This window comes from Vigna umbellata, chromosome 5, assembly GCF_029865625.1.
Source record: "Vigna umbellata cultivar VRB3 chromosome 5, Vumbellata_1.0, whole genome shotgun sequence".
Taxonomy (NCBI): domain Eukaryota; kingdom Viridiplantae; phylum Streptophyta; class Magnoliopsida; order Fabales; family Fabaceae; genus Vigna; species Vigna umbellata.
In genome coordinates this window covers 20405415-20477503 of record NC_142169.1, presented here as the reverse complement: position 1 = coordinate 20477503, position 72089 = coordinate 20405415, and the positions used below count along the sequence as shown (strand labels likewise).

The window sequence follows — 72089 nt, the reverse complement described above, 5'->3', positions numbered from 1 at the left end:
TACATTCAAGACAACATGGGATGGGGTTGGGGCCTTGGAATTCCAACCATTGCTATGCTGATATCCATCGTTGCCTTTGTGTTGGGTTCACCACTCTATAAGACTGTCAAACCAGAAGGAAGCCCTTTGGTTCGTTTAGCCCAAGTGATCGCAGCAGCTGCAAAGAAAAGGAACGAGACATTACCAGAAGATCCCAAGCTTTTGTACCACAATTGGGAACTTGATGCTCCCATTTCTCTGGAAGGCATGCTCCTACACTCTGATCAATATAAGTAAGTTAGATACTTCCCATTCTTTATTCAAACCAAATACTTAAAACATGAATCATGGTGTGGTGTTGGCTATTCTTGGATATGCAGATGGTTGGACAAGGCTGCAATTGTTACAGAGGAAGAGGCCAGAGATTCATTTGCAACACCAGACTTATGGAAGTTAGCCACTGTCCATAGAGTTGAGGAGCTAAAATCTATCATCAGAATGCTTCCAATATGGGCATCTGGAATTTTGCTGATAACTTCTTCATCACATCTTCACAGCTTTGTAATCCAACAAGCTCGTACAATGGACCGCCACCTCTCTCCCTCGTTCCAAATTTCACCAGCCAGTATGTCCATTTTCAGTGTGCTGACCATGATGTCAGGAGTTGTTTTATACGAACGTGTTTTTGTTCCCTTTGCCCGAAGGTTCACAGGGAATCCTTCTGGAATCACTAGCCTAGAAAGAATGGGAATAGGCTTCGTGATTAACATCATAGCCACTGTGGTTGCTGCTCTGATTGAAATGAAAAGGAAATCAGTTGCTGCGAAATTCCACCTATTGGATGATCCAAAAGCCATTATTCCTATAAGTGTGTTCTGGTTGGTACCGCAGTATTTTCTGCATGGGGTGGCTGAAATTTTCATGTCTGTGGGGCATTTGGAATTTCTCTTTGAGCAGTCACCTGAAAGCATGCGCAGCAGTGCTACGGCTCTGTACTGCATAACCACAGCCATTGGCAACTACTTAGGCACATTACTGGTGTCATTGGTGCATAAGTATACTGGCAATGAGAGGAACTGGCTTCCGGATAGGAACCTCAACAGGGGTGGATTGGACTACTACTACTTTCTTGTTAGTGTCATTCAAGTTGTAAATCTTGTTTACTATTTGATATGTGCTAGGTTTTACACTTACAAACCAGTGGAAGAAACTAGAGAAAGGAACAAGGAAGAAGATTTGGAACAAGCCAATGAACATGTTTCATCTAACAATTTAAAAGACGGTGGGAAAGAAGAGAAGAGAGGAGTTACGAAAGATGAATGAATTCATGGGCTTGTTGACATATGTAATTGTAGACTGCAACATGTCTTATGTTCTGTGTTTAGTTCAACTTCTATAACCACCTAACTAAGCCGCTGTTTTCTTCAAATATTTAAAAACGTCAACAAAATCTGGTCTTACAATCTATGTGAAATGATGAGTCACCAAGGAAAACAACCTCTTCAAACTAAGGCTTTTACTTCCTCCACCTCTATAATTCCTAAATGCACCATCGTAAATTTTAAAATAACCTTTCTACCCTTCATGCTTTATTTTAATGTTGATTTTTGGATGACCTGTTTCGAAATTTTCTTAAACCACGTTTCTAAAAGTTAAATATGTTTTTAGTTTTTTAATTTTAAATAAAAGTTAAAATTAGTCTTTTTTTAATTTTATAAATGTGTTGACCAAATTTTATTAAATTTAATTGACACATGTATTTCATAGTAGCATTTAAGTTATTTATATTGTTTGTGTCAGAATCATTAAAAATTCATTCAGGGTTCGTTTTAGTGGAGTTCACGTGTCAATAGGAGGCTCGACTCTCAGATGGTGGATGACAGATGTTAGCAGCTGAGCGGACGTCCGTTTTTGACGTTGGAAGGAAAACTTTGATTTTTCAGAAATCAACGCCACTCACTGCATGCACTATTCTTCCCCAGATTCTGAAAAATCTCATTTTCTCCTCCTTCTCTCTAAAAACTCTTCTTTCTCTCTACCAAATCTCACCCTTTCTCTTCTCTGATCACCATTCAGGCATCGTTGCTACTCCTCCGGTGTCAAGAGCTTTAGTTTGAGCCGATCGGTTTTGGGTTCTAAACTGGTAAGTTCTTCTTCTCCTTTAGTCGTTCGTTTGCTGACACATGCGAACCAAGATTCTGGTTGCATGAGTTCATAATCTCGTTCTGAGCCATTTTTGATCTTTTGTTTGGTTTAGTTGGGAAATTATCGAGCGTTGAGGGTATAAGAACTTGTAGTGGTGTGAACTGTATTTCTGCCACTATGAACGTTCGGTCACGCTCAGAGGTAAGGGAAGCTTATATAATTTAATTGTATGTGGCTTGTATTGCATGTACATTCGTTGAATTGAATGAATTAATATGAAATATGATTGTTGTTGTGTTTTGATTGTATGAATCTATGAAATTATGAAGATAAATGTTGAGAAATGAGTTGAGATAAATAATTCTAAGTATGAAATTCCCTATGATAATGTACGTTCGTTACTGAATGGTCTTTGACCGTTCGGTTTTTCTCTGGGACTCATTTAGAACTGGATTCTTTCATTTGGAAGGAATTTATGTTGAGGACGAGCGTCTTCGTCTAGTATAGTTTGTGTACAGGCATTCCATTGAGAATATTCTTTTCTTGGCATTTTGATATAAATTTAAGTATGTCCATAGGTAGTAGTATAGTCATTCATTCTTGAATATTAATTAAATAATATCTTATATTCCAAGCGATTCGTACAATTTAGTGCTAGGTCTTTCACCAAGCGATCGTACTATCTACTCATAGGTCTTTTATCAAGCGCTCGTAAGATTTAGAGCTAGGTCTTTCACCAAGCGTTCGTACTATTTAGTGTTGGGTCTTACACCAAGCGCTCAGTCTCTTTTCTATAATTTATCTGGATGAAAATAGCGTTCGTCAAACCTCAATGGTGTTCACCTCTACCGTGCTCGGTCTTTGACTAGTACTCGGTTTTCTTGAGGATAAATTTATAAGTAAGCTAAGTATTTATAAGCGTTCGATTTCTTCATATGAGTCTTCTAAGTACTATTATTTGAATGTCTTGTGGTGTCTGTCTCCATTGGTTTCTGCCTAGAGTTTTAGTACTCAGTCTAGGCTTTAAGTTGTTCAGTTTAAACGCTCATGGGTCAGTTCATCAAATTGACTCACCTTGTAAATAACATTCGATCCTTTTAAATCTTGAGAAATATTATTGAACTCTGTCTCTTTCAAATCCCGATAGCAATTCTCTCTCGGCTTTAATCTATTCTAGAACTGGAAACCTCTCGGTCTCAATCCAAGTGTTTGGTCTCGTTAAATGTTAAAGTTTCACGTTCGGTATTTTGTATCTTAAGTGATCTTAGTTAAAATTGAAGTTTGAAAATGGAAGATGACGGAATATGATGTATATGAAATGTATTTGATTTTGAACGAGTATTCCGGGGAGGAATATCTCATTATTGGATATTAGAATTTGGTAAAGTATGAATGTGGACATGCTAAGCTGGCGGTTCATCCTGATGTTCCGTGATTACTCGTCCTCATGTAGAGGATGGTAAGTCATGTGTGGGAACGGTAGGAGGTCCTAGTCCTTATGGTTAATTTGGACAGATAGGACTAACCTCGGGTGGCAGCTGTTGAGGGCATCCTAGTTACTACATCACCCGAGTGCACGAACGTCGTAGCTACACAGAATTCATACAGTCCGGACAGTCAGTTTAGTATTAAGCTTTGCATGAACGAATGATGAATTATCTTGTTTGGTTGATTGTGTGAAATATATGTTTATACATGAATTAAATTACATAAGCTTACCCTATGTTTCATGTCTTGTCTGTTTTGTACGTTCGGTTGTTCTTTTGTTGCAATGATCATCCATGTGGATGTGAGCAGAAGGAGACGAGCTGTTGGAAGAGGCGCTGGAAGAAGAAAACTTAGTAGAAGTAGAAGTTAAGACCGAACAGTAGAAGTTAGGACCGAACAATAGAACCGTTCGATTCGTAGCATAGTCTGATAGTAAGGTGATCGCTCGATCACCTTTTCCCTTGCTTTTGGTAGGACCGTTCGGTATAGTATTTTGTAAACTGTTCGGTCGGGAATTGCTTATGTTGTTCGGTTTTAATTTTTCTGGTTTTCTGTAAGGTCGTTCAGCCACAACCGTACGTTCTCTTTTAATGTAAGACTGATCTGTAATATTATTTAATGTGATTATTCTATTATATAGTTTTAGACTAAATTCTATTATTTAATGTAAGACTAAATTCATGCAGTTATAAAGATGAGGGACTAAATTAGTCAAATATTTTAAAATTAGACTAATTTTAATTTTCATTCAAAATTAACAAAAATATATTTAACTCTTTTAAAAATTAGATTTTCAGAACATGCCTCCTGGAATAAATTTGCTGAATATATGAGATGTTATTTATAATTTCGAAATAATTTTTCAAGAATATATAAGATGCTTTTCAGGATAGGATTTTTAAAACAAAGTTTTTCAAACATATCTGATTCTTTTCCGAACGAGATTTCCAGGACAAGTCACGTGGTGCAGAGAGGAAGTGTATTTTAGTTTTTTGTTGTTAGCATATAGGGGTGCAAGTAATATCGTGGAGGTGCAGGAAGCAAAAGTATGAACCTAATTTACGAAGGTCTCACTGTTAGAAAAACACATTTTTCCTTGGAGATTTATTTTGAATTTTTTCTCTCTCTAGGAAATACTTATAATTTTTTCTATGAATAATAATTTGCAAGAATTTTTCGCCAATATTTTTAACAAAAAATGTACCAAATTCTTGACAATTTTATTACACCTCTACTTATTATTTATTTATTTCATTAGAGCTGCAGATTAATTAAAGCAAGAAAAATTGCAGGTTTTTAAAAAAGAATTTGCCAATTTTTGTTCAAAGTTAAAATCCAAGGCCCTGGTTGAATATTGGATGGCCACTGATGCAACCAATTTGCTTAGCTATGAAGTATCATTGTTAGTTGAGATTGAGTGAGAAGCTTTCTTGCTATAAATTTAAAATAACTTTTATGTTCATTGTTTGAGTGTTGTATGTAACTCAAAGGAGAATAAAAACCATGTTCAAAGAGTATTGAACTAACATTCATCAATTAAGTGAAAATGGGTACTTAAGCAATCTTTTTCAGTCATAAGTTGTTCTCCTAACTTACTCGTTTGTTTTGGTTTTCAAGTGATGTTTTCCTCTTTTTTCTCTTTCTAACTTTTCTCCAAAATATAATATCAACTGTATTAATTTATTAATTTATGATTTAATTTTTTAGGGAGAATTCTTTTTATTTGAATGCATTTAAGTATCAATCATGACATTCATTTTTACTTAAATTTCCCATATGATTTTTACTTAAATTTCCCATATGGTTATAACTAAGTTACCTTTAGAAAGTTTCCATTTATCAAAACCGAAGGGATTGTCATAATTATTATCATCAAGCAAATTATCAAAGATTATATTAAAGTGAATATTTGGAGTATGTTTGACTTCTCTAAGTAATAATTGCACTTTCATTTTAGTTTGCAATAAACCATCACCAACATCAACAATCTTTGATACACCATTATTACTCATCTTCTACACTCTAAAATCACCTAAAGTGTAAGATGTGAAGAACTCCTTTCTTAGTATAATGTGTAGTGTAACACCACTATCAACAATCCACATGCTCTCATCAAATATAAGACTAATAGACTCATAATCACGAAGAAGAGCAAGATCATCATTTGTAGTAGTAGTAGTAGTAACACATTTAATCTCAAGAGACTCGTATGACACTTTACAATCTATAATTATCTAACTAATTTAGACAAAAGAATAATTTCATTTAATGTGAATTTAATGCAATGAAAATAAACATAATGCATAAGTGATAGATTGAACTTCTTGGGGTTAAAACACTTGAAAATTAAATGATTAAAGATGATATGGAATGGAGATGTTGGAGAATGATTTTACCTACTACACTCTCATGCAAATGCACATTACTACTTCTTCATTTAATTGCTCATATCAACCTACTACGTTACTCAAACCCAATCCCTTGGTAGAGAGAGCCTAGATTCACTCATTAAATTCCAATCCCTTGGTAACCTAACAAGTTCATCTGCATTAAGACTAGAGGTTTAAGACAACTAAAGGTCCAAGCTTTATCCCTAGACACAATTTCCTTTAAGTGTTTATTCCAGTTCAAGGTTCACACAATACTTCCCAATATCAAGCAAACCTAAGAATCATGCTATGGTTGATCAAGTTACAACAACCTTTAAGAGAAGGAAATAAACACTCACAATAAATGAAAGAAGCTTATATTCATTAAACACAAGTGCATTTACAAGAAAGTTTCGTAGTTATATCATTTCCCAACAAAATGAACTTAGCTCTCCATAGTCATGGAGAGCTTGAGCTTACAATGGAAGAAAATGGAAGAGATGAAGACCTAAGGAGGAAGAATGAAGAGTTCCCACTGCTCAAAACCAACTCCCAGAGGTCCAAAATGATGTTTTAGAGCTTTAGCCGCCAAGAAAATGACACCCTCGTTGCATGGAAGCCTTAAATAGGTATAGGGTGCCATGTCAGCAAAAGTCGCGTCCAACCCCCCTCTTCTGTGGCACCCAGGCGCGAGGGTTGTGCAGGAGCTGCGTGAAGAATGGCGCTCAACCCCCCTTCTAGGGCGCCCTGGCGTGAAAATTGCAGTGAAATGCGAATTGAATGGGGCTCAGCCCCCCTCCTGAGGCGCCCTAGCGCGAGAAATCTTCCATGATCCTTCAAAACACTTGCTATTTGCAGCTTTTCCTAGGCTCCTACTCTTGGTAGTTTAGATGCTCTTCCAAAGCACACAAATTGCCTACAAAACTTGAGGAATTGGTGATGAAAACTCCTATGTATAACCGAAGCTAAACTTATTCACAAAGTTAGATAAAAGAGAGGATTAAGCATGTTTCAAGCTTCAAGAGAGTTGATTTGGTAAGAAAATTGCACCACAGATAACGATAAGAATTACCGTTATCAACTATCAAAGTAGGATTATCACCTCTAAAACAAAGCCTCAAATCACTAGAGTCACAAAGATACTTCAAAACCATTTCACACCATTCCAATGCTCTTTACTTGGATTTGACATAAATCGATTGACTGTACATGTGCAATATCTGGTCTTGTACATACCATTGCATACATCAAATTTTCCATTATAGATGCATAAGGAACTCTACTCATTTGTCTTCTTAACTTCATTTGAAGGACTTTATTTAACATTTAGTTTAAAATGAGTAGTAAGATGAGTGCTCAAAACTTCTTGATGAAGTAATCCTATGACAATCAAATCTTGTTTTCTCTTTTGTCATTGAGATACTTATGCCAAGAACTTTTTTAAAGCTCTCAGGTCTTTCATGGAAAAAAACTTTCCAAATTGTCTTCTTTAACCTCTCAATTCTAGAAATATTTTTTCCAACAAAAAGTATGTCATCAACATTTAAAAACATGATAATAAAGTCATCATTAGATAACTTTCTAACAAAGACACAATCATCAAATGTAGTCATTTTGTAATCTTGATCACACATAAATGACTTAGACTTCTTATATCATTATCTTAGAGCCACAAGCATCAAAATGCACCAATTCAAGGAACTCTGACTTTACTAGAGGGGGATGCTTCTTAAAGGATATTTTGGTTTGTTTACAAGCCATGCAATGAGAATATTTGTCCAACTTTGCACCCTTCAATCCCCAAAGCACAACCATTTTTGCTAAGCAATTAAGTCCATTTTCACTTATATGACCAAGTCTTTGGTGCCACAAAAATGCCTCTATGTAGTACATTAACAATATCTTTAGCAACCAAAGCTTTATTCCAATATAATTTAGATTTTTTTCTCCCATATGGCCATAACTAAGTTACCCTCAACGAGCTTCCATTTACCAAAAGCAAAGTGATTGTAATAATTATTATCATCTAACTCAAATATCATATTAAAGTGAACATCTGGAGCATGTTTGACTCCTCTAAGTAAATTGCACTTTCATTTTAGTTTGCAAGAAACCATCACCAACACCAACAATCTTTGATACACCATCATTATCCATCTTCAACACTGTAAAATCACCTAAAGTGTAAGATATGAAGAACTCCTTCCTTAGTGTAATGTGTAGTGTAACACCACTATCAACAATCCACATGCTCTCATCAAATATAAGACTAACAGACTCATAATCACGAAGAAGAGCAAGGTCACCATTTGTAATAGTAGTAGTAGTAACACAATTATCATGATCATTCTTTTTTTGCTTGCCTTTTTTTGTCTTTATTCTCATTTTTCCTCTTAAAACAATATTTTTTAATGTTCCCAATTTTATTATAACAATGACACTCATATTCTTGTGTCTTGACTTGGACTTGCTCGTGCTCTTCTCTCTACTATCCTTTGGTTCCTTTTTCTAACTTTTCCCTCTATCTTTTGCGATAAACACCTCATACTAAGATAAAGAATTGTGTGTCTTCCTTCTTATCTTTTTATTAAAAGCATCACTCTTTGCCATCTAGAAAGAGACAATGTCATTAGGGATCAAGTTTGTAATTGAAACCTAATATATCTCTGAAGATTCTAGTAAATATTTAGTAGCCATAATCCCAAAAAAGTCATCATCAAAATTAATAACCATTATTGATATCTAAGATTCCTTAGAACTCATTTAAATGATCTTAAATAGAAGAACATTCCTTATACCTCAAATTCATTAAGGTATTCAACAAATATAATTTATTAATGTTTGACTTAAAAGGTTAAAAGACTCAATTTTATCCCACAAAGTTCTAGCATGTGTTTCATTATTAAAAGAAATAGAGACAAAGAGATGAGAAAAGGAATTCACTGTTCTATATTTCCTTTTGTAAAAGGTAATATATATACATAAAAGATGACCTAACAAAATAAGGGAAAAACAAATTGTCCTATATATAATACTATTTTATGGTATAGTTGATCATGATATATTCTTCTGTTGGGCCAAATTGGGTCTTGCTTCTATTAAATTTCAATCTGATTATAAATATTGTCTTTTATGTATTGCCTAATAAAACCACACACATTTTGATGTTCAAAGTCTCATTCTTCATCAAACATAGACTCTAACTTTTGTGTCGTAAAGATAAAAAAGTGCAATTTCTTCACAAATAATAAACCTCTTATCTTGCCCTTCCACATATTATAATTTGTACATTTTAAAGCAATTATCTTGATATTTATCTTCATCATTGAAACAAGTAAATATAGCCCTAAAACAAAGAGCTTTAATGCTACATTAATAAGGGAAATAGAACAAAACAACCAAAAATACCAAACTATGCACCGGAAATAATTCCCTCAAACTTGCAAGAGAGTCAAATCAAAAGTATAAACAATGCATATAATTAGTTAATACATTAAAGCAATAATGCTCTCAAATATAGAGGACAAAAAATGAAAGACCTATAATAGAGCAATAGTGTGAGATTGATTTCTTTAACCATAGACCTCCAATTGAGGATCTCAATGATAAAAATGAAGAATCATATGTTGCGAATCTTCTATCAAAGTTTCAGCTCGATCCAACAGTGAATAAAGCAGAATCATACTTTTACTAAGATGTTTCAGTGAATATGCTAACAAATTTTCTCGCTTTTTTCTCTCTTTCATTGACTATGAAAATAACACTCTCTCTTGAACTAAAAGACTCCTCTCACTTAGTTTAAACTCTAAGACAAAATAGACTTGACTAAGTTAGATTTTTTAGACATAACAAGTGATAAATATAAAATGACTTTGAAGGATTTATGATTAAACATTGAAGAAATGTCTTTTAAAATAATAAATGTTGAAGATATTTTTTGTTTTGTCATTACAGTAAAAAGGAACATGTATAACATACTTTCAAATATGACATCTTTACTTGAAATACTTAATCATGAAGATTTTTAGAAGATTTCAACTATGATAACTAACTCATAACATGCTCCAATGTAAAGTAAAAATTAATGTCAACGTTAAGAGAATAAAATAAAATACGAAATTGAAAACAATATGTACAATAACTTAACTTCTCTTTCATCTATACATACATGATCCATTTGAGAACTTTAAAATAGAATTAGAGTATTTCCTAAAGGGAGTCTTCGTTTGCGAATATTCATTGTGGATGCTTCTCAACGGTGAAGGGTGACATCAATGAAACTAGTGGCAAAAACCAAACCAAAGAAGTTTTTCTAAATAGTGGAAATGAAGCTTCTTAGCAACAATAAGGGTTTATCAGCGAGTGAAATCTAGGACAAAAATGGAGGCCCAAAATGCAGGGCTTAGTGAAGGCTCTTATGAAGAAAGGTAAATGTAACAATGGAGGTTCTGCAAAATAGAATGGATATGAAAATGAGAGAGGCGTGAGAATGGTGAAGAGAAGACGAAGGCACGAGAGAAGACGATAAGTTATGGAAATGAAAGGGAAGAAGGTACAAGCGCATTAAAAGGTACACTACATTCGTTCTATTGAACAACTTAGTATTATGTTTTTCTATTAAAAAAATAACATATTAATATGTTTTTTAATTTAGGAGATATTACATCAATTAGATCTAACCATCGATGTAATGTGGTTTCTAGTATTTATGACACTGTCACTGTGCATTTTTATTACATTGTTTCTTCAAGAATCGATTAATATTTTTATATTACACCACTGATCAGACAAAACAAACTTATATTCTTAAATTTTACATTTCTTTTGGTAAAAAATAAGATGTTACAATATACTTTTTAAAAATTAACTTAATTAAAATTAATATGTAAATAATAAAATAAAAATATATGAAATCAAATTTTGAAAATAATTCACTAATTCAGAATTCTTTCACTAATAACTTTATTTTAATTACTTGAATTTAAAAAAAAATCATTAATAATTATTAAAGATATAAGATGCTTCTGAGTTGGACACAATGATACCCATACACATTTAATTAAGAAACGAATAATTAAATACCCATTACCTATATATATATTAATTAAAGATCTCCGTTACAAATTTTATGTGCAATATTTCAATACAAAGTTTGTGTTCATTTCTATTACATATTATCTTCTTTAACAATAATCATATCATATAATATAAAATTATAAGCAATATATATATATATATATATATATATATATATATATATATATATATATATATTTATTTATTTATTTATCGAACCTTAAAAAACCATAAAACCTACATAAAAAAGCTTTTATTGCTTTTTCATCGTAAAATATTCTTAAATCTGTTTTTGTTATTTTTACTTTTAATAAAAATGATTTTTTTTTCAAAATTTTGTACTAATTTAGTTTCGTGTGTTGTTATAACAAAATTTTGCGATTTTAAATATTTTTTTGAAATATCAAATGTATTTGACTAAAACAATTAAATTAGTCTAAAATTAAAAAAAAAGTAATTTTAACTTTTACTAAAAATTTTAAAAAATAAAAAGATATTTAACCTCATCCATAATTTAACAAAGACTTTTGATAATTCTAAAAAAATTAATTAAAAATGATTATATCGATTATTTTTAAAATTTTAAAGACAAAATTGTATTCACATTTTGAACATGGAAGTGTATAGAGAAAGAGATATTGAGAATAAAAAGTGTGGGATTGTGTAACCTAAGTAAAATCTCCACAGTTTGATGGGAAACAAACTTGCGATTGTGTAAAACTTCATAGGACCAGGGGGTGCCCGCCACGGCTAACCGGAGTCAGACGCGAATATAAGCGAGAGACCCGCCGTTGTTTGTCGTTGTTGTCGTTTTCCTCTGAAACTGGCTTGTCTAAGGCAAGAGAAAGAGAAGAGAAAGAGGAAATTGGGTTGAGTTGAGAGAAGAAGATGATGGAGGTCTCGGTGGGTGGCAGCAGTGTCTCTGAGCTGAGTCCGGACGAGGAGAGGATCATGATCAAAGACATTGCTCTTGCTGCCCAGGCTAACAGCAAAGAAGGAGACACCTTCTTCTTAATCACTCAGAGGTTCTTCCTTCTTCTTTCCCTCACTTTTGCAACTGGCTACCCTAAATCACACCCAAAGTTCACACCTTTTCTGTTTTTTCTTAAATTATGCCAATGTTTCCTTCTGTTGGCAAAATGGAGTACCCCGAATTTTCTAGATCTTCCTCTTTCTTTGCCCTCGATTTTCTGACCTGATTTCACTCTATATAGTCATTGGAGTGGAATTTTTTGGGAGTTTCGGGATGGATTTTAAGTGAATATTGCAATAATCTTATACTGGTTTAATCTATTGAACAATGAAGATGATTCCTTGATTATAACTACCCGTAACCCTCAACACCCCTGTCCAATAAGAGGGGTGGGGGGAGAGAGTAATTTTACTGTGATAGTTGTTGTAACCATTCTCTAACAAAGATAATACTCTGACTGGGTTCTGTTAAATTATTTTTGTAAGAAAGTTGCATTTTGAATAATGGGAAAATGATAATACTCTGACTAGGTTGTATGAACCCATTTTCCATGACAATTTGATATCCGATAAGTATGTACTGTAAATCAATTTGCTTGGGGCAGGGTTATTGAGCTGGTTCAATTTTAACCTTATGAACTTAGGAGGTATTGGGTCAAGCAGTTTTTTGCTGCTGATTGTGCAACGAAGACTTATTCGAATCCCTTGGTTGCATTTTTGCTTGGACTTGCATTTTATCGTTGTAATGTAAACTTCAAGGACTAGGCTTTTATTCAGTTCAGTAAGTTGTTAAACCTGAGGCGGGGATGTTCTGTTGTTTGTGTGTATGAGTATGGCATATTACAGAAATGATAAATATTGCACCCCTCTGCAAAATATAGGTGTTACACTTAGTGCCTATACTCCAAACAATAAGAAACTGCTTCACTATATGAACCTTTCATACCAATGTTTCCCTAGGACGGGAAACAGTTTACTCCTAAGGAAATGAGCTACTTGGCTATTTAAAAGCAATTAAAGTTGAGCTGCTTCCAATGTTGATTTGCACGTAACAAACATCTCAGGACAAAAAACTGTGCGTGAAAAGAAAATAAATTTTAATACCTTTCTTCTTGACTGTTGGTGGAAACCCATAGAGACTGTTTCCTTTTTTTTTTCTTTCTTTTAATTAGTGACAATAACCTTGAAGCGGAAATGCTTTGTAGTTTGTCCTTTAATATTCATTTGTGGCTATAGACGGACTGGCTTAGTTTGAATGAATACCTCCACATTTATTTAATTATACAGAATTAGAAGGCAGTTGTTTCTGATAGTTTTTATGCAGATGGTGGCAATATTGGATTGAATATGTGAACCAAGACCAGTCAAACACTTCATATGATGGATCTTCCTTATCTGAACATGATCTAGCCAACTCAAGTGCTTTAAAGAGGCCAGCTGGTATTGATAATTCTGATTTGATTGATGATACTGTGTCAGAAGACTCTGGTATGGGTATTGAGATTCATGATACTCTTCTAGAAGGCCGTGACTATGTATTACTTCCCCAAGAAGTATGGGATCAATTATTTAGATGGTGAGATTGTCTACTTGTCACATAGGTCATATGTGGTTCTTCAAAAATGTGATAAGCGCCATACTGTATTTATGATTCTCTTTTTGAATTTCTTGATTCTCATGGTTTTTGAAGAATCTATAAATTGACACAAACTCAAAGATGACTAATCCCTTAACTGTGCTTTATGAGGTGCCTGAAAATTTCCCCCCTTCTTGACTAGGTATGGTGGTGGACCTACATTGGCAAGGAAAGTTATCAGTTCAGGTTTTTCCCAGACAGAATTGGCAGTAGAGGTGTATCCTTTGCGGCTTCAATTGCTTATGTTGCCAAAAAATGACCGTTTTGCTATAAGAATAAGCAAGAAGGTATGATGTGATAAAATATTAGTCATGATATTTGATAAATATATCTTTAGCATCCTTGTCATTCCTTTGCTAGTAAAATTCAGGTTGCATGCTATATCTGCCTTAGAGTTGAGATATTTTGAGCAGGAAACCATTGGACAGCTTCACAGAAAAGCTTGTGAAATATTTGATCTTCCGCCAGACCAAGTAAAGACTTCATCTTTCCTTCTTGATATTCTAATTTTTTTGAAAGCTTCTCTTTTTTTCTTTTATATTTAGCAAGTAGTGAGAAATAGCTACCTCTACTTTAGGTGTGTATATGGGATTACTATTCCCGTCGGAAGCATGCTTTGATGAATGACATGGACAAAACTCTCGATGATGCTAATTTACAAATGGACCAAGATGTAAGTCTTCACTAAGTTTTATATTGGAGTCTTCCTCTTGTTCATGCTTATACACTTCAATTTATCACTCCTGTTTTTCTTTTGACTATTGAAAACATTCATGCAGATTCTTGTTGAGGTCATCAACAATTCAAACAACACAAGTTTTGCTCAAGAAAACGGTTCTGCATTGAGGGAGGCAAACTTTGCTCTTGTGGAACCTCCAAAGTCGAGCTTATCAATTGCCGGTGGCTTATCTGCTAGCAAAGGTGCATCTAGAGGCTACAATGCAGACCTTTCTTCATCTCTAAACATAAATTCTCCACTCAGAGACATCGAAAACCCTTATGGAACCAGTGGTGTCACCACAAGAGGTTCATTTGGTGGTCTAACCGGGTTGCTGAATCTTGGCAATACCTGTTACATGAATAGTGCAATACAATGCCTTGTTCATACACCAGAATTTGCTAGATACTTCAGGGAAGACTATCACCGAGAGATAAATTGGCAAAATCCATTGGGCATGGTTGTAAGTATCATCTAAAAAGCTGTAAGCATGAACTTGTTTCCTCTTATTTATGTACTTTTATTAGGGATACTCTAAGAACAAGGATTTGGTTTAGAGGTAAAAGGTTATTTACAGAATTTGTTATGTGTGTGTATATATATGTATATGTATGTGTGCTTGTTTTGATACACCCATAAGTCCTACATTGCTTAAGAGTTGAGGTCAAAAGCAACTTATGTACACCTTGCTCCCTTAACAGACTCTAGGTTGGAACGTTGATAGTGATTGTGGGCAACAAAATAGAGGGTTGAAGGCTACTCTTGTTCTTAAACCACCATTGGTGGCTTGTTTTGATACCCATAAATCTCACATTGTTTAAGAGTCTAGATCAATTGTAACTCATATACACTTTCCTCACTAAGGAGATTTTTAAGGGACAAATTGTGATGGAGGCATTAAACTCCAAAGCGAATAATACTTCAAATGTAGTGATTGACTCGGTTGAATATAGTTAAAGACTATATATGAGATTAATGTCTTTTGGGTTGAATATACAAATAACCCATAGGTCCCAAGATTGGAACCTGACTTTGATACTATGTTGAATATAGTGAAAAATTATGTATGAAATTAATCTCCCGAGGGTACTCTATTTATAATAGAAGAAATATGAACTAAGCTCAAAATACGAATAAGGAATAATAACAAACTAACTAAAGATAAAAAATAAAGATAAGATCAAGATAATATATCTAACAGATTCTAGTGATGCTATGTCTGTAGACTTGAGGTCAGAACCATATATATGTATATATATGGGAAAGGTTCCTTAATTGAAGCCTCAATAGGGATGTCATCAGTCACCCTCAATATGGATGTTGTTGGCTTGGCCCAGGTTAGAGCATCATCAACTCAACAATTTTTTTTCAAAATGATGTTGATGAGGGTTTCTTTCAAGACAAAGTCAATTGTGGTTAATTTTTGGTCAACATCGTCTAGGTTATCTTTCAAGCCAAAGTCAATTGTTATTTTTCTAATGATGACAGAGGAAGCTTTCGACCCATGTTAGTGAGGGAATTTTTCAGTAGACATTATTCAAAAATTTGACCACAAAATAAACTTGATCAATGATGTTAAAAAAAATAACCTGGTCTCATATGTCATCCAAAATAATTGTGGTTGATTTCAATAATTAATAACCTTGACCAAAGAAAAACTTTAGTTCAAAATTTTTCAAGAAGCTCTGCCAAAAATAAACCTAGACCAGGTCGATTGATAGATATTGCCAATTGTTATTTATGAATTATTAAATATTGTTTAATGTTAAAATAATTTTTTGTATTTGGTCGTAATTGAAATAATCTATATAAACAATAAAATTAAAGTTCAATAAATTTGAATTGCTCTTTCTATACAAAACATTTGAAAAATGAAACAATTTGAATTGGAATTTTATTTTAATTTCCTTGGAATAGTGAAATTCCCTATTTCAATACATTGTAAGGGTAAGGTAGAGAGAATTTATGTCATATTTGGAGAGCATTGCTCTACGAATATAAGGGCCCCCCTAGTAATATTTTTAATCTTTTTCTATCAATAATATAGTCTTGATTTCTCTTGAGCTTGGGTTTTATCTATTGAGCTCTTGACCACTTGGTCTTCAGAGGTCTGATAGGAAATTCCTCACAGTAAATTCTGTAGGTTAGATATATTATAGTATTATTCTGTATATGGGCTTGGGTCCATCCCTATTTAATGCTTTGTGTGACATGTTATGTTCCTTATCTGTGCATATACGCACTAGAGGATTCTATCACATGATATATACCATTTCTCTATACAAAAAATTTCTCCCAACCCTCAATTATTTGCATCGGCTCATGTATAAGATACTAGTAATCAGCTTTCTCTCTCATGTAACTAACTCTCCACCATTCCACTACTTGGCAGAGTGTGGAGAGATGCTATACCTAAACCTTAGTTTTAGAGTTGAAGGCAAATTTTATAATTAATATGGCTTAAGTGCACTTTTTAATGCTTTCATTCGGTTTCAACTTGAATACCGTCCTCTTCCTATTTGTTCAAATTGAATTCTAGAGGGAAGAATGTATTCCCTCGGCCCCTAAAACTAGGAGGTCCATTAATGCATATATGCCTAGCCTAAGTCTAAGTCTTAACCTTGGGGAAAGAGTGTTCCTTTTTAAATATCTTATTTCTGTTGTTTAACTGACAAAGAAATGCCTTTTTTATTCCATTCTGTTTTTTGTTGAGCCTATTATTTTTGGTTATATTTCATGTTATTTTGAAGTCATGGTTATCAAACTCTCGAATTAACTCGTAAACTCTTGTACGAGTTTACGTTCCCAGACATGGCTTCCGAGTTAACTCGGAAGTAAACTCGTTTTCTGCGTAAACTCGGTAGAATCGACTGGGAAATTGGTAGGATCGTGTAGAATCACTCGCGATTCTGCGAGCTTGAAAGTTATATATTTAATGAAATGCATCAAAATTAATGACAATAATCTAAGTATTTATGTTTTACAATATTTATTTTTATGAACAATATAACTATAAATTTTATTTATGTAAAGTTATATAATTTTGTAAACTTATTTGAATTAAGATATTATTTATATAATTTTTTTTCATTTGAAGTAAACTCTTACGAGTTTACGAGTCGAGTTTACTCGACTCTCACGAGTTTACGTAAACTCTTGAATTTGATAACCTTGTTTGAAATGAAGCATATTTGACTCGTAGTCTATGGTAACGTATATGAAAATAATGGTCTCCATTGATACCATTTGGAATATGTGACAAGACACCTATTTGACTAGTATAAGGGAAAAAATGCTTTTTTTATTCTATTGTTCTGATATTCATTGAGGCTAGTATTTTGGGTTGTATTTCATGTTATTTTGAAATGAAGAATATTTGACTTGATGTCTACGGTAACATATATGAAAAGAATGGTCTTTGTTGATACCATTTAGAAGAGAGTTATTATCTTGGGTTGTCTTCATATTCATTGAATGCCTACATTTGGATTGAACATTTTGTGCATGACTGGGCCATCCTTCAATGACTTGGTTTGTTTAGGAAATGATTGTTTACCTTATGATAACTGATGTGTTATAATTATGAAGTATTGTTCTAAATGAAAGTTTTCACTTTGTAGGGTGAACTAGCCCTAGCATTTGGTGAGTTGCTTCGAAAGCTATGGGCACCTGGACGAACCCCAATTGCTCCTCGGCCCTTTAAAACAAAGCTTGTTCGCTTTGCTCCTCAGTTCAGTGGGCACAATCAACATGATTCTCAGGTTTGCTCGATAACTGAAATTTTGCCATCCAATTTCTATGTAGTCTGTGGTAATATTTATTATTTATTTTCAGGAGCTTTTGGCATTTCTTCTTGATGGTCTTCATGAAGACTTGAATCGAGTAAAACACAAACCATATATAAAGTCTCGAGATGCTGATGGTAGACCTGATGAAGAAGTGGCTGATGAATATTGGGCAAATCATATTTCTCGTAATGATTCCATAATTGTTGATGTATGCCAGGTAACTCAAACGAGTAATTAGTAAATTTTTTTACCGTGTCACTGTTAATGGCTTAGTATCAGCATGTCAGAAACAGCTTTAACTTGCATGGTTAACTGGAAATGCTGCATTGAATGCCATATAATAAATATTACTATAAATTCAGTCTGTCTAAGTATGATTTTTAACTGAAATTTTTGGTTTCTTTGTCATCACGACAATTCAACATGCGTGTGTGCCTGCACATGCAAATAGTATTACTATCTCCATGTTGCTAAATTAGATTTTCATTCAATTGGTAAATATCTTGTATCCTGAGACTGATTGTTGGCTGCTTGAATATTTGCTTACAGCTAATCTGAATCCTGCATATGAATCTTCTCCTGCCACTCAATCATATATCATCCCTTTTTGTAGCTGTATCTTTGTTACTTCTAGATATAATTTAAGGTCTCATTCTATCCATTCAGATAATCTTTCTTAGCATTCTGAAAATTTGATGTAGGTGTTGACACATCAACATCTTAGAAACTTTTCACGATTCTGTTATCTAGCTTTTTAAATTAAATACAATCGTACCCTAACAAACTCAATGATGTGTGTCGACATATCGACATATTTTTGTGGATTTGAGAAAGGTTCACCTTGCCTTGTCATTCATATTTTATTTGGATCTGTAGGGCTATCAACCGGTTGACATTCAGTCATGCTTGTTTTGTCCAAAATATCTAAGACATTTCTCTGTAAGATAACAATGCCTTCCTATGATTGAGCTTTCTTAATACAAAAAATGTACTTTAAGTTGCACAGTTCTTTGGTCTTCTAAAAGTGAGTGAACAAATGCTTTTTTAGGGAAATTTTAAGGACACCATTTCTAGTAATAACTATGCTGTTCACATACGCAGTTTGGTAAACACTTCCCAGGAGAAATTTGACAAAAGAGAACCGAATGATTTGCTTTACTTTGTTTCAACCCAAAGTCTTTTACAAAGTGACTAAATTTTCCAAACCAATCTCTTAGAAATTATTTTAATCCATACGAAAGATCGACACAATTTATGTACTAAGCCACACTTCTCTTCAGCAACACAATTTATTCCTTGTAAATCACTACTATAATTTTTCATGAAAAAAGACATTTTTAATATCTAATTAATGGAGATACTAGTGGCAAATGGCAACCATAGCAAGGAAAGGGCAGACATTTGTTATGTTGGGTGAAAATATATTACAATAATCTAGATCACATATTTGAGTGTAGCTTTAAAGCAATCATCTTCATCATTAGGCCCAACTTTAAAGGTTCAGGCCCATCAATATCCAATTGTCATTAAAAATAACAAAGTACATCTTGAATAATCATTAATAAAAGTTACAAAAATATTGAAATCCTAAATTTGACTGGTCTCCAAATGTCAGAGTGAATTAAGGTAAAAGAAGATAAAACACATTGTGAGATACTTCTAAGGAAAGAACTTCGACTGAGTTCAAAATTGACACAACTCACAAGACAAACTTGACAACTTATACAAACTTGAAACAAGTTGTCGCCACTTGGCAAGGTTAGGATGACCAAGTTGAGCATGAATTATAGGGAGAATCCATCACCAAACCAACATGTGCAAATATTTGTAGATGATAAAAATCATGAGACTAACATTTGATGCCAATCATCCATCCTAAACTTCGGTTTTGTACACGAACAAAATCTTTCGTAAATGCTATAATACAATCAAGGCAATGGGTGAGATGACTAAGGCGTAATAAGTTAAATGGAGAGTTAGACATAAAGAACATTATCAATATGTAGAAAAGGAAGAAGATGAATAGTTCTAACACCATGTGAGGTGGTTGTAGAGCCATTGGCCTTGGTAACATAAGGTAAATAACCGAAAGTAGACAAAGAAAAGAAAAAAAGATTTATTACTAATAATGTGTTTGGTGGCTCTTGAGTCTAAATCCCATGGGCCAAGAGAATTGGAGTGAGTGAGGTTAGCAAAGGACGTACTTGTGTGTGCAATATAAGGTAGTGGAACTAGAGTTCTAACAGTCCTTATATCATTTAGGAAGTTTGTTGAAGATAATAGGCTGTCCTGAATTATCAAATAAAGTGAGACCCTAATCAAATGGTTGCAATGGAGTAGCTTGGGAAACCACGACATATCAAAGAGGATGACCATGAAAGGCATAACACATGTCAATTTTGTGACCTAGCCTATGACAATGTTCATACTTGTGATGACCTTTGCTTGGCTTGCAAGGGCCACTGTGATCATCACACTGAGATACCAAAGCAGAAGAGTCATTAGAAGTTATTTAAATGGTTGACTTACTCGGCAAACGTAGTAGGATGGAACAAGCGGAAGTAGAGGTAGACACAACTAGGGACCCCAAAATTTAATCACGGACATGTGAATAATCAACAAGAAGCTCATGTCTGTCAAGCCAACAACATGAATAACTTTGATCATTGCTCTAGTTCTTGAGATGGTGGAGGCAGGAGATAATACCTTATTAAAGTCATGGTACCCAATATTTAGTCATTGTACCATCAAGACATTTGCGAGCAACAACATTTAGGATATCGATGAACACCATAAAGACATTGAGTATCATTGGTGTATAACAGTTTGGTCTCTTCCCAAACATTTGAATGTGTCATAAGCACGAAACACCATAAAGTAGTGGTGGTCATTGTTGAAGGGTGGGCCAGATCTGCCAGCACGAACGGCAGTGGCAAAAGTTAAGGAGGCATGTGGAGGCGCATCGGAGTTCTAATCGCGGCATGGTGGTTGCCAGACCAAATGACAGTGGCAGTACGGTGAAAAGTACTGTGTTGGCAGTATGATGACAGGACAAAACAAAGGTTGAGGCAGAAGCTGGGAGGTGGCGGCTGGAGCTAACATAAGAGTAAAGCTGGAAATTAAAAGGAACAATTTCTGCGAAAAAAATTTAGCATCAATGGAAAGACTGTTCACTAGGGAGGTAAAGAGTAAACCTAGGGTTAGATACCATGTTAAAATAAAAGAGAAGGAGACATAGGCTGAACCCTTAATTTGTATTGAGCACATAGAGTTATGTATGTATAAATAAAAAAATACAAAGAGATGGACTTAAATCCGTTACATCTAACAACTTGTTTGAAATGATCAAAATGAATTTTGGAGGGGGAATTTACAGGGAAGAAGGCATGGGGTTGTGGTGAATGTGTTGGGCATAAAAATAATGGTTTGGGCGACAAAAACAAGATACGAATAAAGGTTTACAGGATTATCATGACAATGATAATTATTCTTCTTTTGAGCATTTTGAACTTCACAAAAAGGGCTAGCTCATCTAGAGGGAGGGGTAATTATATGATAAGAGACAACATGGTGTTTTCTACTAGTGTAAATTATACTCTACATATCTGATTTATGTAAATTATACTCTTGTAGGCATCAATTTTCAATGATGCTAATTTTGGTCCATAATATCAACTTTGCTTTCCTGATTATCCATTAATAATTGTTTATGCATGATATACATTTACATTTTATGTGTCCTGCTCAAGTTCACTAACTTGGATATGTTTCTGATAATTCTTCATTTCACAGGGACAATACAAGTCAACTTTGGTTTGTCCAATTTGCAATAAAGTGTCTGTCACATTTGATCCTTTTATGTACCTTTCCCTGCCACTCCAATCCTCCACTGCCAGTAGAACCATGACAGTGACAGTCTTTGCTTGTGATGGGGCTGCCCTTCCATCTCCTTGTACAGTAACTGTCCCTAAGCAGGGACGAATCAAGGATCTCATCCAGGCACTTAGTAATGCCTGCTCATTGAAGCACAACGAGAGGCTATTGCTTGTGGAGGTACGCACCATCTAGAATATAACTTAAATGTATTTGTTGGAATTATTGCATATATTTTATTTTAATTGAGTGTGATATTGATGTGCTATTAACAGGTACGAAACCATTTGATCCATAGATATTTGGAAGATCCTGTTCATTTGTCTACTATTAAAGATGATGAGCGTCTTGCTGCTTACAAGATTCCAAAGACAGACAAGAACACAAAGTATCTCCAGTTGATACATCGCCGAAGAGAGCAGTATGTGTGATTTCTAAATTTACTTGATATGCTTACAATTGTATTTGCCAAAGAAGAGAGCAGTATGTGATTTCTAAATTTACATGATATGCTTACAGTTATATTTGATAAAGAATTGAACTTGCTTTGTCATATTAGTACCTTTAATGATGCTTACTTTTGTCTCCATGTGACTTGTCTTTTACTAGTTTTAGGATTTGGGAAAACAGTGTCATGTTTAATAACCACAATAAGGTATTTTGACTATTACATAGTGCTGATTCGATCCGATCTTGTCTATTTGGTGTAGATCCATTAATATTTAACTAGCAGTCGCGTGGCCATGATATCATGTCATATGGGCCTTAAAAAACCAAATTTAGCATAATTTTGTATGTTGTTTGTTACTCTGCTTTCTGATATATTGTTTGTAATTTTCTTAGGAGCAGTGACTCACATGTCATATCTGGATGGAAACCGTATGGAACACCTATTGTTTCATTGATTTCATGTGATGATACAGTCACAAGAGGTGATATACAAGTAATGGTTAATCGTATTCTTTCCCCTCTGCTAAGGAGAGGTGGTAATGTAGAACAAGCTACTAATTCTGAAGCGAGCATCCCAAAAACAGAACCTGATGAATGCAGTAATACTCATGATGCTGCATGTGCTGGCAACGTGGTGTCAAACTCATTAAATAAGGATTTTACCAATTCAAAGGCACCATCAATGCCAACACTACCTCTTCTCTTGGTTGGTGATAACAATGCTTGCATTGATCTTTCAATGGGCGAGGAGAAAGTGGTTAAACTGCCTCAATCATCTCCAAAAGTTTTAGTGTATATTGATTGGTCTCAGAAGCTTCTGGAGAAGTATGATACTCATCCAATTGAGAGTTTGCCTGAAGTTTTAAAATATGGGCCTGTAACCAAGAAAGCTCGTACTGAACCTCTCTCCTTGTACACCTGCTTGGAAGCTTTTCTGCGGGAAGAACCTCTGGTGCCTGAAGATATGTGGTTAGTTTATCACGCAGCTCATTTTGTTCTTCATATCTTTCTTAATCTTATTTAACAAGCATTGAATTGGAATGTGCATTAATAGTTGTGTGCTAGATCTGTAAATAACCCGTTTTAATTACATATTTCCTAAAAAGTTGACTACTTTGCACAACAAAAGCTGTTGGAGATCTCACATGGACTGTAAATATGACTAAATTATAATATATAAATGACTGCAAAGCTCACTTTAGAAGCTAATTTAATAAAGTTGAGTTATACTTAAAATTCATTTTCTAAAATGATATTAGAGCTTATCAAAGTCTATTCTAGTAAGTTTTGTTAGGCCTTGTGTCATCCACTATCAGGTCTTCTCTATTATTTGAGACGTTCAATCCTTGGCACGAGTGAGTGTAGTCGATGTGATCAAATTATAGGGCCATGATATTTTAACAACTTTTTGCCAACAGACGATGTGCCACTATTTTATTGGTCCGTATATTTGAAATGGATCAATCACAAGTTACCACATAGGTTGTTGTTAAAAAGTTGTCAAAAAAAGTTGTTAAAGAGACATTTTCCCAAATTATAATATATAAATGGTATGCTGGTTTTGTGAGATTGTGTTAGAGTTATAACCCACTTTAGAAACAATTGGATTTGACCACTAACGTGCTTCTTAGTTTGAAGGGTTATTTGTATTGTATTAAGAGTAAATGTAAATATTGATCAACAACATTGACTTTTCTAGCATGAGGTGCACTATCCTTTATTTGGTCACCGGGTGGAGCAGTTAATGTAGATTATGTTAGAGGAATTCTCATCTAGGTGTTTTCCATAACTTGTGTGGGTTATCTTCTAATATTTTCAAGTTATTATAGCTTAGATCTGAAATTGTGTTAAATTTATTCTGGAATTGGATTTTGAACTACATTAAGTGTTTTAAATACAATATTGTTCAAAAGGAATTTTCTGCATTCTGATTTATTGATTGTCTGATTTCTTTTATGCTTTCTTAATATACACTTGTTAAGACATAAGTGTGCATGGCAAACAACACACCAAGTGTTGTGTTAATTACCGACCAATTACTACTATAACTATAACTATAACTTTATGCAAGAATAAATTTGAAATTGAAAATTCTAAACAAATGACAAAGCAATTCAAAAGTAAATGCCAAGACATAACCATCCCTAGTTTTGAGGGGGAAATCAATGAGATGAAATAAAGATCACCATGTGAGTTGATCTTCTCTTAGTTCTTCTCTAAGCCTTAAATCTGTAAAATTTAATAGCAAAACAGCCCATAATTTTGCTTAAAAATGCTTATTAAAATAACTCAACCTCCCAGGAATTTCGAAAGACAGTTAACTAGAAAAAAGGAAACATGAATCAAACATTTAAGTATGCTCAAAACCTTTGTCCATATCTGTGAAACACAAGGACTTAAGAAACACATCTATGGATGAGAAACCAGACCGAAACTATGGGTTATCAAAGCCCTGCTTCTCTTTATCATTTTTTTTTGCAGTACATTTCTTTTGAAAACATTTTTGCTTAGCGAGCTCCTCCTTAATATGAGCTATAACTCGGCCTTTATAATCTGGCTCTCTTTTTGACCGAAAAAAATACTACTAAAGAAAATCTGCGAAAAACTCTAAGCATGAAATCATTGGAACACCCAATTAAGAAACTGTTTTTAGCTGTACGGTGCAGTCTTTATTTGTATTCTTAGTGTTATTTCACTCAAGCTGTCTTCATGGTAATTTCAACCTTATAATAAAGGAATTTTCATACTAGTCTCTTTGTATTTGAATCGTTCACATGGTTTACGTGCTTGATCTTGTATTGCAACAAAAATCTGACTCGAAGCAAAAGTTTGTTACTACTGCAGAAATAGTTCTTGCATTAAACGTTTCTCTATTTACATATATAAATTCATACTTTAATGGCAGTGGCTAATGTTAAATTTATCTAAATCTGATATAGGTACTGTCCCAAATGCAAAGAGAGACGACAAGCTAGCAAGAAGCTTGATTTGTGGAGGCTCCCAGAGGTTTTGGTCATTCATTTGAAGAGGTTTTCATACAGCAGGTCAATGAAGCATAAACTGGAGACTTTTGTCAACTTTCCCATTCATGATTTTGATTTAACTAATTACATAGCCAACAAAAACAACTCTCGCCGGCAACTGTACGAACTGTATGCCCTCACAAATCATTATGGTAGCATGGGTAGCGGGCATTACACTGCACATATCAAGGTATACTCTGAAATTTCAATCCATTGAAGTTGTTTTGATTTCTAGTCTATGGTTCAGCACCTAGAATGCTCTTTCCTTTCAGCAATGTTGCAGCCTGATTCATATTTTTGTAATGTGCAGCTTTTAGATGAGAACAGGTGGTACAATTTTGATGACAGCCACATAACACTGATAAGTGAAGATGAGGTTAACACTGCTGCTGCCTATGTTCTATTTTACCGGAGGGTGAAGACTGAGGAAGCAGCCATTAGCAATGGAGCCTAGTCTTTCATGTTGGAAGTTTAATGTATAATATGAAGTAGATCTCATGCTTTACTATTTCAGAAAAATTCCGGTAAAAGGTAGGTGAACAATTTCAAATGTATGGCTTAAATTAGGGGATTTTGATTTACTGTATGAAAGGCATCAACCTGTTGATACAAGAGTGTATGTAATCAATAATTTCTATTTTATAACACATTATAAGAGAAAAATGGTCTTAACAAAATTGAATATTTGTATTTGTAAAGAAAAAGTCAGGGTGAAAGATTCTGAAGGATAATATTAAATGAGTGTCAAAAGTATCATTGTATTTTTGTGTTTCTTTTGGGGAGGGGAAGTGGAAGTTGAATTTTGGACAACCTTTGGTTCGAGGAAAAGTGTTTTGTTCACTTGTTCAAAGTATTTGTACTGTTATTAGGCATTTCCGTAGCTGAATATAATTAGTGACACCATAAATATAAAGATGGAGTGATTGATTGTGGCATTGAAAGCAAGTTTTCTCCATTTCAATGCAAAAGCATAAAGAGAAGGTGTTGGATTTACGCAATAGTCTTTCTTTTCACACGTACAGATCTTGTCCTTAAAACTTGTAATTATTTACTTCAGACTTACATACACGGCTGTTTCGCCCTGCAACTTTAAACTGCACTTCTAATTTTCAAAAATAATTTTAGGATTATATTTTTCTTCATGAAGAATTTTTTGTTTATCGAATTTAAAATTTGATAAAATATTTTTCAAAAACTTTGTTGGATTTTAAAATTCTATGAAGAAAACAAAAAAAATTTCATCAAATTTTAGAATTTTCTTTTATCGAATTTTAAAATTGGATAAAAAAAATTCTGAAAGATTTTTTGAATTATAAAAGATAGTTTTGAAATTTTAAAATTTTTTAAAGGTAAAGAATGAAATAATTGAAAATATAGGATGAAACAGCCTACATACACTAAGTAAAATTAAACATGTTCTGGTATATAAGTTGTACGTTTAGATGAGTTTCTTCTAAACAACTTTTAAAAAAGAAAAGAATAAAATTGTCTTATTTTCATGCACAATAAAATAAACTTAAATAAATTATATAAGAAAAGTTTAAATAATTAATTTATGTATGAATTAATTTTAGTTTATGAAAAACATAAACTTAGTATTTTCCCTTTTTTTAGTAAGTGGTGATGGAGAAATTCTTGAAACAGTGAGGTATAAATTTCGCAGCAGTACAAAGTTGATTTTTATTTATTAAAAGTTTTGATTTCATTAAACATGCCAAACACTTTAATTACTCTTTGAAAGCTAGAAGTTAGTTACAGATTTATCATTTGGTCCCTCACTGAGAAAAACTGCCACAAAAATCTTTATTATTATTATTATTTATAAAGATAATATAATTAATCCAAACCAAACCAAAATCACAATTTCAAAATATTCTTTTTTTTTTCCTTTCTTTTGTTGTCATCAGCATCATCTTTCTCTACCATAATCTGTTCCACTGTCATGCACGCACATCGAGCTCTTATCTTGTCTGTCTCAATTCTCAATCATGAAACCTGTTCAATATCAAAAGCAAGACATGCATTTGATTTAACAAATACAAATAACTTGTTTGGAACATATTTTTATGCTTGAAAATTATTCCAAACTTTTTTGGATGAACTTGCTACTTAAAATAAAAAGATTAGCTTTGGCAAGTCAAACACAATAAAATTAGGTAAACCATGTGTTAATGCTATATTACAGTTCAACCCGTGAAAAAAAAAATGAAGAAACAAATTTTTACTTGAAAACAAATAATATATTAGTCTTACAAAAACCTTTTTAAGAATTTAGTCTATTGTTTTACACCAATTCTAAACCTTAACGCTATCAAAATTTTATTATCACTTCAACGCCTTCTGAATAATTTTAATAATTTTAATATGTACTTTATATAATAATTGTTTTTCCAAGGAAGAGTGCCCAGGTTTTCGTTTGAATTTAATCATGTAGTTATTCGTTCCGATATTTTTATTGTTGTAATTGATAAAACGTTTATTGATTTGGGAGAGAAACTACTGATAAGTTGTTATAAACTAAACTATGTAGAGCTGCCAAACAAACTGATATAACTCAATTGACTTTACCTGTATTTAATTTTCTTCTTAGAGTTGTAATCTTTCAGTTTGATTCGATTTATATCTGGTCAATGCATCATATTGTTTTAAAAAATAAAATATAAAATAAAATCAATTAAAAAATAGAAGTAGAATATATATATATATATATATATATATATATATATATATATTAAATTGTTATAATTAAATTTTATTTTCGTATATAAGTTCAAATGTTCAAATTTTAGTAATTTTAAATGAATTATTTAAATTAAGAAATTATTAAAGTGAATTTCTTTTTTGTAATTCATATGAAATCTTAAATATTTGTATTTTTTATATTCATGCAATTATTGATATGCTCATATAAAAATTAATATATGTTGTTGAATTACATACACATTTTTTATGGTAAATGTATAACAATTGTAAGATTTTACTTGTTAATGATAAATCTTAGATTTAATAGTCTATTTTGTCTTTAGTTTTGTTGAATAATGTCAATTCAGTATCTCGTTTTAAAAGTGTGTGAAATTGATTCTCACTTAGTAAATATTGCATCAATGTCGTCCATTCCGTTAAATAACACAAACAGCGTTAGCTTTTTCTTTCTTTATCTACTCCTCTGAATACAACCGCTTTTTCTATTTGTTAAACACATTTTAAATTTAAAACTCAAATTTTATTGTTTCAAAAAATTTCATTTCTTTCTTAAAATTTAAGAATTAAAAATATGTTTAACTTTAAAAATAACAAAATAAAAGAAACAAATGACGGTCAAATAATTAAAATATGTTTTGCTTTCTTCTAGATGATATTTACATAAATGGGTTATTTCAATTTGATGAGGGGACAAACTTCCCTCCCCTTTTACCTTGTGTGAATATACATCGGTTTAAAAATCGTTACCAAATGTCAAAAATAATCGTTGTCGTAACCTTTTGTTACACTAGTGATGATATCCTATAAGTATGTATTTTTTTTCCTATTCTATATTTGTTCTCGTTAAAAGAGAAAATCATGATATATCCTAAAGTATTTAACAATCAAAAGATTATATACTATTTTTTTTATTTACAATATTCCCAATTACTAACATCTAAGTTGCTAATTTAATTGTAAATTTTAGTTATTTATTTATTATTGATTTTTTTTAGTGTATAATCAAACATCTAAGTCTAAATGGAAGGTTGGCTTGACTAATATTTGAAAAGAAAACTCTATTTACATTATTAGGTTTGCTTGAGATTTTATATGTGGTTTAATGAATTGGTCACATATTATGAGAGCTCAATTTCTTAATACGAGTTTTCAAAACTTACTATACACAAATCTTTTCTGTTTGATCAAGGGGTTAATCAAGGGGTTAAGGATTTGCTTTCATACGATTCAAGACAATATAGTATTAATTTATGTAATGAATCTTGACTTTTAGATAAAATTATTTTCTTATTTTCTGAATTATTCAAATTCCTTCTAGTTCATCTTATTTCAAAGTCCAAAGTTATTAATGGTTGGAATGATATTAGTTGGTTTATTCCTCTTCTTTATTTCATATTACAACTTTTCAACATATTCACAATATGGTTATTTTTTATTCAAGACCGTGTTGTTTAGACTATGAATGATTAAAGTACTCTTAATATGAAGAACTGAGACTTTATAAGCTAAAGAGAAATATTATAAAGTATTTAAACATTTATCACTTAAGTTAACTTCAAAAGTTTGTCATATTTGGAGTCGAATATGAGCTATACATTGATTGTCAATCATGTGATTATATACATATGAGTATCCATAAGTTTTTGAAATAAAATTGAACAAAAAATAGTTTTTATAAATATAAATGAAACTTGAAACACATTTTAAATTAAAAAAAATACAATTCCATTATAAAATCTGAATAAATCTAAAAATACTATTTCTAAAAAGACGTTACTGGACAAAGTATCTATAAATAAATTTAGATTTAATAATTTTTTTAATGGTTAAATTATTCAATAATTTCATACCTTTCGTTTTTTTTCTAAACTATATCAACGTCAATTTAATAAAACACATAATATTAATTCCTTTTAAAAGAAAATAACAACTACACTGAAAAGAAAATAAAAGAATTCGAGGAACATAACTTCAACAAAATTTGAAAAAAAAGAAAGACTATTAAACCTTAAATTTATGTTTATCAAGTTGATATAATTACATTACTTTAAATAATAAACCTTAAATTTATGTTTAGCAAGTTCATATAATTACATTACTTTAAATAATAAAGTAATTAAATTCATATAAAACTGACAGTGAACATAAAAATATTACACATAAAAGGAAAACAATTGATACATATTATAAATCATAACAATATTGAAAATATGAGCAATAATTGTAATTATGTCTAAACAAGAAATATATTAAAGTCATCAAAAAAATAAAGGAAGTAATAATGTGTAAATGTAAATTAAATTAAAAAAATTAATCTTATTACAATAATAGAATGAGTTTATTTTGAGTTTCTAGCATCATTTAGTGATTTTTTTTTGGGTTAAATATGTTTTTCGTCCCTTAAGTATCACTGATTTTGGTTTTAGTCCTTACTCAAAACTTTGATGACTTTTAGTCCTCATAGTATTGAAACATGTAATATTAGTCCTTAAAAATGGACGACGTCAACTTTTTATTGATCTGGCAAACGACAAGGCCACATCTTATGCCAACTTGCCTATTCACTCTCTGCCACGTTGCTTGTGCTTGAACTTTGTTCATCTTCTCCGGCAGAGCAATCACAGTTTCGCTTCTCATGCACCATCACCCCAATCGCGCAATAGCCCAAGTCGCAGATCAAGCAAGCATCTCCATTCTTCACCTGCAAAGAATCAAACAACCGAGCCCTTTTTTCTTCCTCGCGAGTCATCCATGGCATTCCCAGAATCACCTGAAACTCAGACAAATGCAGAAAACACGAGCAACCCCAATCCCAAATCACACCGTGCTGGAACACTGAGTTCGCTCCGACCAATCGAGAACCACGGCCAAGCGAAATCCCAAATCGCGAGTGCTGTGACGAACCCTAAATCGCCTAAGCCTCTTCGTCGCGCCTTCATCTGCAAGCTCCCCTGCACCGACACAACTACTTGTAGAAGTTGTCTTTCATGCTAGTGTACTGTTGTTTACTTGTGGAAGAATGTCTCTCTATGCTTTTTATTTTTTGGGATACAGTTGTATGTGCATTTTTCTGCAACTTTCGTTACTTTCATGATTAATTGGCTCCTTATCCTTTATTCTCTAACCTGCAAGTAGTAATTAATTACCCCGTATTTTAGGGGTCGACTTAAATCACCATGGTCACAAAGAAGAAGAAAACACGCTCTGTCATCTCATCAATGGAAATCCTAGTTTACAGAAGATGGTAAATTCTGTGATGGTGGAAATAAGTTCCTTGATTATACTTTTTCATCATGTATATATTTGAAATTTATTCAAATAAAATTTATACAACTATTGATTATACTTTAAACATGCAGGTATGACTTAGGCAACACCAAGGGTGAAAGAGATGTTATAAGAACTCAAAATAGGTGGGAATGCAAGTTCTATCTCTAAATGTTTGATTCATTTTATTGCTTGTGCTCAATCCATCATGTACTGTTAGACTTAAAATGTATATTGTTTGGATTTTTTCCTTCCTGGGAGGGGTGTTAACATCATTTTAATTTTATTCCATATCTTTATACACAGAAAGCAGTATGAGAAACTCCGCAGACAATCTCAAAGACTCATCAAGCAAAGTAATGTCAAGGTTCATTCATGGACAAGTCGAGGTTTGTGAGCTTCGTCAAGTTTCATAGAGAAGGAGGAATGAGGCCTACAAGGTTGCACCTTGCTAACCAGAAGAAGAACCCAGCTTTGCCCCCCAACTGAGATGATGAAGAAGCAACGTGGTAGATACTTAAGAAGAAGACGTAGCCTCGTCGTTTGCTAGATCAATAAAAAGTTGACGCCGTCCACTTTTAAGGATTAATATTACATGTTTCAATACTATGAGGACTAAAAGTCATCAAAGTTTTGAGTACGGACTAAAACCAAAAATCAGTGATACTTAAGAGATGGAAAACATATTTAACCCTTTCTTTTTTTATTTTTGTAAAAACTATATTAGCTTCATTATTAGTTCTTAATTCATGTTTGAATTTTAATTTAGTTAGTATTTGTTAATACTATCGCTAACTTTATGAGTATTTCATTGCTAATCTATTTTGTATTTTTTTTTCATAAAATATTGGTGATTTTATTTTTTATTTTTTTATACTATGTACATATCTAATAATTGTTTAGGTTTTACGGTTCATTGATTGCAATCTGTCTTTAGAATGGCTTAACCTTTTTTTAGTAAGTCATATGTTCATATTATTTTTTATTTTGGGTTTCATTTCTCGTCCATTTGTTGCAGAAAAGAAAATAACATTTATAATAATTTTTTATTTAATGTGTAAGTTCGATATTATTTAAAGTTTGAATTGATTAATTGACTTTAAATATAGGATCAAATGTTCAACTCTTAGGTACACTATACCATAGTATTGTGTGTAAGTTTAAAACTCTAAAAATACATTCACAAAATAATCAAAAGTATAAATGCCATAAGCGAAGATTTTAAAAAAGGAAAAAAAAAGAATTATAAGAGAATAAAAAAGTGCTTTTTCTATACTTGGGTATATAATACTTGTTATTTTTACTCATTTTGAATGGATAAATCGATTCTAACATTGTATTGTCTTCATATTCTTACTTTAAAGTAACATTTAATTTGGATATTAATTAGTGTGTTTAAATAAATAATAATAATATCCACATTTCCCTTATCAAAGGAGTCACAAGATCAATTTCTTATTTATGATTAATTGTTTTGTTAAAACAAACATGTAATAACATATTGAAAGATGTTATTATAATTATATTGAATGATTTTGAAAGATATGAAAAATACTTCAGCACTCTCATGTATGATAATTATTTATTTTTCTTCTTCATTAAAATCCCTTATTCGTCTTTGTTTTATATATTTTATGAAAAAAATTAGATTTAAATGTTTCATTTTGGATATAGAAGTGATTAGTTTTTTTTTTTCGTTAAATTTTGGTAGAGATTTAAAAGTTTGAGAAAGATTGGATTATAAGACTTTCTCACCCACCTGGAATGTCTCTCAGCCAATGAGAATCACTCTAACTCATTCAACGAGCTTCCCTTTCACCTAACGAGTAATAATTTATTCACCTAGTGAAAATACTATTCACTCAGCAAGTAGAGGAAGTTTTTATGATACGAAAAACAATATCTTCCAACAAGAAAGTGTTTTTTTATAAGTTGTTTAAATGATTAATTGATCTTTTAGTCCTTATATTCGTGATTCAATTAGGTCCCTTGTTTTTTTTTTTCAATTAAGTCATTTGTTCTTTTCATAAAATGATTCAATTTTATTATTTTCACTAAATTAGTATTAACATTATGTATGTAATGTGACATGTCAATCCATAATATTTTTAATTTTTATTTATTTATTTTTTGTTTTTTTTTTATATTTTTTATGTTAGGTCATTGTCATACCATGTGGCAATGGTAACAATGGTAGTGTGACGTAATAATGTTGATATCATATATAGTGTCACATGTTTGTGTTAGTATCACATGACAATGTATTTAATTTATTTAGTCTCTGTATTTGAAATTTTAATTCAATTGAGTCTTAATTATTTTTTTAAAACAGAACAATATTGTTAGTGTTTTTAATTTTTAATTTTTCATGTTAGGTCATTGTCATACCATGTGACAATGGTAACAATGGTAGTGTCACATAATAATGTTGATGTCATATATAGTGTCACATGTCAATGTTAGTATCACATGACAATGTATTTAATTTAGTCTCTGTATTTGAAATTTTAATTTAATTGAGTCTTAATTAATTTTTTAAAACAGAACAATATTGTTAGTGTTTTTAATTTTTAATTTTTCACGTTAGGTCATTGTCATACCATGTGACAATGGTAACAATGGTAGTGTCACATAATAATGTTGATTTCATATATAGTGTCACATGTCAGTGTTAGTATCACATGACAATGCATTTAATTTAATCTCTGTATTTGAAATTTTAATTCAATTGAGTCTTAATTATTTTTTGGGTTAAATGTGTTTTTGGTCCCTTAACTTTCAGCGAAAATTGGAATTAGTCCCTCTTCAAAACTTTGGACTAAGTTAGTCCCCAAACTTTAAAAATGTGTGAATTTAGTCCTTTTAACCAAATTTTGTTAACTTTATTTGATGTTTCAAACGCATTTATCAGTGAACGTTGAAGCAAAAATGTGTCAAACGGTGTAAACAACTCAAATGCTATCATGAAACACACTTGAAACATCAAATAAAGTTAACAAAATTTGGTTAAAAGGACTAAATTCACACATTTTTAGAGTTTGGGGACTAAATTAGTCCAAAGTTTTGAAGAGGGACTAATTCCAATTTTCGCTGAAAGTTAAGGGACCAAAAACATATTTAAGCCTTATTTTTTTAAAACAGAACAATATTGTGAGTGTTTTTAATTTTTAATTTTTCACGTTAGGTTATTGTCATACCATGTGACAATAGTAACAATGGTAGTGTCACGTAATAATGTTGATGTCATATATAATGTCACATGTCAGTGTTAGTATTGTTAGTAAAATGATGAAGATGAAGTTTTGATGATGTCCAAATCAAGTCAAGATTCATGAAGATCCTTTGAAGACTTGTTCTTGTTATAAAAAGCTTTTGTAATAATTATAGTTTAAGGTTTAGAACTTAGATTTGTAGTAGGTTTTGATTATTGTACTTTCATACTTTGTATTTGTTGTTCAGAATAAAAAACACACGGTTTTAATCGATTAAAACGTTGTAGGTGCTGAAAACTCAACTGGCATGGAAATAATTGATTAATACATATTTTAATCGATTAGTTAATCGATTAATCCTTAAAATAATCAATTAAAGATGATCGTTGGAGTTTTCTGACTTTTGAAAACTAGCCGTTGTACTCATTTTAATCGATTAACACTTGTACTAATCGATTAAAAGCGTTAAATGGCTGGAAACGAAGAATGGAAGAGTATTTGCGTGAGTTTATAAATAGGCTCTCATTTTCCATCAACAACAACTCTTCCCTTGTGCTCTAGTACTCATAAATCATTGAGACTTGTGTGTTCTTGTTCGACTTGTGAAACTCGTGTCTGTGGAGCTGGTGAAGTGCTACTACAATGATAGAGAAAATAGCTGGTTCATCCTTGGTGTGTCTAAGGAGGTGTTTGGAAGAGGAAGTTTATCCTTCGTGAAGTATTCAGAGGAGGTGTTCATCCTTTGTGAAGACTCAAAGGAGATGTAGGTTCATCTCTTGTGGTATCAAGAGAGGTGGAGTGGGATTTAAGAGTATTTGACCTTCAGTCTTATGTGCTAATGTATATTATTCTTAATGATGCACTAGAGGTCATTGAAGGAAAAAATATTTCAATCCTACAATTGTGGTGCATGTAAGATTTTTCATTGTCTTCCATATTTATATATTCAAATTGTTACTTTCCAATATATTCTTAACTTTCTCGTTATAGGTACATGAACACAGTCATTGTGAACCAAAGTAGGGCATCAATGAATAAATTTATTGAACCTCAGACCATTCAATCTTCTCGAAACACAGTTGATCACAAGCAAGCTATTTGCATACATTGATGGGTATGTGTTACTGATTATAAAATTTTATGAAGGTTTACTTAATTAATTGACTAACTATTTGTGATTAATAATAAGGTCCAATGGCAACTAATTGTCATTGTCAACACCCAATTTCGTCCGGGTAAGTAAATATTTAAAAATAATAAAAAAATAAGATAATAATAATTAATGGTGGATAAAAAGGGACAAAATAATGACTTTACTACAATATTTTTGAAATGTTAGTTTAATATGGTAAAAATTTGAATTAATATTATGCTAATAATCATGAACAATAAATTAAAATAGTATATTAACATAATTTGTTGCATCAGTTGCTTTTAAAGAGGAAATTATGATTTTCTGACAATAATGATAATCAATGTTTTGAATATTATTTAATTTTGTTTTCTGGAAACCATGACATTTCTTTCTTTTTTTACTAGAGCAATTCTTTCCCTATTTTGTTTTATTCATAATTAGAGCATTTCTTTCCCTATTTTGTTTTATTGTCAATTAATTCACAATTAAGGCAAGATTTCCATAATATTGCAATGTGTGTATATAAATACACACTCTGCCATAGAGAGAGGGGATCCGAAAAAAAGATAGAGGAGAGATCTTAAAAAATAGAGAGATAGCAAGAGTACTGAAAAATATAGAAAAAAGTAAGTTCTCAGGTTGGAGGAACTCTGCCAAAAGAGGTCATGAAAGTAGGAAAAAGCTAAAAAGGTATGTCATCTCTACACCATTATTTTCCTCTTTTCATTGTACTCTCTGAAGTTTTCTTAAGAATATTTTTTTTTCTTTCTGCACACAATTAATGTTTTTTTTTAATCAAAATTTCTTTTTATAAGTATGTGTCGGTCTATGATTGGTTTCTTTCTTTTTTCCACCATTTTTCAAACAAATAAAAAATACAAAATCTTCAAAAAACCAAAAAGAATGTCAATCTTGTTTAAACCAAATCTTTTTCAGATTCATTATTTTCAAACAAACTCACAAACCTTTTTCTACATAAAGAACTACGTGATCCCTGATTGTCCATTATAAATGGATGTACGTAGGACCAAGGTCAATTCTTGTCGGGTTCATAAAACAAAAAAAATATTTTTGTTTCTTAATAATTTGTTTTATTTTATTTTATTATTTTGTTTTTTTAGGGAAAATTTAAACATTTAAAAACCACTTCAATCTTTATACATTTAATTAAAGGTACTGCCTTTGGGCAGGCGCGATAGGGTGCTAACACCTTCCTTACGCGTAACCGATTCCCGAACCTGAAAATCTCTTTTCGCAGACCATGTCTTATTTTTTGGTTTTCCATAGTTTTTCCATAATAAATTATGGTGGCGACTCCACAAATCTTTTTCTCAAACCCGTTTGTTTTTCGGGTCGCCGTCCCGTCGCGATCCCGGTTGCGACAGTCATCATACCAAGACAATGCACAATTGTATGGTTAATTTGTTCCATGCACAGGAAGATGAAACATGACTTGAAATTCTTGCTATAAGCCTAACCATTACATATTTTCATATCAATTTACTTAGTTTTATATTAGTATTAACCTATGTTTCAAATGTAATTAAAGTTGTAGGTAGGCTTAGAGCACAACAAATTCAAATGATCTAAACGTGAAAACTCATTGATCTTTAAGTTATTAATTTTTGTATGCCAACTTATGACCTGAATATGTGATTATTTTCTTTGTCATGTTCAGTGTAACAAGAAGTTATATTCATAGGAATGTGACTACTATGTCATGTCTTGGATGGAGACTATCATCCAAACAGGAATTAAAGATGATTGGACTGAAATAATAATACATATCTCTAACATATTACAAATCACATTTAACTTTCAACATTAGAATGAAAACATAACCAAGTTGTGTTGTTTTTGTAGTGCTTCAAGAATCCATCACTAATAACGAAGGACACAATGAAGAAGATACGACAAGAGTGGACAACGTATCTCTTAGAGTGAGCAGTTAGTTTTACTTTTGATATCTTTAGTTCTTAGTTTTAGTTATGCTTTTCAGGTTTGATAAAATTGTAAAAAGGAATAAATTATTTTAAGAAAATCTACAATTGACTTCTGTTATGGTATTAACAAACGTCAATTGACATTTGTTATGGCATTATCCAACGTCAATTTCCCCCTTTTCCATTTCCAAAAACCTTTGCTTCGTAGTGCAGGTTCTTGTCGCTTAACGAAAATTAACGTCTGTTGGGCCGAGGATCAATGTCCTTAGACGTCTGTTTCTCATTTTCGACGTTAAAATGAGGTCTTTAGGAACGATGTCGTAATTTTGACTGACGTCAAAGGTCGAAAATAATTGACGTCAAAACCTGTTTTGTGGTAGTGATATTATATAATCAAATGTGTTAGGACGATTATTTTTGTACTATATATGGTTGAAGACTCTTTGGCCCTATCAACTACAACCTCAAAATGATTACCTAAGACAATATTCTCTCATTTGGTTTCGAGATGAATGTTTCTTATGACGGTGTGTATCAAAAATTTAGAGGGAGCAAGTGCATTTTCCTGGTCTTATATATTGATGACATACTGCTTGTTATTAATAATATTGGCATGTTGCATGAAACCAAGAGATTTCAATCAAAACACTTTGAAATGAAAGACCTTGATGACACCTCCTTTGTATTAGAAATTCAGATACCCCAAGATCAATCTCAGACAATGCCTAAAAGAAAATTTGGAAATTAATGCAGAAGATTCTCTATGCATCAACTATTTGGATTTTGATGTATGCCTAAATATGTATGCGTTCATAAATAACATACATAGTTGGGGGGGTATTAGTCAAATATTTAAGCAATTTAGGAATGGTTCATTGGAAAACATCCAAAAGAGTTATGAGGTATTTGAAGAGAACAAAGAATTATATGCTCACATATAAAATGTCAAAGAAGTTGAAGATCACTAGATATTCTAACTCGAATTTTGTAGGATGCCAAGATAGTTTGAGGTCCCCACATTTTCATGTTAGGTGGTGGCGCAATTTCTTGGTGTGGTGCCAAGTAAACCCTTACGACTTCATCCACTATGGTTGTTGAATATGTAGAATGCTATGATAAATCAAATCATGGAATAGGACTGAGAAATTTTGTCACAACATTGAAAAGTGTGGAAGGAGTTGAAAGATCACTTAAGTTAATTATGACAACAAAGAAATTGTATTGTATTCTAACATCAATAAGAGCTTGGTCAAATGTAAGCACATTGACATCAAGTTCCTAGTTGGTAAGAAAAGGATACAAAGGGGACAAATCTCCATGAAACACTTACGGACAAACTCCATGATAATAGATCCTTTAACAAAGGGACTTCCACAAATGGTCTTACATGAGCACGTTGCTCATATGAGGGTTTTACAGTTCAAGAAATTTGTGGTTTAGTGAGAGTCAGTCACTTTTATGTATTTTATGTATGCATACATGGACTTTTGGATATGTTTGATTATATACATATATGTTTATTATTTAAATATTACATTTTTTGTATTAATTATTAAATTAATCTCATCGAGATAAAGCAGAACCAATTGTAAATAGACATGCATAAATCACTTTCATGTAATTTTCATGCTACACAATTCGTGATGAGTTCATGTCATTTGATTTTGTCTGCATTAATGATCATTGACAAATTAAATTTCCATTGATGCAATGAAATCTGTTTTGGTTCTATGTGTAGATATATGATTTTGAATATGTATGAGCTCATAAAGGCTAATACATTTATAAGGATTGTAAGGATATATTTATGACCACTAGTAGATTGTTAACAATTTTTATAAATACATAATCAAATATTTTAGGGCCATTACTTTATTAGCCATATATATTAAAGTGATCTAATTAATATAAAATTATTGCTAAAAGTATATATGTCATGAAAGACTAATTATTAAATATTATAAGAAATATTTTTAGGCTTTGTTCACTTGAATAGATTTGGGGGAGAGTGATTGAGAGGATTTGGGAGAATTTGAAGGTAAATTTTGTTGTTGTTTATTTTAGTAGATTTGAAGGTAAGTGAGAATGAATTTGGAAGTAAAGTTTGTAAGAATTAGTATAAGATTTGATTGATGTGACAGATTAAAAAAAATTACTTTCAAATTCACTCTCACTTACCTCCAAATCTACTCAAATAAACAAAAAAAAAATTATCTTCAAATCCTCTCAAATCCCCTCAATCACTTTCTCCTAAATTCATTAAAGTGAACAAAGCCTTAATTTGATGTAAGATCAAATTAGAAATATTGAAAATTACGAATGTAACTCTAGAAGTTACTTAAAAGAGTTATGGTTCTCATTTGTAGAAAAAAGAATATATTCTTATTCTTTTCTTTTTATCCAAACTAAGAAAAAATTTAAGATGTTCTACGTTTGAAAAGATCACATGCCTATGGCTCATCTCACCACCTTGATTATTTTTAATGAAAAATCCAAATACGTTTTTATATTCTATTTTCATAATTGGAGGATGGTTCATAAAAATTAATATTTGATTGTGCTATAATTTTGGTTTTGTATAGAAAACATATTCTAACATTAAGCCACACCAAAATAGTCTAAATAACAAGCGACACTTCATAATAATGTTTTTTAGGGCACCTTTTAGTCACAACTAAATGAATCTTTGTTTAAAAGGCTATGTAGACAAGATACTTCTTCAATTTCTATCTTACATGAGTTAAACAACCTTTCTTTGTTTGTATTCCGATTTTTTTTTTAAAGGATAGAGACACCTAGTACTCCTTTTATTCAATAATTCTTTATTGTTGATAAAAAAACCTTTACGAGAATCGAAAAAGATAAAATATTAAATTTTATAAACATTTTCAAAAGGTTTACAATTTTATTATTTTTTATTACCTAAAAATAAAAAAACTTAAAATACTCATAAAAAGAAATAAAAAAAACTATGACTCCAATAAAGATGATATATATATATATATATATATGTATGTATGTATTATTTACATTAATATTTTTCCTATTTATTTTCTTTATTATGCGTAACAACGATGATTTGTTTATTGTTTTATTTAAGTATATATGGAGTGCTGTCAAAATAGTTGTAACACGCGAGTCAATTAGGTTCACCACGAGTTTGAGTTGGGTTAGGTTTGAAAAAAATGTAATTTTTTTATGTGAGTTAGTTTTCAACCTACATCACTTAGAACCCAGTTCACCGGGTTGAATCCGTGGTCCGGTGAGCCGAGTTGGCTGACCAACCCACTTAATTTAATTTAATTATTTATTATTTTGTCTTTCAATATTATTAGTTAGCATTTTTTTTATTATATTGTAGATGAGGATAAAAAGAAAAGATATTTCAAGAGAGAGAAATATTATAGATTTATGTATTCAAGACTCTAAGATTATAAATGGATAAGTGATACAAAAATTATCAATATTAAAAACTTATTTATTCGCCTTTTGTGCTTATTTTTAGATTACGCTTGGATGCTATGATATTTTTATATTTTGAATTGTCTCTGGAGTATAATAACATTTTAGGAGTAAATTTTATCTATATTTGAATTAAAAAAATTATAATTTTTTTATTTAAAAAAAAAACCTATAATTAAGTAAGTAAGTGAACCAACCCGTTTAACCCACCAACTGAGTCGGTCCAGGTTCGAATTTTTTTAACTCGCTAATAAGTGAACCGAATTGGGTTAACTCACTAAGTGACCAACTTGTGGTGAGCCGAACCGGGTCGAGCCGGATTACCCGACAAAGAATCCAGAAAGATGAAACTCCACGTTGAGATTTATTATTGGATTGTTTAAGAAATTTTGTTGTGTTAGATATGCAAAACTTTTAAGATGAAACGCTAAACAATCATCAACCCACTAATCTCATTTCTAAAATCAGGTAAACATAGATGTTGGAGTAGCTCATTTACCGTACCACCGATGTGTGCTTTATCTAATTATTAATTTCCAAAAATAGTTCATTAACATTAACATAAATGATAATTTTATAAATATATATCAAACAATAACAGCAAGTTAAAAATTACAAGTTTACAAAATAACTAAAACCTCTAAAATTTACAGAATGACGTTAGATTTCTCTCACTTTGACTTTTTATTTATTAATGCTATAGACATTTATAGTTTTCCTTCTTCCATCTATTATCACCTTCATGTAGCTTTCACAATTACTGACCATATTTTTAACAAAATTACAAATTCATTGATATGGATAAATGTTCAAAAAATTTATAAAAATAAATAAATTATGTTTAAAAGAAATGACTTCTTAATTTTGAAGTCATATTTTTCAAACACGATTATAGACTAATAAAATTGAAATCATACTTTAAAATCAAGGTTTCTAATAACTTTTATTTTTATAGAAATCGTATATGTTACTAACAATTTCTTCTCCCCATTTTCTGTTTTATTTTATTTTTATTTTATAAATCGTGTTGCTAATACACGATTTTTTTTTCCTAAAAACCGCATTTATTTTCTTTTTAACTTTTTACCTTTTTATACTAACATTATTTATTTTGAATTGCTTTTAATATTTTAGTTAATGGAATTTTAAATTTTTTTATGTTTGTTTAAATTTTATATAATCATATTTATTTTTAATTTTGAGATATTTGCTTTAATAATTTAAAACCTTTAGTAATTTTTATATTTTAAATTATTTTTTGAGTAATTTGATTGGTAAAATTTTTAAATATTGTAAATTTTTATGTAACCATTTTTTACTTTGTAATATTTTTTTAATAATTTGGTTGGTAAATTAAAATTAAAAATTTCTAACTTTTTCATTTTTTAATTTTTTTTTGCCTTTTAAAATTTTTCTATTAGTATTTTTTATTTTCTTAAATAATTTGATTATTAAATTTTATGTGTGATTCTTATTTATCATATATATATATATATATATATATATATTGAAATTGAAAATAATAAAAAAAAGTTTTATATTTTAATTTTAATTTATTAATCAAATAATTAAAAGTGAGCTTTAAAATTAAATAAATTCTTGTTTAAATTAAAATAAATAATTTATAATGTAAAAGAAAAAATATACAACTTCACTAAGAACAGAAAAAAATAAAAAGTTAAAAATGTTGTATTGAAAGAACTATTTTTTTCTTAAAATGTAGAAGTCGTGAAGTACAGTTGCACTTTGAAGTCATTTTATCCGTGTATGATTTATCATTTATGAAATTTCTTAAAATTTTATTTATTTTAATAAATTTCTAACGAAATAACTCTTTTGTTTGTAAAAAAAACATCGAGTCAGATGATATTTTCACATATTCTTATTTGATTTTTAAACTATATTTATATTTAGGACTATAATATATTAACAACTTTTTTTAACAATTTTGTAATAGTAGACTATGTGTCACTATTTGTATATTTGAAATTGACCAATTACAAACTACTACATGTAAAATAATTGTCCAAAAAAGTTGTTAGAAAAACATTTTTGTTATATTTATTGTTATGAGAGTATAATAATTTTTTAATACATAATTATTTAAAAATAGGGAAAATGTCTTTTTAACAACTTTTTTTTTACAACTTATTTACAATGATCTATGTTGTAGCTTGTGATTTATCCGTTTTAAATATACATACCAATAAAATAGTCACATATATAGTCTATTATAAAAAAGTAATTAAAAAAAGTTATTAACATATGACCGTCCTTAAAAATATAAGAGTGTTTCAGCCTCCATTTCTCACTTGTTATCTTGCACCAGTGTCTCTACCAACGTCGATTAAGAATAATAATAAATAATTAATAAATTTAATATTTTTTATATAATTAAATATATATTAATATTTTAATTTATAAAATATTAATTATTAAAAAAATATTATAAAGTTAAAATAAATTTTTTTGAAAGAAATATGTTAACCGTAGTTAGAAATATGGTTAAAATATTTAATTTGAATAATTTTATGTTAACCATATTTCCAATTAAGGTTAAAGTTTTTTTATAACTTTTAATTAATTAATAATAATATTGATAACAATAATAAATTAATTAATTAAATATTTTTTATAAAATTAAATAGAAACTAATATTTTAATTTATAAAATATTAATTATTAAAAATAAATAATTTATAAAATTGAAAAGAAAAAGAATAAAAATAATTAAAAAAATATGTTAACCGTAATCGGAAATACGGTTAACATATTTAATTTGAATTATTATGTATTAATAGTATTTCCAACTATGGTTAAAGTTTTTTTTTACGTTTTTAATTAAATAATTAATTAATAATAACAATAATAATAATAATAATAAATTAATTACTTAATTTAATATTTTGAATAAAATATGTTAACTGGAAATATTTTATTATATTTAATTTGAATATATTAACTGTATTTCCAATTACGATTAAAGTTTCTTTTTAAGTTTTTTTTTGTTTTTATTTAATAATAATAATAATAATTATTTATTAAATTATATGAAAAATATAAATAATAATAAAATAATAATAATTATATAAAAATATTTAATTAATTAATTGTTTATTATTATTATTATTACTAAATAAAAATTAAAAAATGTAAATTTTAAAAACAAAAAGAAAAAACTTAATCGGCGTTCGAAAATTTCTTAAAGGATATTTTTGACTTTGGAGGTGCAGATGGAAATTTTGGAAGCACAGGTAAAACACTCAAAATAGAAATGGTTCCTTAAATATGTTTTTGCCATAAGAGAACCTCTTGTGTACGTAGACACATGATCAACAGTCCTTCGCTGCTCTGCCTACGAACATGGAGTTCTTGTCCTTCCTCTTCCTTGCCCTTCTCTTCCTTCTCTCTCTCTACTTCGCCAGAGAAAACTCTCACAACAACAAATGCTTCAGACCCTACCCTCTCATCGGAGGATTATTGGATTTCCTCAAAAACCGCCACCGCTTCCTCGAATGGACCACCCAAGTCCTCAATGACTGCCCCACCAACACCGCCGTCATGTCCCGTCCCTACAGATTCAACATCGTCGTAACGGCCAATCCCGACAACGTCGAACATATGCTCAAAACCCGATTCGAAAACTACCCAAAGGGTGAACGCTTCATCCATCCCCTCCATGACCTCCTCGGCAACGGAATCTTCAACTCCGACAGTGAACTTTGGAAGGTGCAGCGAAAAGTCGCCAGCTACGAGTTTACCACCAACTCACTCCGTAACTTCATTGTCAACTCCATCACCACCGAACTCCAAACCAGGCTTCTTCCAATTCTCTCCAAAGCCTCCCAGACAAATAGGGTCCTCGATTTGCAGAACCTCCTCGAGCGCTTCTCCTTCGACAACATCTGCAAGCTAGCCTTCAACGTCGACCCCGCCTGTCTCGGCGGTGACTGCACTGCTGGCACCGATTTCATGAGCGCGTTCGAGGATGCAACCAAGCTAATTTCAGAGAGGTTCCTGAGCTTGTCACGTTTCGCGTGGAAAACAAAGAAGCTGTTCAACTTTGGATCAGAAAGGAGGCTCCGAGAATCAATCACCACTGTCCACGAATTCGCTGACTCCATCATACGGTCCAGATTGGAAGCCAAGGAACACACCCGCGACGACGAAGATTTACTTTCGCGTTTCATCAGAACAAAGGAGAGCTCGCCGGAGTTTCTCCGCGACGTTGTGATAAGTTTCATTCTCGCGGGTCGTGACTCGACCTCGTCCGTGCTCACCTGGTTCTTCTGGATTCTTTCATCCAGACCTCACGTGCGGAGAAAAATTCGCGACGAAATCGCTACGGTTCGGTCGGCCACGGGCGGCGTTGGCCCGTTAGGGCACGAGGAGCTGAGAGAGATGCATTATTTGCATGCGGCGATTTCAGAGTCGATGAGGTTGTACCCTCCCGTGCCGGTTGACACGAAGGAGTGTCTGAACGACGACGTTTTGCCCGATGGAACGAGGGTTGGGAAGGGGTGGCTGCTAACATACCACACGTACGCGATGGGAAGAATGGAGAGCGTGTGGGGAAAAGACTGTACCGAATATAATCCGGAAAGGTGGTTGCAGAACGGCGTGTGCCGAATGGAGAGTCCGTTTCGTTTTCCGGTGTTTCACGCCGGTCCTCGAATGTGTCTGGGAAAAGAAATGGCTTACGTTCAGATGAAGTCCATTGCAGCTTCAGTGGTGGAAAAGTTTGAGATTGAGGCAGCGGATAGAGACACGTGTCCAGCGCATTCGCTTTCTTTGACGTTGAAGATGAAGGGAGGGTTCCCAGTGAGGATAAGACTAAGGGACGCCTGCTAAGGCTGTCTTCTCTTCACCGTTGTCTTCCACCACTGCATGCTTCAACCCTCGATACCAGCTTTCTCCTCATACTTCTATTTTATGATATTTTAAGGATATTTAAATTAAAAATAATTAAAATATGTATAAGGAGAAATATTAAATATGTATTATTAATATGTATGCACACCCCAGTTCGTATTCAACTCGACAATATCTCATAAAATTATGTATATCCAATGCCATAATTACTAGATATATAAGTCCTGTAATCCATATAAAGGGGTACAAATTTATATTTGATTGAAGCATGGAGTCGTCTTAATATACCACTTTCTTAAGATTATACCACTTTGAAAGGTGTTTTTATTCTCGACGTAAGAAAGGACGATTAAGGTGTTCATCTCAATTTTGTAAATACTTTTGACACCAATCATGGGACCTTGTAAGTCTAGAACCAAAAATCAACAATTAAATACTTTCACCAATTTTTATTATAGCACCATTGATTGAACTATGTGGTAAACAAATTTAATAATGAACATTTAATTTATTTACTTTTTATATGTGACTTATAGAATGATAGTAATTTAACTAGTACACTATCTAATATGGTTGGTATAGGTAATAAGTCAGCGTCACATGATATATTAACCGAACATTATATAATCACATTCGTTCGGTATATTTCTTAAGTTAATTGTTAAACATGTGAAATGGCATGTGAGTGTTGGATTGTAATTGGCCAGCGTGAATATTTGTGTTATTGGACCAAATCAATTTAAGGTTTACCAAATACTTATAAATATAAGGGTAAGCTACAAACGTAAGGTTAGCTTAATTGAGTTTTGATACTTAATTGTAAATTAAGATCATTGAGTAAAATCTGACTTGATCGTCGGAGTGCCTTTAACATGTACCCATTGCTCGGTTTGGACTTGAAGAAGTTGGAGCAAGCGATTCAGAAGCGAGAAAAAAGAGAATGTGGTGAAAGGTGTGTTTCTCAGCCCTACTCGTTTATACATCAGGGCGAAAGAGTTAGAAATCGCTAATCTCGAATGTCGAACGGACTCCCAGTTGGTGGTCGGTCATATGAATGAAACTTTTCGGGTCAAAGACAATCACTTATCACAATACTTTCTGTCAATACCGAATTTCGTCCGGATTGATTTTTGACTTTACTATTAATGTGTTCTCCTATGTTTATTATTTATTTAGTTTTATTTCTTTATCAATTTCATTTTTATTTTTATTTTTATTTTCGTTTTTATCCCTTTTTACTATTTATTTATTTTTTGTTATCTATTATTATTTTGTATTTATTCTATCTTTATTTATATAAATCATCTTATTTTATTTTGTTCTCCCTTTTATTTATTATTTCCTTTTTGTTTTGTTTTACCTCTTTATATTTTATTTTATTTTAATATAATTAATATAACAAAAAAAACAACAAGAAGAAAAAGGCATTTTTGTTTTTAGTAAAAAGAAAAAAAAGAAGAGAAAGGAATGTTTGGGGTTAGGAAACAGTGTACGGGTGTGTGCTGGGAAGAGGGGGGCAGAAACCGTTTCTGCAGAGGGCGCGGGGTGTTGGCAGAGACGTTTTGGAGGAGAGCAGGGTGGCAGACGCGATTTGGGTGCGTACGAAGTCAGTACAAGCATTGTTGGCACAGAGGAGGGCAGAAAAACAAGCACAGGGAGAGAGCAAGAGGGGATTATTCTGGTTGTGGAGAGAAAAGGGGGGTGGGACACGGCTTCTAGAGGACCTTCATCTTCGATCATCATCCAGAGCATCCAGCATTTTTTACAGCAAAGAGAAGGGAGAGGTCAGCCGCTCAAGGGAGAAGGGGGTTTTCCTGGAGATCTTCACTACCAGCACCAACTTCACTCGCAGTTGCAGCAACCACTAGAGACGCCAAGCAATAGCATAGGAGCTCCAAGAGGTAAGCAACTACTTCACTCGTTCATATTGTCCTGTATGATGGAATGAACACTGGAGCTTTTATGGTTGCTATTACCTTTTTTCATACTCGTTATTGCGTTTTTTACGCTTGATATTGCCCTGTTTAAGATTGGTCCTGTATTTGAACCTTCACCATCGTTTCCGGCTACTATAGTAACCAACACCCTTTCAGCCACCTTTTTCTTCCACTCCCAATTTTCACCCTTCAAGTTTCCCTTCATTTCCAATCAACAACACCTTATCCCACAGCCAAACAACCTACGATCTTCATCCTTATACCACGGGAGCACCTAACATCTTCATCCTGATACCACCTCCAGCATCATCATCTCTAACACTACTACCAACACCCCACGGCCAACCCATCATTTTCATCCCTTACCTTCTTCACTTTCACCACCTCATCTTCATCCAGTTCCAATAACTAACCCACAACCTTCACGCTCCCACTTCAAACTTCCGCCATCTTCATATTCATCTTCATCACCTTCAACTCCGCCATCCACTATACCTCCAACGTCTGCCCATCACCCCGTGAACCCGTCATCCTCCTTCACGCAATCACCACCGCTCCCCACTTCATCATCTTCATCCCCGAATCAGCCTTCACCTTCATCACCACCGAACAACATCCACACGCATAGCCCATTGTACAGTCAAGAAAACAACAAGAGGGAAAGAGACCGGAAGCAACTCGCGGCGGCCGGTTTTGGCTGGAGGCGGTCACGGTGGCCAGTTCAGAGTATAGCGGCGTCGACGTCGTAGTGCGTGGAGGAGCAACTCCTTTTGGTCAGAGAGAAGGAGACATTGGTCTCATCTGAGAGAAACGGCGTGAGTGAGTGAATGAGAATGGGAAGGCAGAACCCCTAGGGGAATTCTAGGTTAGAAATCACCCGGGTGGGCCAAGCCCATAGTGAACGCACGTTTTTCGGCCCATTTTTCCGAACGTGCGTCATATCACCCAACGAACGCTCGTCCATAATGAGCGTTCGTCATCACGCCTCATCCCCAAACGAACGCTCGTCCCCCAACGAGCGCTCGTCGACCAGCCTCCTCTTTTCAGCGCCCATATTCCCAACGAACGCTCGTCCGTAACGAGCGTTCGTCATTCAGCGCCCATATTCCCAACTAACGCTCGTCCATAACGAGCGTTCGTCATCCGCCCATCTTCCCAACGAACGCTTGTCCCAACGAGCGTTCGTCATTCAGCCCGTTTCCCAGTGTCCGTTCGCCAATTCATCAACGAACGCTCGTCCCCAATGAGCGTTCGTCATTCAGCCCGTTTCCCAGTGTCCGTTCGTCATCCGCCCATATTCCCAACGAACGCTCGTCCGTAACCAGCGTTCGTCATCCAGTCGCAGCTTCCCAACCAACGCTCATCCCAGCGAGCGCTCGTCATTCATTTCCCAGCGTCCGTTCTTCAATTCCCCAACGAACGCTTGTCATCCAGATTCCCCCCAACGCCCGTTCGTCCTCTTCATTCACAACGAACGTTCGTTAATCCACCGAGAGAACGCTCGACCTTTCTCCTCATCCTCCCAATCGAACGCACGCCAACAACGAACGCTCGTCCCAGCGAGCGCTCGTCATTCAACTCCAAACCGAACGCTCGTCCCCAACGAGCGCTCATCATTCAACCCTTTCCCAACGAGCGCTCGTCATTCAACTCCAAACCGAACGCTCGTCCCCAACGAGCGCTCGTCATTCAACGCCAACAACGAACGCTCGTCCCAGCAAGCGCTCGTCATTCAACTCCAAACCGAACGCTCGTCCCCAACGAGCGCTCATCATTCAACCCTTTCCCAACGAACGCTCGTCCCAAACGAACGCTCGTCCTTAAGCCTTTTTTCCAACGTCCGCTCGTTATTTCCACCAAGCGAACGCTCAATCTTTCTCCTCATTCTCGACGAGCGTCCGTTAACGCTCGTTCGTCCTCCTCATTCTCGACGAGCGTTCGTTAATCCCCGCAACGAACGCTCGTTATTTCACTTAATTCCCAACATCCGTGCATATTCCCCCAACGCTCGTTATATTTATTTGTTTGTTTTCTTATTTTATTCTATCTGTTTTATTTATTTTATTTATTTTGTTCTATCTACTTATTTTACATATTTACTTATCCTAAAATATATATTTAATAATGCAATATTTACAATTTAAATAAAGGAATTTATAAAGATATGTTTTTAAGGGTTTAGGCACATGTGTGATCGCACGCATCGTCCTTGTGCTGAAAACCTTTTCTCTTTCTTAAATAAAATTACAAAATATGTTTTGAAGGTTTAGGCACATGTGTGATCGCACGCATCGTCCTTGTGCTGAAAACCTTTTCTCTTTCTTAATTGAAATTACAAAAAATATGTTTTAAAGGTTTAGGCACATGTGTGATCGCATGCATCGTCCTTGTGCTGAAAACCTTTTCTCTTTCTTAATTGAAATTACAAAAAATATGTTTTAAAGGTTTAGGCACATGTGTGATCGCACGCATCGTCCTTGTGCTGAAAACCTTTTCTCTTTCTTAATTGAAATTACAAAAAATATGTTTTAAAGGTTTAGGCACATGTGTGATCGCACGCATCGTCCTTGTGCTAAAAACCTTTTCTTTTCCTTAAGTAAAATTAACAAAAAATATGTTTTAAAGGTTTAGGCACATGTGTGATCGCACGCATCGTCCTTGTGCTAACAACCTTTTCTCTTTCTTAAACAAAATACAAAAAGAGGTATAGAATCTTCAAAAAAACCCGAAAACTTCAACAATTTTAAACAACAAATAGTCTTGCTACCCAGAACTACGTAACCCTTGATTCTCCATCGAAAGTGGAGATACGTAGGAGCAAGGCTAGCCCTTGTCAGGCTCACTTTCCCAAAAATCCAAATTTATCCGTAATCATTTTCTCAAACAAATCTTTTTCTCAAACAAATCTCTCAAACTTTTTCAAAAAGAACTACGTAACCCTGATTTCTCATTTTGAATGAGAATACGTAGGAGCAAGGTCAATCCTTGTCGGGCCCAAAAAACTAAAAAAATATGTTTTGTTTATTTTAGAATTTTATTTTAGGGGATAGTTAAACATTTTGAAAATCACATCATATTCGTGCATTTAGTTAAAGGTACTGCCTTAGGGCAGGCGTTGTGGGGTGCTAACACCTTCCCCACGCGTAATCGACTCCCGAACCCAGAATCTGGTTTTCGTGGACCGTGCTTTATCGTTTTATGGTTTTTCCGTAGTTTCCCATAATAAACTATGGTGGCGACTCCAAATCTCTTTTCCAAAACCGATTTCTTTTTGGATCGTCGTCCCGTCGCGATTCCGGTTGCGACAGATGGCGACTCCGCTGGGGACTCGAGAGTCAGGCCATTTAATTAGATGCGCGAATTTGACATGATTTTTCTTTGTGTTTTTCTTCCCCTGTTGTTTTTTCTTTATCTGTGTCTGATAGTTGGAATAACTGCATGTGAATTGTTGAATATGGAACCCTAGGGTAGAAAACATGTTTATATCTGCCTGGGAATATTTTCTGGTTGTTTTGCAGGTGAGGGTTTGGGTATGCATTGCATTCTCCCTTCACACACACACTTTCGACATATCATGAGTGGGGCCCTATACCCGGGTTTGAGCGTAGCTTAGAATTAGAGGAGTTGTGTAGCGGTGTCATTCTGGGATGTACTTCCTGTCTGGCTATCGTGAGAACTCCAGCTAGAGTTTGTTCTCTTCACTTGTGTCTCCTCATCTAGTTGATTACTCGACTGTTGTGGAGATGCTATGAAGGGAGCCATAGCTCTAGTGACCATTGACCTCTAGGTTCAGGAGACCATCCTTGTGAGATTGCATATACTTGACCTCGAATCCAAGCCATTGAACCTTTATTAGGGCACAAAGGGAGAAACGTGTATTCTTGTAATCCTCACGCTGTTCGTTCTCTTTCGAAAATTATGTTATTGCATTTTCATACCATGCATGCATTTGATTCATCGTGTTGTTTTATTATCATGCATCATATTCATGCATCATTTAGTAACATGTTGGTTTTAGGGGAAATCACAGGTATACACTTGACTTCACACGAGATGGATGTTGACACCAGATCTGATGCTACACTGCATACCAACTCCGTCATTTTAAGAAAGAAGTCTAGCCTAAGGACACATGTTGGAAATTTGACCGGGTTGATAAATTTAGGCCGAAGACTCAAGACCATACAGAGAGAAGCCTTCGGGAGGAAATATGGGAATTTATTGAGTTTAATGGAGGTGAAAGTACAGTTGCCCGCTATTACAGCTCTAGCTCAGTATTATGATTCTCCCCTGAGATGTTTTACCTTCCAGGACTTCCAGCTGGCACCAACTGTAGAAGAATTTGAGCATATTCTGGGCTTGCCATTAGAGGGTACCAAGCCATATCAGCACTTGGAGCATCATGCCTCTGTTTCTACCCTTGCTGTTATAATGAAATTACAGCCCAATGAATTGGAGAATCGGTTGATAACGAGACATCAAATTCGAGGGCTGACACAAGGTTACCTTGAGCAATATTTGCACGACCTGGGCGATAGGGAAGAATGGGAGACCTTCATGGATGTACTAGCCCTCACTGTGTTTGGCATTGTCTTGTTTCCCAAGCTGGAAGACTTTGTAGATTACACTGCTATTGATGTCTTCGTGGCAAAAAAGACGAGATCAGAAAACCCCGTAACAGCAGTCCTCGCAGATGTGTATGGGACTATGAGTTTTTGCCAGGAGAGAAAAGGGAAGAGGATTCTTTGTTGTTTGCCGGCGTTATATGCGTGGATGACGGCACGAGTATTTAAGGGGGTAGTCGATGTTAGAAGTTCACCTGAGAATCTGTCGCATCAAGGAGGTAATGGGTGGGCTCTTTTCTTTGCCGGTTTGAGAGAGGGAAACGTAAAATGGCGCCTTCCTTGGCTTGAGACTAAACCATCTATCCAACATTGTGGCAACTTCCCTAACATACCTCTCATAGGCGCTAGGTATTGTATTAACTACAACCCTGTTTTGGTCCAAAGACAGTTCGGATATCCTATGAAGGGAGCACCTTCACCAGATTATCTCACAGCCTTCTTCATCTACTATGAGGACGGACATTGTACTGAAATGTTGAGGAGAGTCAGAAGTGCCTGGGAAAATGTGGTGCGAGCGAAGAAGGACCTGAGGAGTGGAGTGATTGATAATAACAGAGTTAGTTATCATACCTGGGGTTTTGGAGAGGGTAAGAGAAGTCAAGTTGCCTTTCAAGCCCATCAATGATCAATCGGCGAGTGAAGGGACATTCCAAGCCCCAGAAAGTGAAGAGGTGAAACAGTTGAAGGTTGAGGTGGAGAAATTGAGGGTGAGGAATGCTAGGTTGGAAAATGAATTACAGAAAGCTCGCAATGATTTTGTGGATATGAGGAATGATAACGAAGAAAAGTCACAGGCTTATGAAAACATTGTCAAAAGCCAGAAGGCAGAGAGAGATTATACATTCCGAGTAAAACAGGATCTTGCGGCCGAGTAAGGAGTTATCCATGAGGGTGAATGAGAAGAATGTGGCTCTAGAAGAGGGCAGACAGTGGAAACAACTCTATGAAGAAGCCAAGAGGGATAAAAGGGAAGCCCTAAAAAGACTAAGGGAAGCGCAAGTCCAAGTACAAGAATCGGGGCATCAAATGAAGGAAATGGCTACATCATTTGAAGCGGAGTTGAATCAGGAGCGCTGGAAGCTGGCAGAGGCTGAAGGGGAATATCGAGCCATGTTAAAGCAGATGGAGGATTACATCGAGGACAGGAGGAGCGATGGAGGTCGATGGAATTTGAAGAAAGGCATCAGGCCTTGATAAAGCGATGAAAGAGCACATCGCAGAGCAAGAAACGGCCGTAAAGCATTGGAAGGAAAGCTTCTCTCAGTTGGCTGCTTTGGCAAATGGGGCAATTGAAGACATCCCAGAATGGTGTCGGAAGCTGAAGCGAGTACCCACTTTTATAGCCCACCAGTAGAGATAGAGCTTTTTATTAATCACTGTAAACGGTTGATAGACGAGATGAAATCCCTCATCACTCGGGATAGGAATTGATGTATTTTGAGATCTTTATGATTTGTTCCTGTAAGAAATGTAATGAACTTGTTTCCCTTTAAATGAAAGGTGTGGGATGTTGTTTAGCATCTGCTTGTGTTAATTTCCATCAGTAATGTCATTACAATCTTGTGATTTCCCCCTATTACTAGCATGCATCATCTTTTCTTTTGTTCAGCATGTTTCATTTCCATCTAATTAATTAAAATAATAAAGCAGTACGCGTGAGAAAAAACGACGACCAAATTTCCACGACATCCCTACCGGACCCGGGCAAACTCAAAAGCCATGGCAAGCTGGGAGGAGTCACAAGAGTCTCTCAAAACGGATGTTGGCCAGTTGAAGGACCAGATCGGCCAGATCTTGGCGACGCTTGAATCCATGAAGACTGCTGGAGAGTCTTCATCTACGCATGTTGGGGGAATGCTCACCCTTATCCCCAATGTTCAACGCTGCGAGCCAATCTGTTCCTTTCCCACTGTATGGTTTACCTCCGGGTTACACCCTCCTGTAGGAGAGTACTCAGAAGCTGAGCACGCTTCATTCTCGTTTCCCGCGACTGTCAATACCACCAATCGGCACTCAGGGACCTGTCTTAGTGTCGGCTCCCATGGTGGGCACGGGAATGAATGAGACCAACACCACTGATGGAATTCGGGTGACCCCAGTACCGCCTGTGGTTGCTAGGGAGGATTTTTCAGCCGAAGCTGCACCACACGCCACGGTGGTTGGGGGATTCGGTAGCCTCGTTGGAGCTACGGGTAGGTTGGAAAGTCTGGAGGCGAGGTTGAGAGCTGTTGAAGGAGTTGAGAGCTACGGGTTTGGAGATGCGGCCAGATTAAGTTTGGTTCCGGGCTTGAAAATCCCGCCTAAGTTCAAGGCGCCGGAGTTTGAAAAATATAGGGGTAACACTTGCCCTAAAAGCCATGTGACCATGTACTGCAGAAAGATGGCTGCGTATGCTCATGATGAGCAGCTACTCATCCACGTTTTCCAGGAAAGTTTGGCTGGGGTGGCATTGAACTGGTACACCCACCTGGAGCCATACCGAATTCGTTGTTGGGCGGATCTAGCTGATGCCTTCGTAAAGCAATATGTATACAATACTCATGTTGCTCCAGACCGTCTGCAGCTGCAGAATATGACAAAAAAGGACAATGAAACTTTCAAAGAGTACGCCCAGCGATGGAGAGAGTTGGCTGCGCAAGTTGAGCCGCCGTTGTTTGATAAGGAGATGGTGTCGATGTTCGTAAACACACTCCAGCCGCCATTTTATGAGCATATGGTTGGGAATGTATCTGTCAATTTTGCTGACACCATCATCATTGGTGAGAGGATAGAAATTGGATTGAAAAACGGGAAGATAGCATATGGCCCACCTGCAGCTACAAACTACAAAAAGCCCAGTTTCAATCAGGGGAAGAAAAAAGGGGGAGGTACATGCTGCGTCGGTAATGCCTGCGTGGAGAGGACGAGCTCCCAATCCTAATTATCGACCATACTTAAACCCACCTCCTTATGCTGCTAACACCACGTTTGTTCACCAAGCTAGGCCTCAACACAACAAGCGTATTATCCACCGCAGCGTATCCCAACCGAAGCTGCAAGACCGGTCGCAAACATGGGCCCAAATCTGAATGTGGGTCACAACAACAACCCAAGGGGAAATCAATTTGTTAGGTTCACCCCAATCCCTATGACCTACACTGAATTGTTACCTAACCTAGTCAAAAAGGGTCTGGTCGCCATTTGTCCGATGAAGCCTGTACAGCCGCCGTATCCTAGGGGTTATGACGCGAATGCCAGGTGTAGTTATCATGCAGGAGGCGTTGGCCACTCGACCGAAGGATGTATGGCTCTCAAATACAAAGTTCAGGCTCTGATAGATTCGGGTTGGTTAAAGTTTCAAGAGGACCAGCCCAACGTCAATACTAATCCATTGTCCGGGCACGGGAGTTCCTCGACGAACGCCGTCGAGGTTGGAAACCATGATCTGATAAGAGATGTGGGCGAAATCCGAAGTTCTAGGAGGTTTATCTTTGAAGCTTTGTTGAAGAAGGGCCTAGTGAAGGGCGATTATGATCTGGGTGTAACGTGCGCACTCCATCCGGAGGCCGGGCACTCTATTGAGGAATGTATGGAATTCGAGATTTTTCTACAAGACTTACTTGATAGAAATCTGATGCAAGTGTGCCGCAAGGTCAGAGAGGAGGAAGTATTTGCACAAATTGGTGGAGAATCTGATGTGACTCTACCCGAACCTTTGGTGATCCATTTTACTAGGACCACCCCTGCACTGGTAACTGAAGGAAATCCGTCTGTGGTCATCCGAGTGCCAACTCCTTTCCCTTATAAGAACGAGAAAGCCGTCCCATGGAGATATGGGGCAACTGCATTAGATGAGGGAGAATATGCAAATCCGACTGTGGAAAACATATCAGGCATTGGTGGATGACCAGAAGTGGTCGAATCTTTACACCACCAGAATTGGCGAGAGAAAGACCAATGATAGGGAAGCACAATGGCTGCAAAAGCAAAGGAGTTCTTGAGGGGGAAGAACGTGGAGGCCGAGGAGACCCCCGACACAGAGGAGAAGAGGGAAATATCTGAAGAAGAAGTTGGTGAATTCCTAAAGTTCATACAACAGAGTGAGTACAAAGTGGTGGAACAGTTGAATCGCATGCCTGCCCGGATCTCCTTGCTAGAATTACTCATGCACTCTGCCTCGCACCGAAAGTTGTTGATGAAGATACTCAGTGAGGCTCATGTAGAACAAGGTATTTCTCTGAACAAGTTCGAGGGCATTGTTGGCAACATCGTGCTAATAATTACCTCACCTTACTGATGAGGAGATACCATTGAGGGGAGAGGCATAACAAGCTCTTCATGTCTCTGTGAAATGCCTGGATCACGTTATAGCGCGTGTCTTGGTGGACAATGGCTCCTCTCTGAACGTCATGCCAAAATCGACATTGGAGAAGCTCCCCTGTGATGGAATGCATATGAAGCCGAGCTCTATGATTGTGAGGGCATTTGACGGCAGTAAAAGGGTAGTGATGGGAGAAATTGAATTGCCCGTTCAAGTCGGTCCTTGTGTCTTTCAAGTGACCTTTCAAGTTATGGATATCCTCCCGGCTTATAGCTGTTTGTTGGGTCGCCCGTGGATCCATTCTGCAGGAGTTGTGCCTTCCACACTACACCAAAAGCTGAAATATGTTATGGGAGATAAGCTGGTGATAGTATCAGGAGAGGAGGACCTCCTTGTGAGCGGACCATCATCCTCCCGTTATATTGAAGTAGCCGAGGAAGCTCTCGAGGCAACTTTCCAATCTCTGGAGATCGTGGGAAACACCTACGTGGAGCCATTCGCGATCAGTCCACATCTGTCGCGTGCTTCTATCATGATGGCCAAAGTCATGTTAAAAGAAGGTTACATGCATGGGAAAGGTTTGGGTAGGTATGGACAGGGGCGAGCATTCCCTCTGGAGGTCGTCGAGAACAAGAATAGGTATGGCCTGGGATACAAGCCCACCAAGGAGGATAGGAGAAGGCTGATAGAAGAAAGGAGGGAGCGCAGTCTGGCTCGGATGGAAAGACGGGAGCCCAAAGTGGGAAGAATTCGTATCTGTGACCTCAAGGAGAGCTTTCGCAGTGCTGGTTGGGTTAACACTGGCCACATAGCAGCTGTGGGAGATGAAGATGGATCGGAAGGTTCCAGTTTCGTGTGGGCCTGCTCCCCGGATGCACGACTCGACAACTGGGAGATGCTGGATTTGCCCGTGATGCTTAATTTGAATAAGATGTAATAACTTTAATTAATCCTATAGCTTTACCCGGGGCTTTAGGATTCATGACTTACGGGTTGACGCTTTTAGTTTATTATGCTCAGCGCGATAATCAAAGTGTGTTTGTTTGTGTTTTATCATCATTTTGCATTCCTCGTCGTTTTTCGTTTATTTATTTCCTTTTCATAAACTCAAATAATGCAGATATGACAATGAATGTTTTGAAAGTAATTATGTTGATATTCCTGATTTTGGGCGCCCCGTCAATAATACGGAAGATGATTGTGATGATGACCCGGAACCCCCTCCTGAACTGTTGAGACTAGTGGAACAAGAGTGTAAGGAGATGAAACCTCACCAGGAAGATGTTGAAGTACTCAATTTAGGGAATGGGGATGAGGTAAAGGAGGTGAAGATCGGTACAGCCATGAAAGCAGAAGTGAAAGAAAAATTGTGTGACTTATTGAGGGAGTTCAGGGATGTGTTTGCTTGGTCTTACAATGACATGCCAGGCCTCGATACAGATATTGTACAACACAAGCTCCCGCTCAAGCCGGAATGCCCACCGGTAAAGCAAAAGCTAAGAAGGATGAAACCGGAAATGTCCTTGAAGATCAAGGAGGAGGTACAGAAGCAATTCGATGCAGGGTTTCTAGCTGTGGCGAGATACCCAGAATGGGTAGCAAACATTGTACCGGTGCCTAAGAAGGATGGTAAAGTTCGGATGTGTGTCGATTATCGAGATTTGAATCGCGCAAGCCCAAAGGACAATTTCCCATTACCACACATCGACACCCTGGTTGATAATACAGCCAAGTATTCACTGTTTTCGTTCATGGATGGTTTTTCGGGGTATAACCAGATCAAGATGGCGCCAGAAGATATGGAAAAGACTACTTTTATTACATTGTGGGGCACATTTTGTTATAAAGTGATGTCTTTTGGACTCAAGAATGCTGGGGCAACATATCAAAGGGCGATGGTGGCACTTTTCCATGATATGATGCACAAGGAGATTGAAGTTTATGTGGACGACATGATCGCGAAGTCCGAATCAGAAGAAGAACACGTCCTCAACTTGAGAAAGTTATTCGAGAGATTGAGGAAGTATAAGCTTAGGCTGAATCCCGCCAAATGTACATTTGGAGTGAAATCCGGGAAATTGTTGGGCTTTATTGTCAGCCAGAGGGGGATAGAGGTGGATCCAGACAAAGTGCGAGCGATAATGGAAATGCCTGCGCCTAAAACGGAAAAAGAAGTTCGAGGGTTTTTGGGTAGATTGAATTACATTGCTAGATTCATCTCCCACTTAACTGCTACTTGTGAACCACTGTTCAAGTTGTTACGAAAGAATCAGGCTGTGGTGTGGAATGAGGATTGTCAGGCCGCTTTTGAGAGAGTCAAACAATACTTACAAAACCCTCCTGTATTACGTCCACCAGAACCAGGAAGGCCACTCATTTTGTATTTGACTGTATTGGACAAGTCAATGGGTTGTGTGTTGGGTCAGCATGATGAGGATGGCAAAAGAGAGCACGCTATATATTACTTGAGCAAGAAGTTCACAGACTGCGAACAACGATATTCATCGTTAGAGCGGACTTGCTGCGCATTGGCGTGGGCCGCTCATCGTTTAAGGCAATACATGTTGAGTCATTCCACATGGTTGATATCCAAGATGGATCCTATCAAGTATATTTTTGAAAAGCCTGCTCTTACTGGAAGGATAGCTCGATGGCAGATGCTATTGTCAGAGTACGACATCGTATATGTCACTCAAAAATCTGTCAAGGGTAGCGCACTAGCAGAATACCTGGCTCATCAACCCCTTTGTGATTATCAACCAATGCAACCTGAATTTCCTGATGAGGATATCATGGCTCTATTCGAAGAGAACAAAGAAGACCGAAACGAAAAAGCGTGGACGGTGTTATTCGACGGAGCCTCGAATGTGATGGGACATGGAATAGGGGCAGTGCTTATCTCCCCAGAGCGTCAGTATATACCAATGACGGCAAGGTTGTGTTTTAGCTGCACAAATAACATCGCTGAATATGAAGCCTGTGCTATGGGTATTCGAGCAGCAATTGAGTCTAAGGCAAAAATTCTGGATGTGTATGGAGATTCGGCTTTGGTCATCCATCAACTGAAAGGAGAATGGGAAACTAGGGATACAAAATTAATTCCCTACCAAGCTTACATCAGGGGATTAATGGAGTATTTCGATTCCATCACATTTAACCATATACCTCGAGAAGATAATCAATTAGCAGACTCACTGGCCACCTTGTCGTCAATGTTTGAGGTTGATCAAGATGCAGAATTACCAAAAATCAAAATGAAAAGCCATGCAGAGCCCGCATATTGCCACTTCATCGAGGAGGAGTTAGACGGTAAGCCTTGGTACTTTGATATCAAGCGTTATCTTAAAACCCGAGAATACCCTGAGGATGCGTCTGAAAACGATAAAAGAGCACTAAGAAGGTTGGCCGGCAGTTTCATCTTAAGTGGGGATGTTTTATACAAGAGAAACCATGACATGGTCCTCCTCAGATGTGTGGATGCAAAGGAAGCCGAGTTGATATTGAAAGAAGTGCACGAAGGTACATTTGGTACACACATGAATGGACATTCGATGGCTAGGAAGATCTTAAGAGCTGGTTACTTCTGGTTGACCATGGAAAACGATTGTTGCATACACGTGAGAAAGTGTGAGAAATGTCAGATATATGCAGATAATATCAATGTGCCACCCACTACTCTGAACGTGTTGTCTGCACCATGGCCATTTTCGATGTGGGGAATAGATGTCATCGGAGCTATAGAACCAAAAGCGTCAAATGGACATCGCTTCATACTAGTCGCAATCGACTATTTCACCAAGTGGGTTGAGGCTGCTTCGTATGCCAACGTGACTAGAAAGGTTGTGGTTAGATTCATAAGGAAGGAGTTGATCTGTAGGTATGGGCTACCTAACAAGATCATCACTGATAACGCTACCAACCTGAACAATCAGATGATGGCGGAGTTATGTGAGGAATTCAAAATTCACCACCATAATTCCTCTCCTTATCGTCCAAAGATGAATGGGGCAGTAGAGGCTGCTAACAAGAACATCAAGAAGATTGTGCAGAAGATGGTGGTCACCTACAAGGACTGGCACGAAATGCTTCCTTTCGCTTGCACGGATACCGCACATCAGTACGAACATCAACTGGGGCCACGCCGTTCTCGCTAGTGTATGGGATGGAAGCGGTACTTCCATTTGAGGTCGAAATTCCCTCCTTACGCGTGTTAATGGAAACTAAGTTAGAGGAAGCTGAGTGGGTTCAAACCCGATTCGACCAACTCAACCTTATCGAAGAGAAAAGGTTAACAGCAGTGTGTCATGGACAGCTGTATCAAAGGAGAATGAAAAAGGCGTTTGACAAAAGGGTGCACCCAAGAGAGTTTCATGAAGGCGAACTGGTGTTGAAGAGGATTTTGCCCATCCAAAAAGATCATCGAGGCAAGTGGACCCCAAACTATGAAGGGCCGTTTGTGGTGAAGAAAGCATTCTCTGGTGGGGCACTAATTCTCACAAGGATGGATGGGGAGGAATTACCGTTACCGGTTAATTCTGATGCGGTCAAAAAGTTCTATGTATGATGATTTGTGATAGGGTTGTCGTTAGCGAATATTAACATTGTTTTAAATTGTTGTAATCTGTGTTATTTCATTCAATAAATACCGCATATTAATTTTTGTTCATACTTTCTGAAATTATTGCATGTCGCGCTGAGCTGTTTAGGTAAATAAAGAGGAATGAAAACGAAAATAATTGAACGAATGTCAATAAAAGCATCACGGGTATTCAGTCGGCTTAGCTCGGTCCTGGTGGGTGTCGTAAAAATAAAAAAAAAAAAAAAAAAAAAAAAAAAAAAAAAAAAGAAAGCAAAAGAAAAGACACATGTTGAATTCGTTGTCAATGAGGTTGTCAAGGGCGTAGTGTTTTCGAAAAGCAAAAGCAAAATAAATTTTGAAAATACCAAAGTTGGGTCTTCTCCTGATGCAAGGTTTCGGGGGTAACCATCGTTCTTTTCCAGCTAGAGCATCTGCATTCATACTACTTGAACCCTCAACCTTTTCATTTCCCATTAAAACAAAGGGTTGTCATGAATACAATACTGGGGCAGTGTTCATCATGGTACACATCCCCAACGATCTGTTGATTGGGAGATAAAAAAAAAAAAAAAAAAAAAAAAACAATGAAGTCGATGTGTCAACCACTACCGAGTTTTATTCCAGGGCTAAGGTCGCGAGAAAGTAAGGTAAGCAAAGATTCAGAGTGACGTGTGGCCATTTTTTCTTTATCCAAACGTTAAAAGAAGTTTATCCAATTGCACCCCTTTTGAGCCATAAATTATATTTGTTTTCATCACCCCCGACAAGAATCATTAGCACATCGATGTCAACCTAAAGGGTACATCAAGGGCATCCGAAATCAAGGAGGGGATTTCTGAAAAAAAAAAGAAGAAGGAAAAAGAAATAAAAAATATATAAAGTCTCAAAGAAGTACACAACAGAGACAACGAAGCAAGCGACCCAAAAGGGGAAGAAAGAAAGAAAAAAAACAGCAATGAAAATAAAAGGATGCCCGAAGTTTCAGAATCTTTAAGGATAGTTGACTCGATACCTTGCAAATGATTCTTGTTGAAACAATTTAACCGCCAAACACTTATTTGAGCCTTCATTATCCATTTCTTTCAAAACCCTTTGACCTTTGGCCACGGTACAAGCCAATAAAAGTCCACGCTGACTGAAGACTGTTTGTCCTAATCTTTCTCACGATTTTAACCCTGAAACGAAACGATGTGGTGAATGACACAATCACTCAAAAGAACAAAAAAAAAAAGAAGGAAAGAAAATGAAACAAAAAAAAAAAGAAAAAAAAGAGACAAAAAATGTGAAGTCTCCCCGTCAATCAAGAATCGCCAAATTGGGGCAATCCTTCCTACCTGAACCTTTCAATTCTCCAAATCGAGTTTACTATACGCAACAAAGTTGGGGCAGCCCTTGCGGGTCATGCGTGTGTAGATACTAATAACACCTCCCAAAGTAAGAAAAATTCAAATGCTAACCTTACCCACAGGTAGTCATTCAACCATCTGCCTTTCGTACTCATCTCCCGCACCCTTTTCAGGTTCAAGCTAGTGCTAGAGGGAATTTGAACCCCTAGTTACGTTCGCTTCCTTGCATCAAAGAACCCACTGCTCCTTGCCATTATTTTGACTGAATGCATTTCGAACGTACATCGCGTTTGACGTCAACATGACAACGGATTCCAAGCATAGAATTTTCAAAAAAAAAAAAAAAAAAAAAAAAAAAAAGGGTGTAAGAAAGAGAAAGCGAGAGCAAAAGAAGGGAACGAAACCAATGGCTCATATGCATTCATGCACCATCATAACATAACATCATTTCATAGAAAGCAAAAAAATTTCAAAAATCCGTAAGGGGAAAATGAAGTGGTGAAAAAGGTTAGCAGACCTTTATATCTAAATCTCTCTAATGTTTTGCTCAGTATCTACCAATGTTTCTTCAAAAAAAATCTGAATCCCAGAGTTGTTTCTACGATAGCTCACCTCACACACAGTCATCCATAGGGTTTGTACACCCTCCACGAGGTTAGTACACCTCATAGCATTCATCCATAGGGTTTGTACACCCTCCAAGAGGTTAGTACACCTCACATCATTCACTTCCATAGGGTTTGTACACCCTCCACGAGGTTAGTACACCTCATATCAGTCATCCATAGGGTTTGTACACCCTCCAAGAGGTTGGTACACCTCACATCATTCATCCACAGGGTTTGTACACCCTCCACGAGGTAAGCACACCTCATATCATTCGTTCAGGGTTTGTACATCCTCCCACGAGGTTAGTACACCTCACATCATTCATCCACAGGGTTTGTACACCCTCCCCGAGGTTAGTACACCTCATATCATTCATCTATAGGGTTGGTACACCCTCCACGAGGTTATTAGACCTCATTCACTTCCATAGGGTTGGTACACCCTCCATAATGTCTACACACCCCAATTCTTTTAGCCTTGTTCATTTTGTTTAGATTTCCCTGTTTATTCCTCTCTCATTCTGTTTGAAATCCAGACGAAATTAGTATTTCTATCTTTACTTATCTTTTACTCTGATAATATAAAAACGTCATTTGTCATATTATCTAGTAAAATCTAAGTAAAGAGGGGCAGCTGTCAATACCGAATTTCGTCCGGATTGATTTTTGACTTTACTATTAATGTGTTCTCCTATGTTTATTATTTATTTAGTTTTATTTCTTTATCAATTTCATTTTTATTTTTATTTTTATTTTCGTTTTTATCCCTTTTTACTATTTATTTATTTTTTGTTATCTATTATTATTTTGTATTTATTCTATCTTTATTTATATAAATCATCTTATTTTATTTTGTTCTCCCTTTTATTTATTATTTCCTTTTTGTTTTGTTTTACCTCTTTATATTTTATTTTATTTTAATATAATTAATATAACAAAAAAAACAACAAGAAGAAAAAGGCATTTTTGTTTTTAGTAAAAAGAAAAAAAAGAAGAGAAAGGAATGTTTGGGGTTAGGAAACAGTGTACGGGTGTGTGCTGGGAAGAGGGGGGCAGAAACCGTTTCTGCAGAGGGCGCGGGGTGTTGGCAGAGACGTTTTGGAGGAGAGCAGGGTGGCAGACGCGATTTGGGTGCGTACGAAGTCAGTACAAGCATTGTTGGCACAGAGGAGGGCAGAAAAACAAGCACAGGGAGAGAGCAAGAGGGGATTATTCTGGTTGTGGAGAGAAAAGGGGGGTGGGACACGGCTTCTAGAGGACCTTCATCTTCGATCATCATCCAGAGCATCCAGCATTTTTTACAGCAAAGAGAAGGGAGAGGTCAGCCGCTCAAGGGAGAAGGGGGTTTTCCTGGAGATCTTCACTACCAGCACCAACTTCACTCGCAGTTGCAGCAACCACTAGAGACGCCAAGCAATAGCATAGGAGCTCCAAGAGGTAAGCAACTACTTCACTCGTTCATATTGTCCTGTATGATGGAATGAACACTGGAGCTTTTATGGTTGCTATTACCTTTTTTCATACTCGTTATTGCGTTTTTTACGCTTGATATTGCCCTGTTTAAGATTGGTCCTGTATTTGAACCTTCACCATCGTTTCCGGCTACTATAGTAACCAACACCCTTTCAGCCACCTTTTTCTTCCACTCCCAATTTTCACCCTTCAAGTTTCCCTTCATTTCCAATCAACAACACCTTATCCCACAGCCAAACAACCTACGATCTTCATCCTTATACCACGGGAGCACCTAACATCTTCATCCTGATACCACCTCCAGCATCATCATCTCTAACACTACTACCAACACCCCACGGCCAACCCATCATTTTCATCCCTTACCTTCTTCACTTTCACCACCTCATCTTCATCCAGTTCCAATAACTAACCCACAACCTTCACGCTCCCACTTCAAACTTCCGCCATCTTCATATTCATCTTCATCACCTTCAACTCCGCCATCCACTATACCTCCAACGTCTGCCCATCACCCCGTGAACCCGTCATCCTCCTTCACGCAATCACCACCGCTCCCCACTTCATCATCTTCATCCCCGAATCAGCCTTCACCTTCATCACCACCGAACAACATCCACACGCATAGCCCATTGTACAGTCAAGAAAACAACAAGAGGGAAAGAGACCGGAAGCAACTCGCGGCGGCCGGTTTTGGCTGGAGGCGGTCACGGTGGCCAGTTCAGAGTATAGCGGCGTCGACGTCGTAGTGCGTGGAGGAGCAACTCCTTTTGGTCAGAGAGAAGGAGACATTGGTCTCATCTGAGAGAAACGGCGTGAGTGAGTGAATGAGAATGGGAAGGCAGAACCCCTAGGGGAATTCTAGGTTAGAAATCACCCGGGTGGGCCAAGCCCATAGTGAACGCACGTTTTTCGGCCCATTTTTCCGAACGTGCGTCATATCACCCAACGAACGCTCGTCCATAATGAGCGTTCGTCATCACGCCTCATCCCCAAACGAACGCTCGTCCCCCAACGAGCGCTCGTCGACCAGCCTCCTCTTTTCAGCGCCCATATTCCCAACGAACGCTCGTCCGTAACGAGCGTTCGTCATTCAGCGCCCATATTCCCAACTAACGCTCGTCCATAACGAGCGTTCGTCATCCGCCCATCTTCCCAACGAACGCTTGTCCCAACGAGCGTTCGTCATTCAGCCCGTTTCCCAGTGTCCGTTCGCCAATTCATCAACGAACGCTCGTCCCCAATGAGCGTTCGTCATTCAGCCCGTTTCCCAGTGTCCGTTCGTCATCCGCCCATATTCCCAACGAACGCTCGTCCGTAACCAGCGTTCGTCATCCAGTCGCAGCTTCCCAACCAACGCTCATCCCAGCGAGCGCTCGTCATTCATTTCCCAGCGTCCGTTCTTCAATTCCCCAACGAACGCTTGTCATCCAGATTCCCCCCAACGCCCGTTCGTCCTCTTCATTCACAACGAACGTTCGTTAATCCACCGAGAGAACGCTCGACCTTTCTCCTCATCCTCCCAATCGAACGCACGCCAACAACGAACGCTCGTCCCAGCGAGCGCTCGTCATTCAACTCCAAACCGAACGCTCGTCCCCAACGAGCGCTCATCATTCAACCCTTTCCCAACGAGCGCTCGTCATTCAACTCCAAACCGAACGCTCGTCCCCAACGAGCGCTCGTCATTCAACGCCAACAACGAACGCTCGTCCCAGCAAGCGCTCGTCATTCAACTCCAAACCGAACGCTCGTCCCCAACGAGCGCTCATCATTCAACCCTTTCCCAACGAACGCTCGTCCCAAACGAACGCTCGTCCTTAAGCCTTTTTTCCAACGTCCGCTCGTTATTTCCACCAAGCGAACGCTCAATCTTTCTCCTCATTCTCGACGAGCGTCCGTTAACGCTCGTTCGTCCTCCTCATTCTCGACGAGCGTTCGTTAATCCCCGCAACGAACGCTCGTTATTTCACTTAATTCCCAACATCCGTGCATATTCCCCCAACGCTCGTTATATTTATTTGTTTGTTTTCTTATTTTATTCTATCTGTTTTATTTATTTTATTTATTTTGTTCTATCTACTTATTTTACATATTTACTTATCCTAAAATATATATTTAATAATGCAATATTTACAATTTAAATAAAGGAATTTATAAAGATATGTTTTTAAGGGTTTAGGCACATGTGTGATCGCACGCATCGTCCTTGTGCTGAAAACCTTTTCTCTTTCTTAAATAAAATTACAAAATATGTTTTGAAGGTTTAGGCACATGTGTGATCGCACGCATCGTCCTTGTGCTGAAAACCTTTTCTCTTTCTTAATTGAAATTACAAAAAATATGTTTTAAAGGTTTAGGCACATGTGTGATCGCATGCATCGTCCTTGTGCTGAAAACCTTTTCTCTTTCTTAATTGAAATTACAAAAAATATGTTTTAAAGGTTTAGGCACATGTGTGATCGCACGCATCGTCCTTGTGCTGAAAACCTTTTCTCTTTCTTAATTGAAATTACAAAAAATATGTTTTAAAGGTTTAGGCACATGTGTGATCGCACGCATCGTCCTTGTGCTAAAAACCTTTTCTTTTCCTTAAGTAAAATTAACAAAAAATATGTTTTAAAGGTTTAGGCACATGTGTGATCGCACGCATCGTCCTTGTGCTAACAACCTTTTCTCTTTCTTAAACAAAATACAAAAAGAGGTATAGAATCTTCAAAAAAACCCGAAAACTTCAACAATTTTAAACAACAAATAGTCTTGCTACCCAGAACTACGTAACCCTTGATTCTCCATCGAAAGTGGAGATACGTAGGAGCAAGGCTAGCCCTTGTCAGGCTCACTTTCCCAAAAATCCAAATTTATCCGTAATCATTTTCTCAAACAAATCTTTTTCTCAAACAAATCTCTCAAACTTTTTCAAAAAGAACTACGTAACCCTGATTTCTCATTTTGAATGAGAATACGTAGGAGCAAGGTCAATCCTTGTCGGGCCCAAAAAACTAAAAAAATATGTTTTGTTTATTTTAGAATTTTATTTTAGGGGATAGTTAAACATTTTGAAAATCACATCATATTCGTGCATTTAGTTAAAGGTACTGCCTTAGGGCAGGCGTTGTGGGGTGCTAACACCTTCCCCACGCGTAATCGACTCCCGAACCCAGAATCTGGTTTTCGTGGACCGTGCTTTATCGTTTTATGGTTTTTCCGTAGTTTCCCATAATAAACTATGGTGGCGACTCCAAATCTCTTTTCCAAAACCGATTTCTTTTTGGATCGTCGTCCCGTCGCGATTCCGGTTGCGACACTTTCGTAAGGCTAGTGAGTTGTTCCAGGGCTTTTCCAAAGTAAGTACTGTGCATATTCTTATAAGGAGAACTTTAAGGCAGACATCTTATCAAAGTTGGCTCATTCCAAAGGAAAAGGAAATTGTCTTCTGTTCTCAGGGTGACACTAGACAAGCCGATGATTGAGGTCTTCACCACAGAGATAATGTCACCTAAGGTGGATTGGAGAGATGATATTTGTGCCCTAATGAAAAAGCAAGAATGTGGCGAAAATGTTAGTATCGCTGACTCCAAATGAATTGTTTGTTTTTTCCTTGTTGGGAATGACTTATACAGACGAGGATATTCAACACCATTACTCAACTGTTTATCCGAGGAAGAGACACAATATGTTCTGAAGGTGATCTTAGCAATGATCAGTTGCAAGTTAGGCTTGATAGTTCGAGCTGCAACTCAAAAGAGGTTAATTTCTAGAAGATATAATACTAAGGTCAAGTCGAGAGGTTTCAGAGAGGGCGATTTAGTGTGGAGAAAAAAGGAGAAGCAAGAAAAACCGTGCACACGGGAAATTGGCAGCTAACTGGGAAGGATCCTTTCACATTACGGACAACCTGATGAATGAAGATTATCGACTCGAGTTCTTAAACGGGAAAGTTGTCCCCAATACTTGGAATGCAACTCATCTCAAGTTTTATTTCAGTTGAATACTTTTGTCAACATTTTACTTCAGTTGAATTCTTTTGTTAAGTGTTATTTCAATTTAATTCTTTTGTATGCACATATCTTTTGAGTAAAGTAGGATAGTTTCAACCAATTATGTGTTGTATTACCATCTCATTCAAAGCCTAGGGAGCGTATAACGTCACGTGTTTAACGTTTAACCACTAAATAACCAACGTTAAAAATGATCGGTGGCAATTTTGTAAATAAATGCAATTATTAAACGTCGTTTAGAATTATAATTAGATGTAAGACGATATAAAACGTCGAATGCCTCAGCGTTAGACGTCAAAAGGCCAATGAATTCAATAAAAATTTGAGGGGGAGATTGAAAATTCATTCACTTTATCTTAGCGCGCGAGACCGTCTTTTCTGCTCAAACTTTTCTCGAACGAAGTTTGAAGACCATCACATGTAATCTTTCTTTCAGTTGATATAAATGCATGTTAATTAACTACTTTAGGTATGATTTTTGTTTGTTTTCACCGATTATTTTCGTGTTCTTGTCCTTCATAGGCGCATTTTGCTTTCTCTCTCACTGGTGGCTACACTTTATTCCGATGAACCCACCCATTAAAGGTTAGTTTTCGTTTTCGTTTTGAAGAACTTATTTGTTAAACTTGTTTGTTTTTTTTTTGTTGAATTTTTTGTTGTTGTTTGGTTCAACTTGTTTGTTGTTGTTGTTTGATTGAACTTGTTTTTTGTTTGTTATTATTATTTTTTTGTTGATCCTATATTATCGTTCATAGTTCTGCCTTTCAGGTTTCGTAGAGTTGTTAAAAAGGATTACAATTAATTTAAAAAAATTGATTAACAACGTATATGTTCAAAATTCGATGTTAAACTAACGTCGTATATTGACAAAATTCGACGTTAAATTAACGTCACATTTTTTAAATTCGACGTCAATTTAACGTCTCCCGATATGATGTTGTTCTCTAATTCGACGTGAAAGACCAAAAATATTTGACGTTGTACGCTGTTTTTGTACTAGTGGTTCTAAGTGAACTCCTAACATCAACTGAGCAATGAGGAACGTTCTTAGTGAACTCTCACTCTCTCATTAAGGCTAGGGAACGTTCTAAGTGAACTCCTAGCGTCAACCGAGCAGTGAGGAACATTCCTAGTGAACTCTCACTTTTTCATTAAGTATAGGGAACATTTTGAGTGAACTCCTAGCATCAACCAAGCAGTGAAGAACGTTCCCAGTGAACTCTCACTTTCTCATGTAATGCTTAGGGAACGTTCTAAGTGAACTCCTAACGTCGGCCGAGTATGGAGGAAGCGTTTCTCATGAACTATCTACCTCTTAAGTAAGCCTACCAAATGTTCTACGTAAACGACTAATGTCAACTGATCGGCGAAAAACGATCATACTCAGCATATCTACTTAAGTGAATTTTCGTTCACTCCATGCACCTATCTAATAGGTATATTTACCCAACTCCTGTCAAGTTATGTACAAATAACTTCAGCATAGGTAACATATTATAATTGCAAGAATGTGCGCATTTGTCACGAGTTGGTAAATAATGGCAAGCAGTACAGATAATTGTGTTCACTAACAATCAGGCATCTTAAATTTCCAACTACTAGAAATGCAGTTAAGGTAATAAATCTCACAACCAATGTCTACCAAACCACAAAGTTTAAACCACACTTCCGAAATGCAACAAAAATACTAATGTAAGTGGGCATAGGTTAATCTATTATATTAATTTCGTCTTCGACTGCGTCCTCTACTTCATTTTCTGGTGGATTCACTCCTTCTGGATCGCCTGTTACGTCCATTCCTTCATTGCCTTCTTCAGCAGCCACTTCCTCAGTTGGTTCCACTGTAATTTCAGCCTCAAGTTCTTCATCTGGAATGTTCTTTAGAGGCACCAACTCTCCATTGTATATGTCCTTCATGACACCGAAACCAACTTCTTCAATGGACACATTAAGCATGTAAGGGATTTGCCTCATTGCCTTTTCAAAACCTCGAGAATGTTCTTGATAGATAGCTTTATGCATTTCGTCAATTTGTGTGTCTTAGGCTTGCAATTTGGAAGCCAGGGCGTCCCTCTCACGTCTAACGTCGCGCCCAGCTTGACTAAGGTTCTGGTTGAAGGCAAGTAAATCATTCATTTGCTCCTTCAATGTCACAACCGTCTCTTCCAACTCCTGGTTTCGACTTTTAAGGCCTTCGACTGCTTCTTCCAGTTCCTCGTTTTGTCTTTTAAGATCACGAGCAATTTTTTTAGCATCTCCCATTATGCGTTCAACATCGGCCAGTAACTAGGAGGACTCAACTTGCTTTTCCTCACATTTTGAGTGAGCAGCAATTGCTTCTTCAAGCATCAACTTTAAAGTTGCATTCTCACTTTGAGAGTCGTTTAACCGAGCCCTTAATATACCCTTATCAAAGGCGTAAGCCAAATGCCAATTAGCAAGAGTTGTTCGGCAGGATAGTTCAAGAGCTGAGTCGACCAATTGTTTTTCAGAAATGTTCTCCACTACACCTTGTTCATCGTCCGCCAGATTAAACTTTATTTTGTGCCCTAGAAGAAAGGTCGAACTCTAAATCTCGTTAGGAAGTGGACGTGGAGAGTAGGTGGCTTTCTTCCCTTCTTATAGCTAACTTTTTCAGCGTCTCGACCACTTTTCCTTTTCCTTTCAGTCTAGGCGACGACAGGAATGGTGTTCATCGGCACAGCTTCAGCAACAACTGACTCGGGGGTTGGTTGACGGACTGCTCGAGTGCAAGGTGGGCTTGCCTTAGTGGTAACTTCTGGACCCGGCCAAGGAGTAGGCACACGACTTGGCGTTGCTTGAGTAATAACAGTGCTTGGTGGTTACTTAGATGACTCTCCTAGTCTAAACTTCTTAGCGGCTGCCTTGAACCAGTTCATCTTTGAATTTTTCGCTCCCATTATGCTTGAGAAATCGCATGAGATCCAGCTTAGTTATAACCACATAGAAAGCAAGATAATAAACAGAAAGTATCATACCGAACACATCAGAGTTGAGGTCGTTCCATCCAAGGAAGTTTATTACTTTCCGGGAAGAGAGTTGGCGAGGCAAACTATCAACCGTATTCAAGGTCTTCAGTTCTTATGGCG

The 72089-nt window shown here is 35.6% G+C and overlaps 2 protein-coding genes and 1 pseudogene across 2 annotated transcripts in view; all 3 read left to right on the top strand.

Annotated features, from left to right (window-relative positions):
• Window positions 1-1442, top strand: part of LOC124834496 (protein NRT1/ PTR FAMILY 3.1-like) — a 4919-nt gene extending 3477 nt beyond the window's left edge. The window contains exons 3-4 of the mRNA XM_047309197.2: window positions 1-272; window positions 360-1442. The exon at window positions 1-272 is cut by the window's left edge and continues 288 nt beyond it. Of these exons, the coding sequence (XP_047165153.1) occupies window positions 1-272; window positions 360-1302 (1215 nt within the window). The 3' untranslated portion in view covers window positions 1303-1442. The remainder of the gene's footprint in view (window positions 273-359) is intronic.
• A 10281-nt stretch (window positions 1443-11723) lies between these two features.
• UBP5 (ubiquitin-specific protease 5) lies at window positions 11724-26164 on the top strand. Its single transcript, XM_047309194.2, has 13 exons — window positions 11724-12082; window positions 13354-13605; window positions 13808-13952; window positions 14079-14138; window positions 14243-14338; window positions 14445-14846; window positions 18004-18144; window positions 18218-18388; window positions 21964-22224; window positions 22320-22465; window positions 22888-23463; window positions 25434-25707; window positions 25828-26164. The coding sequence occupies exons 1-13, from the start codon at window positions 11946-11948 to the stop codon at window positions 25969-25971; spliced, it is 2805 nt and encodes a 934-aa protein (XP_047165150.1). The 5' UTR covers window positions 11724-11945; the 3' UTR covers window positions 25972-26164.
• An 18424-nt stretch (window positions 26165-44588) lies between these two features.
• LOC124834506 (cytochrome P450 CYP94D108 pseudogene) lies at window positions 44589-46271 on the top strand (annotated as a pseudogene).
• Window positions 46272-72089: the final 25818 nt, after the last annotated feature.

Bases quoted from the DNA above. Each gene is read 5' to 3' on its own strand.
- UBP5 (XM_047309194.2), top strand. From the start codon at position 11,946: ATGATGGAGGTCTCGGTGGGTGGCAGCAGTGTCTCTGAGCTGAGTCCG. The intron at 12,083-13,353 runs GTTCTTCCTTCT...GTTTTTATGCAG, and splicing joins TTCTTCTTAATCACTCAGAG to ATGGTGGCAATATTGGATTG. The intron at 23,464-25,433 runs GTTAGTTTATCA...AATCTGATATAG, and splicing joins CTGGTGCCTGAAGATATGTG to GTACTGTCCCAAATGCAAAG.